The sequence below is a fragment of the Nicotiana tabacum genome, chromosome 20 (assembly GCF_000715075.1).
Source record: "Nicotiana tabacum cultivar K326 chromosome 20, ASM71507v2, whole genome shotgun sequence".
Taxonomy (NCBI): Eukaryota; Viridiplantae; Streptophyta; class Magnoliopsida; order Solanales; family Solanaceae; genus Nicotiana; species Nicotiana tabacum.
The window spans coordinates 118,594,701-118,666,789 of NC_134099.1; the positions used below are offsets into that span (position 1 = coordinate 118,594,701).

The following is a 72,089-nucleotide window of genomic DNA, read 5'->3' on the forward strand; positions in this document are numbered from 1 at the left end:
AACCAATCCCACTGCTTTTGTGATGATTCGGTAAAATTCCGGATGTGGGGTCTCTTAGCTGGCCTTTCATGCTCGAGTTCCCTTCTGTACCATGCAAGGTAACCTGGCGCCGTTTCTCCTTTGGCTTGATCCCGCACGCAAGTATCTGATTTCAAATATTGACCCTCATTCCAGATTTGGCGAATCTTTGCTTCTGGGAACTGTCCGTTAGGACTTATCTCAATTGCTTGAGTGCTTAGATCTTCCTCATGAGGTACTGTCTGGCATCTTCCGAACTGTCTTAAAACTCGGCAGGGTGCGTAAGGTTGAATGCTCTTAAGCCCCATCAGCAAGAAATGAGTTTTAGCCGCTGACATATATAAGACCTCATCAACGGGCAACCATCCCAACTTCCATTGTATTTGGCTGGCAGTAAGAGCTTGAAAGAACGAGGTCCAAGCCAGGACTCCTTCGGGCAAACTGATCTCTTTGGCTCTCGCGTAAGATTCTTCTATGCGGGTCTTTTCCGGGGAACCATGGCTCAAAATCTCGGAATGATGGCAAAGGTGCTCGGTCATCCATATCTGCAGGAGCAAGTTACAACCTTCGAAGAAATTTCCCCCAGCTTTACAAGCTGTGAGAGCTCGAAAGATGTCGGATACCACCATAGGCGCGAGAGTACTGTCACTTTGCGTGAGTAAAGTGCTGACGACCCCAGATATCTTCAAATCAATGTTTCCATCTTTCCTGGGAAATACCAGAAGACCCAGAAACGTTATCATGAACGCCACCCGTCTGTGCTCGTCCCACTTCTGACGAACTCCTTTGCTGCACAGTTTGTTGATTGGATTATTGAATCCCCCCTCGTGACCGTATCTATCATATATGAAGCATGGAGTACAGAATCCGGCTGCTAGATCCGGGTTGTGGACTGTTCTAGGTATTTTCAATGAATCCAGGAACCGATGTACCGTGACGACTCTTGGGGCGACCAAGTATTTTTCCCTCAACGGAAGTTCAGTATTCCCGATGTATCCGGCCATTTCTTCCAAAGTTGGGGTGAGCTCAAAATCAGAGAAATGGAAAACATTGTGCGCCGGGTCCCAATAGGTAACCAAAGCTCTTATGATATCTCCCCGAGGCTGGATTTCCAACAGACCCACAAGACCTTTCAGATTTTTCTTAACCTCATTTTGCCCTTCAACACCTAGATCATTCCACCATAGCCGTAACTTGATAGGGATTTTGGTCATTATTGAAAAATGTTCATTTTGCATCGTGCTCATCCTGCACATTTATTAAGGTGATTTTAACAAAAATGACTGACTCAAAATATTTTACAGAGGGGACCAAGCTTTGAACACGACCTTTAAGCACTTCGGGGAAGAAGATTTTAAGGCTGTGTGGGTCTAAAAATGCTAAGCAAAACCCAAAAGTGGCTATTTATGCAAAGTCAGCCTTCCGGCGTCCCTTTCGGGAACATTCGGCTATTCATGTCAAAACAGCATCACCTGACTTATTTATGACTCTTTAAAAATTTGAAACATATTTTTTTTGATTTTGGCTATTTTAGCAAAATGGGGGTTGAACCCGACGAGGGTTGCCTACGTATCTCACATCCGGTGAGAATCAAACCGGCGTAGTTCGGGGTATCGTAACATAGGAAAAAAAATCGAATAAACCTAGAAATCAGGAATGCGTATTTTTTTACATTTTTTTTTTGAAAAGAGATAAAGATTAAAGAAACTATATTTTTTTTTATATATTATTATTATTTTTTTAAGAAAAATTTGGACTATTAGTCTGAATTCATAAAAGGGGTACTACGAAAGAAACAACTCATTTTTTTTTTTGAATTATGAATTTTCGATTTTTTTTTACTTTTAAAATAAATACCTTTTCTTTTTTTTTTATCTTTGAAAGTGATAAAAGAAAAATTTTTGTATATTTTTTTTTAACAACTCTCAATAAACAAAACAGTTTTTTTTTTAGAAAAATTCCGGCGAGGTTTTGACACTACTTGGACATTGGTTCTATTTTCCAAAAATAAGTAATTATCTCCCCTGCGCTGCTATTTTCCCTTTTTTTTTTAAGAACCGGTCGACATGCGGAACCGAAGCAGATAAATGCATAACACAGATAGGAATGCAGCATGATGGTCTTTCCATTTCAGGTTGCCTGTCCTAGACGGACCCAACCCCTGTGTTGAGTCCCCTAAGTCAAATGCCATATGATGCAAATAAGCGTTCCTACTAGGGATCCGGCATGAAGTTTCGTTATACTAGGTTTAAACCTTGGTATTTGCCCTAGACTGTGTACCCGAGCGGACAACTCGAGTCGAGGAGGGGGCTACGTACCGGGGACCCGCGAGATCGTCCGGCTTTGTAACTTGTCCGACCTCTTTCTTATTTCAAGTATTGACACTAACAGAATAGGGAGTCTCGACCAGCGAGCTTCTCCCTGGAGGTAAGAAAAGAAGGGTTTCGGCACAGTTTATATACAGTTCAGATAATATCAAAAGCGGTAAAAGACAACATTTAGCACTTTTATGCAAAACATGTAATAAAGATCAGATAATAAGCCAGATATAACAATTATTCTAAGCTCGAATTCTTGGACCCTGAACCAGTGGTTCTGGGTCACAGCATCCCCAGTAGAGTCGCCAGAGCTGTCACACCTCCTTTTTGCGCGCCCCGCCCCGAGGGGTAAGATGCGCGGGTGGGAGTTTTTCCAATTTAAGTGACAATATTCGAAATGGGATTATTTATTTAATTCAGAGTCGCCACTTGGGAAAGGTTTGGCTTTTGGTGTCCCAAGCCACCAGTTTATCTTGAATCCCAAATCGAGGAAAATATTCGACTTTTCAAATGAAGTCTGCGAACCAGAAATTCTAAGTAAGGAATTCTGTTGACCCGAGGGAAGGTGTTAGGCACCCTCGAATCCCGTGGTTCTAGCACGGTCGCTTAAATTGTTATAATGGCTAAATATCTGATTTAAATACAGGTTGTGACTTATGTGCTTTTATTAAGTTTAAACCGCTTTTATTATTATCATTTATTTTTATAGAATTGCAACGTCGTGAAAATGCATCTTGAACCACGTCACAATCAATGCACCCGTAGTTGTTAACACATTTCGACTCCGTTGAGATTTGGATTCGGGTCACATCAATGCGCACCCAAGTTTAAGAGTGTAATTCATTAAGGATGCCTAAGGGGTCTAGCGCGTTATTATTTGTAGAAGGCCATGAAATTTATTAAATGGCCCATCCTGAATTCTAGATAATTATCAAGGTTATTTATTGAGGGCCCCGCGATTTACATCTCATTTGGCGAGGCTCGTCTCATTATTTTAGAAGGAACATCCTAAAACGGTTACATTTCTGATGTGTTTATCTCTTAAAAATAGAAGAAAAGATGCGTGCTATTTTTAACTATGTGTTTGGCCCAAATCCGGATTTTAGCTAATCGTCCGATTAATTATTTACGGACTGAAGAAACATTGTACCTCATGAAAACATGCTTTGAACTTGATAAAAGAAATGTATATGGGATTGATGAAATGCTACGACTGTTACAAGAGCTCCCTAACTTTAACTTATTCGGACAAGATTAATTAAAATTGCTTGTTTGGGAAATGCGACTAGTGGTATTTGAAACTCATCCTGTAAACTGCTTCACGCAAACTGAAACTCAAGAGTTTGAAACTGTATTGTCTTTAGCTAGATCTAAACAATCATTTGCCCTTACATATTCGAAACATGCTTAAATAGCGAGTATGAGTTAACAATTGTATTAAAATGGCTGCACATTTCATGGATTGTATTTACATCTTATGTACTACTAAACGAATAAAATGTCACAGTTTCAGATTGGCATAAACTTTAATTAAGTACAACCTTACTAATGTGTCTCTATTAGGCTAACAGACCAAGAAACTACATATCTTAACAACATTAAAAGGCAATTCATAAGCAATACAACAGGTGCTTCTAACTCCTTCAAATCTTTTGATTCATGCTTTCATTGTTACATCAAATGCGAGTCTTAGTATGTACCTGGATATTGGATACAACAGAAGGAGCAAGGGGTCAGTAGGACAATAGAAGCGATACCAAGCAGCAGCAGTAACAGCAGGTACCAATAGAACAACTCCCAGTGCAAGATACAGTTAGAACCGAACAGAAATGGTAGACAGGTAGCAGCAAACAATGCAGTAGGAATAATACTCCAAGACAGACCAATCCAGGGGAAACGAACAATATGAATCAACTAATGAACTCAGCTGATACTTGGAAGAAAACAGAGTTGATTGAACAGGTTGAACAAGACTGGGAATCAGACAAACAAGACAGAAGTAATTGCTGATTTTCTGTTTATCCCTTTCCCTATCTTCTTTCTTTTCAAGAATCCAATATCAGTCTGCAGTCTTGAACTTATACTTAACTTATCAGAAAGAGACCTTTTCCAGTTTTTTTTTTTTTTACTGTTTTCCCCAGAACTTCAATTCTCAAAATTTCAGTTTAGGCTCCCCCTGTGTCTCTCTATGTATGTCTGTGTGTGTATACTTCTCAGTGTGTATTTCAGCTCTCTCTTTCAAAAATTCCTCACCGTCTGTCTATTTTCTCCTCTCTTTTTTTCTGTGTCCTATCCCCCCCTTTTTATAAGCCTCTATCCTACTCTTTTTAACAGCCTGTTTTCAGAAATCACAGTACCCTTCCCATGTGCCTTCCATTTTCAATTCCAACTTTAGCTAATTAAGTATTAAAACCCATTCACATTCCCTGGCAGATTCAACTTTTCATTTTATTATCTAAAAGCAAGTATGGGCAGTAGAATATATCTGACAGCATATGCTGTCAAATTATTTAAAACTTAAAAGCTTCTTAATGCAGAAAAATAGGCTGTGCACAAGGCACATGAGGTGCACCAATGCACATGCTGTGCACGAGTGCACATGCCTTCCAATTCAGAATTTAAACATAAACAATCCTTTTTACATTGATTGATCCAAATCAACAGCTATAAGTAAACAAAACTGGTTCTGAATTGATCTCAACAAATGTTCAACAGAAGCAAATCGATTTACTATGCTCAGACAGTTGAAATTAATTGACGACACATGTCGACTCGACTATATTAGTATTAACATACACAAACGTAGCCAAATCAGACATTCAAAAGCATGGGACACATGACTCGACTTATACTGATTAAGCAGGATTATACTTTGAGGAATCAGTAAGTCAGTACAAATTTGGGATACAACCAATACACATGTCTTATCAGAATAGGAGGGGTTCAAACAAAACACAGTGGTTCAGGCAAAGTGGTCAATCAGAAGGTAGTAAAATTTAAAGACACAAATTGAAACAAAACATGACCAGATATTTAAAACAAAACACACGGACTAAAACAAATAAAGGAAACCAAACAAACTAACCTTAAAGCTTGCAAAGTTAAAAATTTGAACTCGGATTTGAACAACTTTCTTAAGGCTGAACGGGCTTTAATCGAAGTGTTTCTCAAATGAGAAACACTTGATTAAAGTCCATCAGACCTTAAAACTCTTTGGTTTGAACCGGTTTGAACCAGTGACGAGGGACCTTGTGGTTTCAAAACTCAGATCTAATATTCGTGCTTCCCTGGTTAGATTCGGACCAAACCAAGTATGGTTTGGTCACGAGGAAGGTCCGGGGAGTGTCTGGTATGAAGCTGGGGTTGTTTGGTGTAGATCGAGTTTGACTCGAATCTTCAAATGAAGATTCGAGGACCTGGGGGGTGATTCGAACCAAACGGTCAACAGGTCTATGCTCAGGGTGGTGAGGGGGTTCTATGGTGTTCATGGCGAGGTCACCGGTGTTCATGCCGCCGGTTTTCATGGTGGGGGATACAAGGGCGGCTCTAGGGTTTGAAGGGGATGAGGTTGAAGACGAAGGCTGGGGTTCGGATAGGGGGGGCAGGGTAGGATTATGACTTTATATAGTTAATGGGTGGATTGATCTCGACCGTTAGATCAATCTAGATCTACGGTCTGGATCTGATAGCTTAAGTGGAACGGTGTCGTTTCAAGGGTAAAGGGTTGGGGTCGGTCCGGGTGAGACGGGTCGGGTTTATTGGTGGGTTACGGGGGATTGATCTTGGCCGTTGATCATTCTGAGATCAACGGTCCAGATCAGGTATGACTCAAACGACGTCGTTTGGACGTCCTGGGCATCAGGTGGCCTGGACCGGGCAGGCCTGGGTCTTGGGCTGTTTGTTTGGGCCAATTTTGTTAAAATTGGCCCAAGTCCGGAAGGGAAGGGTTTATTTATTTATTTATTTATTATTTTTTTTTATTATTATTTATTTATTTCTGATTTATTTTAAAACAAAACTAAGCCAAAAAATAAATTTAAAATTAAATACACACTCAATACAATTATTTGCACACACACTAAAGTATTTCAAAACAGGTAAAGTCAAACCAAATAAAATCACGGACGAAAATGCCTATTCATGATTTTCTATTTAACGACCGGATTACGGTTTGAATTATGCAGGACACATATATTTTTTTTGATTTTTATTTTAATAAAGTAAATAAATAAAAATGGGCTAAGGTCACAAATAAATCAACAAAGTGCCGCACAGAAATCCGAAATTGTACAGCAGGGCCAATTATATTTGTTTTTATTTCTTTTTGGAGCGATTGTCGTACGAAAACAAAAATCACGTGCTCACAACTAATGAGAGAAAATTATTGTTATGAGTACTAATTTAAAAGATGAGAGTAATGAGAGAAAATTATCAATTGACATTGCTTAAAACTGGTAAGATGTGGGCTTGTCTTGACATTGAATGAGGCAGCCCACTATTGGGTTGATGGAGTCAAATGAGCTTATGTCCAAGACAAAATCCAAAAACCCATATGCTTTTGGACTTTAAATCTGCAGATATGGCCTTTTAAAGCTATGTTACAGATTTGGCCATATCTTGCTATTTGCAATCCGTAGCCAACTATTTACAAAAATAAGTTTACAGATTGTCTTTCTAATCTACAACTTAACTACCTTACTAAATAAGTATTTTTTAAGAGATAAAAAAAAGATCTAATCTACAACTTAACTACCTTACTAAATAAGTATTTTTTAAGAGATAAAAAAAAGATTATTGGGACTCTAAAATATAATAATAATAATAAAATAATAAAAACTTAGCTTGGTGACAACAAAGGGACAAACATGGCTACAAGGGTTCAAATTTTAATATATATGCTCCTTTCAGACAACCAAATGCCTGTGGAATTATATCTAATGTTTTGCAAAAATAAAAATAATTAAAGATGCTTAACACAATTTAATTAACTAACATATCATTATAACATTATCAAACATTCAAGAGCATATAAAAATGAATTACAATAGAAGGATAAAGCTACTAATATTTTCCAGCTTCATTATCTTTCATTCCAACTCGATTTTATGAGTTTACATGGTCCGAAAATTACCTGGACAGCAGAAAGAAGAACAAATACAGCAGAGTCAGCTCTTTCCAAAAATCAACAGCAAAATAATTAAATGGGCAGCAACAACAGCAAAAGACAGCGACAACCGGCAGATTCAAACCCAAGAAAATAAACTAAAAATACCCCAGCAAAACAGTACAATTATGTAACTCCAGAAAAATCTTTCAAGACTACTCTATTTTCCTTAAACAAGTTTTTCACTTAAGAATCAACTCAAAAAAGCTGCTAAGGGATATTATAGCTACTGATTTTTTCTCTTTTTGTGTGTCTAGCCCCCTTAGTAAGATGGAGTGTCCTCCTTCTTTTTTTTTTCCAGAAACAACCAGCTATTTCAAGATTAAAAATCAATCTTTCTGACAAATTTTTCCACAAAATCTGCTCTTAAATTCAAAAGCAAGACTTTTTTGGTTCAATCTTGTCCAACAGAGAGTATTTCAAACAAAATCTGCCCTTCACTATTCAAAGACAAACTTTTATTCAAACATTGTCCAAAGGTCTACATTTTCTTACCAAACAATTTGACTTTTGAGTGTTGTACTCAAAGAGTCTTGAAGAAGTAAATAAATAACCAAACAAGTACCATATACTCTTAAGTATTTTTCACTACCTCACTTTTATCAACACAAAACTATTTTACTACTTCAACAAGTGCAAAAACAGAAAATTTAATATTTCAAACTTCAAAAACTAATGCTAAAATAATTAATAATAGACAAAATAAAATCTGAAAAAATAAAAATAAAATAGACAAAATAGCCACAAAAAAGAATAGAATTTTACCATTTTATAATTCAAGTGGCCGAAAAAATGGTGGTATGTCCAAAGAGGGTGTTCAGGGAGGTCGCCGGAATTTGGCCGGATTTTGGTCGCCGAATTTTCAGGGTAAAATTGGCATCAATAGCTAGGTCTTGGGGAGCTCTATCCATTGATGTAGGTATTGTGGGGCGATAGTGGTTGGAGCTTCAAGAATTTGGACAAAAAAGTGACGGGAAAGTTTCCTAGATCTAAGATTCAAGGAGTTTGAGGGATTTTTGAAGGATTTGATTTGGAGATATGGAAAGAGGAAGTTGTGGAGATTACATGGTGTGAATTTGGAGGTGGTCCGCCGACGGCGGCGATTTCTGGCCGGCGGCGGTGGGCGGAGCCGGGGCGGCGTAGAGAGAGTGAAGAGAGAGAGAAGAGAGAAGAAGGAGAAAAGAATTATGGGTGAAAATTAAGACAATTTTCAGAATTTTGAGGCTTTAAATACCTACTGTGAGCACGTGATTTTTTCCCTATATAAAATTACTCCCAAAAAATTTAAAATAAAATAATTTTCCTTTTTGTGCAATTTTGAGAATTTTCGTGGCATTTTTGGATAATTATTTATATTTGTCCGTGCAGGTTTATTTTTTAAATTAATAAAAAATACAAAATATGTCGCATTTTGCATTTCTACAATTAGGAGCAATTAAATTTGTTTTACAAGAACAAAAAAATCACAAAAAATAATGTACTTTGCATTTTTAGAATTTAATGTCCAAATTGTGTAATTTTATTTTTAATTGTGTGTGTTAATTGTTAGTAGAAGTTAATTAGTATTTTTGTAAGTTAATTTGATTTTTGTAATGTAATGTAGAGTTTTAGTTTTAATAATTAGGAAATAAAAGAAATAGAATAAAAATGGAAAGAAGATAAGAAAGCCATGGTCTTTGGGCCATTTCTTAAAATTGAATTTGGCCAAGCCCAAAACCTTATAGCAAAACCTGGCAAAAAAACCCAGCCCAATACACGCCCCAATCCAGTCCAGCTCAGGGGCAAACCAAACGACGTCGTTTGGTCACTTTTCATCAATCCAACGGCTAAGATTCAATCTCAAAAAAACCAGCCCAATACACGACCCGTTACCCGGTTCAGACTGACCCTCTACTTAAACCAAACGATACCGTATGGTTTAACCTCCTTGATCTTGGCCGTTGATCTTAATTGATCTAACGGCTGAGATTAAGAGATTAAAACACCCCCGTATATATAGCCTTAATTCCTTACCCCGCCCCTTCAAACGAAACCCCCCCTTTCTCTGTATCGTCTCCAAGCTCAGAGACGATCCCTCCCCAAACCCTAGCAGCCGCCACCCCTCCCCTTCGCCGTAAACCCAGTGGCAACGATGCCGGTGACCACCAAAAACACACCCCTGAACCCCCAGACCCTACCCTTTATGAATCCACAACCCTTTCTCCGCGAGTCCTTACCAAACGTCTCGAATCTTCATCTGAAGAATCGGACCAAAAACACACCCAACGTCCCCAAATCAACACCCAACGTCCACCTGACTTCCCTCGTCCTTAAACCATTAACCGATTCCCTCGAATCTCGTTGGATTTTCTCGAATCTTAGATCGAAGTTTGACCCCAAACCCTAGTTCTTTCAAGCTCGAGGTTCAGTGGACAGTCGAAGATCTGTAGACCAAATTGGACTTTAATCGTGTGTTTTCACATTGAAAACACACGATTAAAGTCCGCTTTGGTCCAGATCAAAGGATCCAAGGATGAGTTCACACTGGAGTCCGTTTTGGCCCCAAATCCAAAGGTCAGAGGTTCGAACTCGGTCCTCGTTTAAACTGGTAGGTTTCCGCTTATTTCTCCTCTGTTAGTTTCATTTAGTAAGTTCATCTTCTACCCCTTTCTTTAGGATCGAATGCTTTGTGTTTGTTCTGTATTTTGTCTCTTTTTGTATTGTTGTTTACATCGAATTATTTAGTGTCCATAATGCTTTGTCTAAAACCACGGCTACTCCTGTAATTGTCTGATGGTTACCACTTGTTCAAATTGGCCAAGTTTGTTCTTTGTTGTTCATCATTTGTTTGGTTCCTTGCTCATTTCTGTTTGTCTAAGCTAATTAGGATTGGTTCCCAATATGGTTAGCTTATTCCCTGTGTATGTGTGAATCAGTTTGACTTTAGTAGTTCAATACAGTTTGCCTTGAATCAGTAGTTTTATTTGGATACTAATCTGAGTGCAAGTTCTAGCTGATTTTGCTGAATTGAATCTCAATGTTTGTCCTGTATTAGATTCGGTTTTGATGTGCTTGTTAGGTATCGGTTCATGTGGCTAGGTAGTTAGTTGATTAGTTGAAATTGGTTATAGCTGATAAAGTACAAGGGATTGGGGTAGGACAGTGAATCACAGGGGTTTCAGGGGTAATTTGGGGGATTTCAAAATTTGAAAAAAAGAGGGTTAACTTGAGTGGACTGTCAGGAAGTACTAATGTATCATTAATCTAATGTATTTGTTTAATAATAGTTGGGAGCAAAAGATAATGGTATGAGGAGGTTTAATGGGGAGTGATTAAATAAATATGTGCCCATAACCTTTAAATTAAAAATAGAATGGGACATACAATAGTGGGGAACAAAACATACAATAGTGGGCAAAAAGAAGGAATATGATGGGCAGATTTAGTTTCTTAATTTTGTTTGAGTGCTCTTAAGAGCTGGCAGGGTCTGTTTTGCAGATAAATAGAGGCACTTAGGACAGAGTTAAGGGGGGGATTTTTTTTGGAGAAACTGGAAAACACTTTCTGAAAAATATTAAAGGAAATCAGTTCTTCAGCAGTCTTTAGAGAGCTTCTAGAGAGTTTTTCGTTAGTTTTCAGTTCTGGACATATTTGGAGAACTGAAGGAGTTCAGGCAGTCTTAGACAGCATTTTGAAAGCAAAAATATTCAGTTTCTCTTTGAGAGTTTAGAGAGCATTTCTTTGAGAGTTTTCCTGAGAGCTTGAACATCATCATTTTGAGAGTTGAAAAAAGAAAAGAAAAAAGAGAATACAAGCTAACACTGTCTCATTGAAGTGCTGGTTTATTGCTGGTTTCACTCAAGATCAGTAGAGTCTGTTGTGGGTTATTTGTTGTTGCTGTTTGGTTTGCAATTGTTTCTCGGTTGTGGTCGAGTATTATTCTGGCTTAAAACTGGTGTTGAGTTGTTCTGAATTCCATTACTGCTGCTGTTGTTCCATTACTACTGTTGTTGTTGTATTGCTGCTGCTGATCTTCCTTTTCTCCCATTGTAAACATTTCCAGGTACACACTTCTGAAACCATGTGTTGATGTAAGCTTGAATTTGAAGCTGAAGTTGAAATGAATTGAGAAATGCACGTTTGCCTGCTTCATAGTATCTGTGTTCAAGATGTAGCAATAGGACAAATGATAGGTAGTTTGTATTTGTTTAGGCTCATTCCAATTATATTTACTTTGTGTGAATTGGAACGTACTCGAACTAATGTGGACTGTTAAATAGTATGCTGTTAGATTAATTAGATGTATTTCCATGTGTTTAGCAATTTAGTTTGGTTTAGCTGATGATGATAGTATAACGAAGAATCTCAGTAGGCCTCTGTACGTATTCCGTTGGATCTTTGGACTGTTTAAACTTGTTATGGCCCGGTCCAGTTCGATTTTAAGATAAACACGTATTTTAAGCAAATTTTCATATTGCGTTAGTTAATACCAACGGATTAGCTATTAATGTCAACTCTTCCGTCCTATTGAATTCCTTATTTCAACATAGGTTTAATAGTGTAGATTAATAATTAATATCAGCATCGGCTCACAATTAAACGAAGTGGCTGTTTGATAAGTGGACATGAATGAAGTATTTAATTTGAATAAATGTATGATGCTGAACTCTAATGCTATTTGGTAAACACAATCAGAAAAATTGGGACTTTTGTCCAAAAGCGTACATTATGTGGTCTGGGCCTTTTGGCAATTGGCTCGTTAGTAGTCAAACGGCCCATTGTGAGTTTTAAGTTAGGTAGCGATTCCAAATTGAAAGGAGCTCCCTTTTGTTTGGATCTGGACTTGAACTTGAAGCTCGAATTTTATAATATTAACTAATTAGGATTTTTTAGAGACAAATGAGAATGGAAAAATATAGTCACCTTAGGATTGTCCTTTCAAAATGAACGAGATGAGCCTCGCCTAGTAAAACTCACCGATTGCAGGGCCCTCACGATTGTATATATTAATCACCTAGAACTCGGGATCGACCGTTTAACAAATTTCACGGCCTTTTCCTAAAAGTAATAACATGTTAGTCATTGTTAGGCGCGTACTTTTAATAATTCACTTTTTAAACTCGGGTGCACATTTATGTGACCCAAATCGAAATCTCAAGGAAGTCGAAATGTGTCGCTAATCACGGGTACATTGATTCTGACGTGGTTCGAGGTGCATTTCCATGACATTGCAAATCCCTTTTAAAAATAATGAATGAGACGAGCCTCGACAAACAAAGGTACACAAGTTGCGGGGCCCTCTATACATGTTGGTAAAATTACTTAGACTTTGGGATGGAACGTTTAGCAAAATTTCACGGCCCTACCCAAAATAATGATACGCTAGTCGCTTTAGGCGCGTATTAATAAGGTTATCTTCTTAAACTCGGGTGCACATTTATGTGACCCAAATCCAAATCTCAACAGAGTTGAAACGTGTCAATAACCACGGGTGAATTGATGTGACGTTGTTTGACATGTATTTTCACGATGTTGCAATTCTCGGTAAAAGTAATAATAACAAAAGCAATAGACAGTTAAAATTTGCACGTAGGTTCATAATTGTATAAAATCAGATAATCAACCTGAATATGACAGTTGAGCGACCGTGCTAGAACCACGAAATTCGGGAATGCCTAACACCTTCTCCCGGGTTAACATAATTCCTTATCCGGATTTCTGGTGTGCAGACTGTTAAATAGAGTCATTCTTTTCCTCGATTCGGGATTCAACCGGTGACTTGGGACACCATAAATCTCTCAAGTGGCGACTCTGAAATAAATAAATAAATCCCGTTTCGATTGTCTTTTAATCGAAAAAACTCCCTCTGTGCCCCTTTGCGCGGGTGAAAAAGGAGGTGTGACAGCTCTAGCGACTCTGCTGGGGACCGAACCCAGAATCTTTGGTTCAGGGTTCAAGATTCGAGCTTAGATAAATTGTTATATTTGGCTTTATCTGATTTTGTTATATGTTTGGGCCTAATGTGCTAAATGATGCTTACCGCTTTGATATTATCTGAACTGTATATAAACTGTGCCGAAACCCTTCTCTTCTTACCTCCGGGGATGAGCTTGCTGGTCAAGGCTTCCTATTCTATTAGTGTCAATACCTGAAATAAGAAAGAGGCCGGACAAGTTACTAAGCCGGATGGCCTTTTGGTTCCCGGTACGTAGCCCCCTCCTCGACTCGAGTTGTCCGCTCGGGTACACAGTCTAGAACAAATACCCAGGTTATAAACCTAGAATAACTCAGCTTTATGCCGGATCCCTAGTAGGAACGTTTGTTTGCATCACGTGCATTTGACTTTGGAGGCTCAACACAGGGGTTGAGTCTGTCTAGGACAGGTGTACCAAAAATGACAAAAGACCATCCTGATGCATCTTATTCGCTACTTGTGCATTTGTTTGCTTCGGACTGGCATGCTGACCGGCTTGTGAATATTTTAAGGAAAGAAAAATATAGGCACGAAGGTTAAAGAGATGTTAATCGCCTGTTTTGAAAATGGTGTCGAAACTCTGCCGAATTTTTGAGAAAGTGAAAAGAAAAGACAAAAAGAGAAAAATAGTTTTATTTGCCAATAAAATGGAGTTTCCTTTTTCAAAAGAAGTTTGTTTTATCGGCCCGAACTACGCCGGTTTGATTCTCACCGGATGTGAGATACGTAGGCAGCCCTCATCGGGTCCAACCTCCCCTTTGCAAAAATAGCCAAAAATGTCAAATTTTAATTGTCAACATAAATAAGTCGGGTGATGCCGTTTTTTGCAAGAATAGCCGAATATTTTCGAAAGGGACGACGGAAGGCTGACTTTGCATAAACGACCACTTTTGATCATCCTTTAGAGTTGTGGTCGGTGGACCCTCACAGCCTTAAAATCTTCATTCCCGAAGTGCTGAAAGGCCGTGTTCGGAACCGGATCTTTCTTTTAATCTATGAAAAATTCAAAAAATAAAAAAAATAGCCAATTGGTTGAGTCAAATAAATTTTATTTTTGCTTAGTCACCTTAATAAATGTGCAGAATGAGCACAAGTCAGAATTCGCACGTAACAATTGTGAACAAGATCCCTTTGGAGTTGCACATGTGGTGGGATGACTTGGGCGAATCAGGACGCGACACAGTCAATCTATACCTGGGAGGCCTCACTGGGTTGCTGAAGATTAATCCTAGAGGGGATATCATAAAGGCTTTGGTCGTATTCTGGGACCCGGCTCACAACGTATTTCGCTTCTCAAATTTTGAACTTACCCCAGCATTGGAAGAAATAGCCGGGTACATCGGGAGTCCTAAAATTCCGTTGAGACACCAGTACCTGATCGCTCCAAGGGCCGTGGCCGTACACAGGTTCCTAGACTCTTTGAAAATAAGCAGGGGGGTCCACAATCCAGACTTGGCAGCTGGTTTTTCTACTTTGCGGTTTATATACAACAGGTATGGCCACATAAGGGGGTTCAACAAGCCGGAAAACAAAATCTGTAGCAAAGGAAACCGCCTTAAGTGGGAAGAACATAGGTGTTTTGCGTTCATGATAGCCTTTCTGGGACTCCTAGTGTTTCCTAGAAAAGACGGGAACATTGACATACGAGTATCCGGGGTTGTCAGCACTTTACTCACTCAGGCCAACAACACCCTCGCACCCATGATAGTAGCTGAAATCTTCCGCGCTCTCACAGCCTGCAAAGCCGAGGGAAACTTTTTTGAGGGATGCAATGTGTTTCTGCATATGTGGATGATCGAACACCTATGTCGTCATCCTCAATTTATGAGTTATGGGTCGACAGAAAAAACATGCATAGAGGAATTTTCCACAAGGATTGACGGAATCAGCTTACCAGAAGGGGTCACAGAATGGATAGCCCGCCTCCGTTCTATCACTGCGGGCCAAATAGAATGGACATTTGGATGGTTGCCTACGAATGAAATCATATATATGCCCGCCACTGGACCCCATTTCCTTTTGATGGGAATCCGTAGTATTCAACCCTACGCCCTGTATCGAGTTTTGAGATAGCTGGGGAGATGCCAAATAGTTCCGAAAGATGAAGATCTTAGTGGCCAAGTAGTCGAGATTGGGCCCAGCGGACAGTTTCCTGAAGCAGTCGTCCGACAAATTTGGAGCGAGTGTCAATACCTAACAGCCAATACATGTGTACATGATCGGTCCAAGGGTGAAGTTTCGCCGGGATACCTTGCTTGGTTTAGGAAAGAAATCGAGTTTGGGAGACCGGCTAAAAGGCCCCATCTCCAGGAGTTCGTCCAGGCGTCACAAGAACAGTGGGATTGGTTGGATAAAAAAGAGAGCTACAGGGCAGAAATAGGCAAGCTGAGGCAACAGGTTAGAGACCTAGAATTTGAAAATAGTCTGCAGGATGATGCCGGTCGGGGAGAAAAGAGCAATTTGGCCCAAGAAAATGAGGCACTGAAAGCCCAAATCCGACAAATTAGGAGAGATGCTGACAAACAACAAAAGAGTCGGTCGGATGAGCGGTTAATAAAAGGGTTGAAAAAGAAAATCGGTGAGTGCCGGGATGATGTGAAACAATCTGAGGATACCATAGCACAACTCTGGGCACAATGGGCAAAGAAAATGAAAGAGCGCACACAGAGCTTACAGCAAGCAAGGAAAGATCATGAAAATACCATGGTCAGTCTAAAAAGGAAGGTGACCACCCTAGAGAGCAAGGCGGCTAAACAAGCCAAGGCTTTTGAAACTGAGAGTAAACACTGTTGTAAATTGATGGCCTCAATGGAAGATGAAATACAACAGTTACAAAAACAACATCTGCATGATTCTCGGGTTTTGAACGTTAGAGGGGATCAGACAGAACGCCTACTCCTAGAGAAAGACCAAACCGGGAACAAGATTCGGACTATTGCTCGTGCTATCACCAGGAAATGTCGGGAGTGTGAAAACATGACCCGTACTACTTTCTTCTCGGCGGTGTTGATATTTGTGAAGAAAATCATGTATGAATTGGAACAGCTGGAAAGGAACCTTACACCTAAACCCGCGGCGAGGCCGAATGACGCCCCGTGGGCGCCCGAGTTTAAAACTTTAATGTGGTCATAGTTTGAATCTGCATTTTCTTTTCTTAGGGTCTGTTGCCTGTTGGAGTCTGTCTCCATTTCGCGTCAGAGTATGTCAGTAGTCATTGAGTTCGTACTTGGTTTGGTTTAAAGTCTGTTATTTTCTTTTTCCAAAAAAGCGTGTGGTCTGTAATAGAATGTTTATTAATGAAAATAGAAATTTCCTTTTTCTTTTCGCATTTATGTAGCAGAACTACGCCCGGTCTGATTCATGCGGGGACATGATACGTAGGCAATCCACATAAGATTCGACCACCCCTAAAAAGAAAAAAAAAAGAAAAAGGCAAAGTGAGTAAAAGAAAGGAAAAAAGGACATAAAAGAGAGATAAAGAAAGTAAGCCATAATGACGCATGCGGTCGGAGCAAAGACATGATAGAAATGGTTATATTGCTTAGGAACATTGCACCCCAAACGTGAAATTGCAATATGTGTTAAGCTCTAACGCTAAAAAGTTTGTTGTTGATCCCAGAAATTTCGAAACAGTTAGCTTGTTAGAACGTTCTGGCAGAGTACCATTACCACACAAGATCTAAAGGGCCCATTCTGAAAAGTATGTCTGGTTCGGACAAAAGTGTTGAGGAGGAAAAGACAGAGATACAAATGATGAAGGAGGAGGTAGACAGGTTGAGACAAGAGATAGCTGGGATGCACCTAGCCTGGGCTAGGGGACAAACATCACCAACCCTTCCCCCTACTCCTACCCTCTTACCGGCTCGGACTCCGGAACACCCTCCCACTGGTCCATCAACGAGCTTCCCCATTGCCCAATACTATCAAGGGGAAACTTTCTATAATCCCCAAGCTCCACCACCCAAACAAATCCCTCCTCCGCCAATCGTCCCTGTCTTCGGGGCACCTCCACCAGCCACACTGCAAAGATCCTCCAGCGAGCCGTTGTTTCAGGCTCACGATAACCAGTATTATCCCCCTGAACCAACCTTTAAAGCACCCGAGCCATACACTTACACCCCTCACCTCCAACTCCCGGCAGAAACTGAAAGGCAGGCTAAAAATCTGGAGCAGGACGAAGTGCTTCGTAAAGTGAGAAGCCTGGAGCAATCCTTCAGGAATATGCATGGATTGGGCAGCCAAGTTAGTGTGGCCTACAATGATCTGCGTCCCTTCCCCGATGTTCAATTGCCGGTAGGTTTTAAGATGCCCAAATTTGATCTATATGAGGGACATGGTGATCCCATGGCACATTTAGAATGTTTCTGTAGTAAGATGAAAGGGGCAGGTGGAAAGGATAAGCTGCTGATAGCTTATTTAGGTCAAAGTTTAAGCGGGTCCGCACTGGAATGGTACACGAGGCAGGATCCTAGCAGGTGGTATACCTGGGACGATCTAGCACAAGAATTTGCAGGTCATTTCCAGTATAACCTGGAGATCGTTCCTGACCGTCTCACACTGTTGAAACTTGAGAAAAATCCTGGAGAGAGCTTCAGGGAATTCGGATTTCGTTGGAGAGAACAAGCAGCAAGAGTCGATCCACCAATGAGGGAAGGTGAAATGGTGGACTACTTCTTACAAACTTTGGAGCCAACTTACTTTGGTCACCTGGTAACGTCAGTTGGTAAATCTTTCAACGAAGTAGCAAAAATGGGCGGTATTATTGAAGAGGGACTCAGTTCCAACAAGATAATGAGCTATTCGGCAATCAAGGCCACAACTCAGGCTATCCAAAGTGGCACAGGAGGTGCGCTCGGGAAAAAAAAGAGAGAGGAGGTCGCAACAGCTGAAGCAGGTACTTGGTCTAGATCTAGAGGTCCTTCCCCTCACTACCAACCCAGATCCCATTACCCAAATTATCCACACACTCCATACCACCTTTCACAACCCTATTATCCACCACAAGAGCCACATTTCTCCGTCCATCACGCCCAAACTTACACCCAGCCTCCGGCTCGCCCACAATGGCGTGCGCCGGCTCCCCAACATACATATCCACCTCTACAAAGCAAGTATACACCACCAAGGGCCTACAGGAATCTTTCAGGGCCAAGCTTCCGCGAAAATCAGGCTTTCAGGAATGAAAGGGTGCACAAGCAGAGAACATTCACTCCGCTAGGAGAAACCTATACTACTCTGTTCCATAAATTGAGGCAATTAGGTCTATTGAGTCCTGTTGAGCCCAAATTGCCAAATCCCCTTCCCAAAAGTCTGGACCACTCGGTAAGCTGTGAATATTGTTCGGGGGCTCCCGGGCATGATACTGAGAAGTGTTGGAAGTTGAAGACTGTCGTACAAGATCTTATTGACACAAATAGGATCGAGGTTCAGGCACCAGAGACACCCAACATCAATGAGAACCCGTTGTCGGTGCACCATGAGGCTCACATGATCGAACTAATGCACGAAGGAGGGGAGCCCAAGAAGCCCTCACAAATGGTAATGATGATTCATGCCAGTCCAAACGAAAAGCTGACCAGTGGAAAGGCAGGGTACAGTTGGGAAAGGCAGATGACAAGCCATTTGTGGTAGTGGGGAAAGGTTCGTCTGTTGCTACGAAGAAGCCAAAGTCAGTCAGGGTAGTGCTGTAGGGAGTACCAAGCACACCGGTATTGGTTGTGAAGGGGGCCCACATAGAACCAGTTGTTATCAGGCCAGTAATGCAGTTGCCGATAACAAGTAAGAAAGTTGTGCCCTGGAGCTACAATCAAGTGACGGTGATGCTTAAGGGGAAGGAGGTTGTGGAAGAAATATGCGAGGCCCAGGGATTAACCCATTCGGGAAGGTGTTTTGCTCCCGCAGAACTGAGGAGGGCCAATCCTGTAACAATAAAGAAGCCAGTGACGGAAGAAGAAGCAGAAGAGTTTTTGAAGAAGATGAAGGCACATGACTACTCCATTGTGGAGCAGTTGGGGAAGACCCCGACCCAGATTTCGTTGCTATCTTTGTTGATCCATTCAAGTGATCATTGTCGGGCGTTAATGAAGATTCTGAATGAAGCCCATGTCCCGGACAAGCTCTCAGTGAACCATTTGGAGAAAATAGCGCACAAAATCTTCGAGGTAAACCGAGTGACATTCTCTGACGATGAGTTGCCGGTAGAGGGTACAGAATACAACAGATCACTCTACCTGACTGTGAAATACGAAGACTCGGTGGTCACTCGAGTACTGATTGATAACGGGTCCAGTGCCAATATCTGTCCTTTGGCCACTCTGAACAAACTGAAGGTGGATGATGATAGGATTCACAAGAACAACGTCTGCGTCCGAGGTTTTGATGGGGGCGGTACTGACACAGTAGGTGATATCATACTGGAATTGACAATTGGTCCGGTCGAGTTCACTATGGAATTTCAAGTGATAGATGTGGCGGTGTCGTATAATCTTCTGTTGGGGCAACCCTGGATCCACGCAGCCAAAGCAGTGCCTTCTACACTGCATCAGATGGTCAAATTTGAATGGGATAGACAAGAGATTGTGGTACACAGGGATGACGGTACACATGCCGTTAATGATGCCATTGTGCCCTTCATAGAAACCGATGATGACAAGGGCCCATGGGTTTACCAGGTTTTTGATGCAGTCTCAGTAGACAAAATTCCCAATGGCGGGGGCCTTCCATTTCCTAGAATAGCAGCTGCAACCTTCATGATAGCCTCGGAAATGTTAAACAGCGAGTTTGTACCATGAAAAGGTTTGGGGATTGATCTGCAGGGAATTGTCCAGCCAGTTTCTTTGCCCAAGAACCTGGATACTTTTGGTTTGGGATTCAAGACTACCGCAGCAGATGTAAAGCGGGCTCGCAAGTTGAAGAAAAGAGGCTGGGTCCTTCCCAAGCCAATTCCACGCCTGTCCAGATCTTTTGTCAGGCTGAGAATCAAAAAGCAATTGTTGTCCAAAGTTCTTGGACCACTAATTGGGCCGGATGGAGATTTGAATGAAGGCTTTGAAAGGCTGTTCACTGATGTCAACATGATAAAAGCTGGAGAAGGTTCCAGTAAGGCAGATATACAGTTTGTGGGGCGTAGGGCCAATATCAACAATTGGATGACTACTCCCCTTCCTGCTCGGAGGGAGTCTTGGTAGTGGGCTCTGATTTTTCTTTCTTGTCTTTGGATTATTCCAGGGTTGTAATCCAGATTTATTTTTATTGTGTTCATCAAAGTGTGAAACCTTGTAATTCAATAAAATAAAAATGTTTCTTCTTCATTCCTTATTTTATTTTAATTATTGGTCTTCTTCTTTTCTTTTTCTGTACACTTCTCTTCATACTGGTCTTAATGACATGGCGTGCATAAGGAATTCTCAGCCCAGTCTTAAAAATCAATCTGATTCAGAAATGATAGTTCAAGAAGTAGATTGCGATTATGAATCAGAGTATGATGATGAGGATGAAGCGTTCAAAGAAATTAGTAAGGAGTTAATTTACTTAGAAGAGAAACCCAAACCCAATTTGAATGACACAGAAGCCGTCAATTTAGGGGACACAGACAATATCCTAGAGACTAAAATAAGTGTCCACCTCGAGCCAAAAATCTGGGAAGAGTTAATCAAAACACTCATTGAGTACAAAGATGTTTTTGCATGGTCATATGACGACATGCCAGGGTTAAGCACTGATTTAGTGGTCCACAAATTGCCCACTGATCCAGCGTTCCCTCCCGTCAAGCAAAAGTTGAGGAAATTCAAAACTAATTTGAGTGTGAAGATTAAAGAAGAAGTTACCAAACAGTTGGATGCAAAGGTTATCCGGGTCACCCGATATCCTGTTTGGTTGGCTAATGTCGTGCCGGTGCTGAATAAGGATGGCAAGATCAGAGTATGCGTTGATTACCACAATCTCAACAAAGCAAGTCCGAAGGATAACTTTCCGTTACCCAATATCCACATTTTGATCAATAATTGTGCCAAGCGTGAGATCGGATCTTTTGTGGATTGCTATGCTGGGTATCATCAGATTCTAATGGATGAAGAGGATGCAGAGAAGACGACATTCATCACACCCTGGGGAACTTATTGCTACCTGGTAATGCCATTTGGTTTAAAGAATGTTGGGGCAACTTATATGAGGGAAATGACTACTGTGTTTCATGATATGATACACAAGGAGATTGAGGTATATGTAGATGATGTGATCATAAAATCAAAGCATCAGGCCGACCACGTCAAGGATTTGAGGAAATTCTTCCAGAGGCTTCGTAGGTACAACCTCAAGCTTAACCCCGCCAAGTGTGCATTTGGTGTTCCATCCGGAAAGCTATTAGGATTCATAATTAGTTGGCAAGGCATCGAGTTGGACCCATCAAAGATCAAAGCCATACAAGATTTGCCCCCTCCGAGGAACAAAACTGAAGTGATGAGTCTGTTAGGAAGGCTAAACTACATCAACAAGTTTATTGCTCAGCTCACGACAACTTGTGAGCCTATTTTCAAGTTGTTAAGGAAGGACGTTGTGATCAAGTGGACTGACGAGTGCCAAGAAGCGTTCGACAAGATAAAGGGTTACTTGACAAACCCACCTGTGCTGGTTCCACCAGAACCAGGGAGACCTTTGATTCTTTACTTGACAGTCTTGGAAAATTCATTTGGATGTGTACTGGGGCAGCATGACGTCACCGGCAGGAAGGAGCAGGCCATCTATTATCTTAGCAAGAAGTTCACAGCTTATGAGGTTAAGTACACTCACCTGGAAAGGACATGTTGCGCCTTAACTTGGGTGACACAGAAGTTGAAACATTATTTGTCATCCTACACTACTTACCTTATTTCACGCTTGGATCTATTGAAGTATATCTTCCAAAAGCCTATGCCGACAGGAAGACTTGCAAAATGGCAGATTTTGCTCACAGAGTTTGACATAATCTATGTGACTCGGACTGCGATGAAATCCCAGGCATTGGCCGATCATTTGACCGAGAACCCGGTCGATGAAGAGTATGAGCCACTGAGGACTTATTTTCCCGATGAAGAGGTGATGCACATTGATGAACTAGAACAGGCCGAAAAACCAGGTTGGAAGCTCTTCTTTGATGGAGCCGTGAATGCGAAAGGAGTTGGAATAGGAGCGGTACTTATTTCTGAAACAGGACACCATTATCCTGTTACAGCTCAGTTACGTTTCTATTGTACCAATAACATGGCTGAATATGAGGCATGCATTTTGGGTTTAAGGTTAGCTGCAGACATGGATGTCTAGGACGTCTTGGTCTTAGGAGACTCAGACCTCCTGGTGCATCAGATTCAGGGTGAATGGGAAACACGGGATTTGAAGCTCATACCATATCGACAATGTTTGCACGATCTGAGCAAGCGATTTCGATCAGTGGAGTTCAGACACATCCCAAGAGTTCACAATGAGGTTGCCGATGCTTTGGCCACTTTAGCATCGATGTTGCACCACCCAGACAAAATTCATGTTGACCCGTTGTATATCCAGGTTCGTGATCAACATGCTTATTGCAACATGATAGAGGAAGAAATGGATGGCGAGCCATGGTTCTATGATATCAAGGAATACCTCAAGATGGGGATATACCCGGAGCAGGCCACCGGAGATCAAAAGAGAACCATTCGGCGATTGGTCAATGGCTTTTTCCTCAATGGAGGAGTGTTGTACAAAAGAACCCCAGATTTGGGATTACTGAGATGTATAGATGCTAGTCAAGCCACGACAGTTATGACACAGGTACATGCTGGAGTTTGTGGGCCGCATATGAGCGGATATGTATTGGCAAAGAAGATTCTTCGAGCAGGGTACTATTGGCTTACTATGGAGTGTGATTTTATCAGTTTCATGCGGAAATGCCATCAGTGTCAGATATACGGAGATTTGATTCATTCTCCGCCGACAGAATTGCATACAATGTTAGCACCATGGCCATTTGTTGCCTGGGGCATGGATGTCATTGGACCTATTGAGCCGGTAGCTACCAACGGTCATAGGTTCATTCTGGTGACCATCGACTATTTCACTAAGTGGGTTGAAGCTAAAACTTTCAAGTCGGTAACCAAGAAGGCAGTGGTAGATTTTGTTCACTCCTATATCATTTGTAGATTCAGAATCCCAAAGGTGATCATCACGGATAATGGTGCTAATCTTAACAGCAATTTGATGAAAGAGGTATGTCAGCAGTTTAAGATTACACACCGTAATTCCACACCATATCGTCCCAAGGCGAATGGAGCAGTTGAGGCAGCCAACAAGAACATCAAGAAGATACTGAGGAAGATGGTAGAAGAATCCAGACAATGCAATGAAAAATTACCATTTGCATTGTTAGGTTATCACACTACTGTCCGTACTTCAGTAGGGACAACTCCTTATTTGTTTGTATATGGAACTAAAGCAGTAATATCGGCAGAAGTTGAAATTCCATCCCTTCGGATTGTCGCTGAAGCTGAGATTGATGATGACGAGTGGGTCAAAACCCATTTGGAGCAGTTGAACTTGATTGATGAAAAGAGATTGGCAGCCGTGTGTCATGGCCAGTTATATCAAAAGAGAATGGCAAGAGCGTACAACAAAAAGGTGTGTCCCCGGAAGTTTGAAGTGGGCCAGCAAGTGCTGAAACGCATCCTCCCACATCAGGCTGAGGCAAAGGGCAAGTTCGCCCCGAATTGGCAAGGGCCATTCGTTGTAACCAGAGTGTTGTCCAATGGCGCTTTATGTTTAACAAATATCGAAGGGAAATGTGTCGACATGGCTATCAATTCTGACGCAGTTAAGATATATTATGTATAATTTCTTTTAATTGTAATTGTTGTTTGTTTGTACTTGGCATTTATCGGAGAATGAAATGACGGAGGCAATTCTTTCTTCTATCCAAACACTTTAACCTTTGCTTCCCCTTTTGAGCCTTATTTATTCTTTCATACCCCTCTTTTGGAATCAATAATGAAAATGAAAGAAAAAGAGAAGAAAATAATGATAATAAAGACAAAAGAAAAGTCACAAGAAAAAAAAAAGAATTGGGAACTACGTTTTACCTGATTCCTCAAAGAAGGATACGTAGGCACTTCACGGCTCGGTCATAGTGTAACATAGTGTAATATAGTGTGCATAATGTAACATAATGTAACAAAAAAAACAAAAATCCCCAAGCAAGAAAAACTGGGGTAGAAGGTTGTGTTTGTAATTTTGGAAAGAAAGTTTGATTCCAAGAGTTGTACCGTTTTACCCATCACGAAAACCCATATTGATGCCAAAAAAGACCTCCCGATTAGTATCCGAGAAGTGCCAAGTCATGCAAACGGAAGTCGGGGATAGCACCCCGATTCCCGGCAGAGAAGAGGATCATGGACTGGAAATGAATTGATAGCCGGAAAGAATCCCCAGCAGAGAGAATCACATCAGCAGCACTCCAATCCCCAGCTGAAAAATAAAATAAAACGAGAGAGTCTTATCGGTGAAAACCTTCACAGGCACCATAAGGCGACGGGAGTTGAGAAAAATAAGAGAGTCTTATTAGTGAAAACCCCTCGAAGGGCACTATGAGGCGACAAGGCAAGATTGGCGGAAAGGGTCCACATTTGGCAAAGAGTTGAGTGCTTGTTTATCCCCAGCAAGATGAGGCCGTCCGAAAGATTGATTGACACAAATAGACTGGATTGATTAGTCCGGAATGCATGACATTATCGTTGGGATCGGTTATATCATTCAGATAAGTTCTTTTCTTTCTTTTTCCCCAGCATTTGTTCAGAAAGACTTCTCCTTTTTCTATTTTTTGAAATCGTCACTTTTTCATTTCTTGGTTTAAAGACTTTACCTCCCTAGCAGTTTGTTTTTGAAAAGGATTTTCAGAGCTTACTACTGGTTGCCAAAGTGGTGCAAAGCAAAATGCGAATAGGACAGGCCAAAGATAAGGCGACAAAGCAAAATGAAGTTGGTCGAAAGACCAAATGATGAGTGGGTCTAGATCCCAAGAGGACCAAATTTCCAGGGGAAGTTGGAGAAAAATGGAAAAGCAACAGTTAAAAGGTTATCAGGATCCCCAACAGATATGCGAGATACAGGAACAACTCCGACAGATTCTCAACCAAGTTTCGCAATGGTCGGACAACACAGAGCGGGGAAGGAAGAGAAAAGAAAAACCATCCCCAGCAGGAGTATCATCCTCAGCAAATAATATCATCCCCAGCAAGTTCTGTAATAAAACGCAAAGCAGGGAAAGGGATAAGGAAAAAAACTATCCCCGGCAGGAGTAGCACGACCACTCGCCACGTTTTAAACTAACAAATTTTTCTTTGATTTGAAGCAGGGAAAGGAAATATTATTAATAGCAGGAAGACAGGTCCACAAAGAAGATTATCAAACTGGGGCAGAAAATTTTCTCTCATTACGAAAATTTTCTTGAAATCAGATAGCCACTTAGGGAAGAGGGAAGATAACACGAGTTTTGAAGGAAGTGAAATCCCCAGCAGTATGCGAGAGAAAGAAATACAAGTTTCAAAGAAAGCAATCTTGGAAGAAGCAAGAAAACCCAAGTTTTAAGGGTAGTGGTCTTTGAATCAGTATCATCCCCGCCATTGTTAAAGGGAGGAAAGTAACTAGTCTTAAAGAAGGAAGATAATTCCCCAACAGTGATATCCCCGGCGTGTTTCAGAGAAGTGAAAACACCAGCTTGAGGAAAGTAGTTCTAAGTGGAAGGAAGGCACCAACTTTAAAGGAAGTAGTCTTTGAAGAAGAAACATAACATATTTGTGAATAAAATATCGGTGTTATCCCCAGCAGTTTTCAGAGGAATAAAACACCAGTTTTTGAGGGAAGCAGTTGAAAGAAGATGATTTAAGTTGCTGACGTCAGGAGCCCGCCTGGAGAATGGAGGCTGATTTATTTTCAAAGTTGTTGAAGTCAGAAGCCCGCCTGGAGAATGGAGGTGTTAAAATTTTAAGAAGTTGTTGAAGTCAGCAGCCCGCCTGGAGAATGGAGATGTTACGTTTAAAAAGTGGTTGAAGTCAGGAGCCCGCCTGGAGAATGGAGGTGTTATATTTTGAAAAAGTTGTTGAAGTCAGGAGCCCGCCTGGAGAATGGAGGCTGAATTATTTTTAAGGAGTCGTTGAAGTCAGGAGCCCGCCTGGAGAATGGAGGTGTTACATTTAAAAAGTTGTTGAAGTCAGGAGCCCGCCTGGAGAATGGAGGTGTTACATTTAAGAAGTTGTTGAAGTCAGGAGCCCACTTGGAGAATGGAGGCTGAGTTATTTTTAAGGAGTCGTTGAAGTCAGGAGTCCGCCTGGAGAATGGAGGTGTTACATTTAAAAAGTTGTTGAAGTCAGGAGCCCGCCTGGAGAATGGAGGCTGAATTATTTTTAATGAGTCGTTGAAATCAGGAGCCCGCCTGGAGAATGGAGGTGTTACTTTTAAAAAAAAGTTGTTGAAGTCAGGAGCCCGCCTGGAGAATGGAGGCTGAATTATTTTCAAAGTTGCTGATGAAGTCAGGAGCCCACCTGGAGAATGGAGGTGTCACATTTAAGAAGTTGTTGAAGTCAGGAGCCCGCCTGGAGAATGGAGGTGTTAAAATTTAAGAAAATTGTTGAAGTCAGGAGCCCGCCTGGAGAATGGAGGTGTTACATTTCAAGAAGTTGTTGAGGTCAGGAGCCCGCCTGGAGAATGGAGGTGTTATATTTTAAGAAGTAATTGGTGTTGAAGTCATTAAAGCGGAGGGAGACAACAAGAATCCCCAGCAGAGGAAGGCAGTTCAAGATTCGAAGGGAAAATAATGCAAAGCTCGCCAGAAGGAAATAAACAGTTCGAGATCGGCGATCAAGAGAGAATACAAGTCAAATTAGAAGTAGAGAAATACCAGAGGAAACACCAGGCAACAAGGCAGCAACAGTCATATGACCAAGCTCGAGAATAAATCTTTGTAATTCATAGATCATAGCTTAGTATAACTTCTTTATCTTTCATTAAGGTGTAATAAGGAGGTCAGTAAGCGGTAATATCAGCAACAACAACAGTAACAGCAAAATTGCAGTCTCATGGTAGTCCCAGCTACCAAAACTTCCCAAACTACATTGACCTGATTCCCTTTTAGCCAGGGATATGTAGGACACCTTTGAAGCAAAGGTTCGGTTAAATCTTTTTTTTTTTTAAAAATGCTTCACACGGAGTATTCCAACGGACAAAAATCGCTCGTATCCACTCACTTTATCTTTGCACGAAAATTCTTTGTATTTTCGGACAAAGAGGGGCAGCTGTGAGCACGTGATTTTTGCCCTATATAAAAATTACTCCCAAAAAATTCAAAATAAAACAATTTTCCTTTGTGTGCAATTTTGAGAATTTTCGTAGCATTTTTGGATAATTATTTGTATTTGTCCGTGCAGGTTTATTTGTTAAATTAATAAAAATACAAAATATGTCGCATTTTGCATTTAGGATTTAATTCTACAATTAGGAGCAATTAAGTTTGTTTTACAAGAACAAAAAAATCACAAAAAATAATGTACTTTGCATTTTTAGCATTTAATGTCCAAATTGTGTAATTTTATTTTTAATTGATATTTAATTGTGTGTATTAATTGTTAGTAGAAGTTAATTAGTATTTTTGTAAGTTAATTTGATTTTTTTAATGTAATGTAGAGTTTTAGTTTTAATAATTAGGAAATAAAATAAATAGAAAAAAAAATGGAAAGAAGATAAGAAAGCCATGGTCTTTGGGCCATTTCTTAAAATTGAATTTGGCCAAGCCCAAAACCTTATAGCCAAACCTGGCAAAAAACCCAGCCCAATACACGCCCCAATCCAGTCCAGCTCAGGGGCAAACCAAACGACGTCGTTTGGTCACTTTTCATCAAGGCCGTTGGATTAAATCAATCCAACGACTAAGATTCAATCTCAAAAAAACCAGCCCAATACACGACCCGTTACCCAGTTCAGACCAACCCTCTACTTAAACTAAACGACGTCGTATGGTTTAACCTCCTTGATCTTGGCCGTTGATCTTAATTGATCTAACGGCCGAGATTAAAACACCCCCCGTATATATAGCCTTAATTATTTACCCCGCCCCTTCAAACGACCCCCCCTTACTCTGTGTCGTCTCCAAGCTCAGATTCGATCTGTCCCCAAACCCTAGCAGCCACCACCCCTCCCCTTCGCCATAAACCCGGCGGCAACGATGCCGGTGACCACCAAAAACACACCCCTGAACCCCCAGACCCTCCCCTTTATGAATCCACAACCCTTTCTCCGCGAGTCCTTACTAAACCTCTCGAATCTTCATCTGAAGAATCGGACCAAAACCTTAGTTCACCCAACCGCCCCCAAATCAACACCCAACGTCCACCTGACTTCCCTCGTCCTTAAACCATTACCTGATTCCCTCGAATCTCGTTGGATTTTCTCTAATCTTAGATCGAAGTTTGACCCCAAACCCTAGTTCTTTCAAGCTCGAGGTTCAGTGGACAGTCGAAGATCTGTAGACCAAATTGGACTTTAATCGTGTGTTTTCATATTGAAAACACACGATTAAAGTCCGCTTTGGTCCTGATCAAAGGATCCAATGATGAGTTCACAATGGAGTCCGTTTTGGCCCCAAATCCAAAGGTCAGAGGTTCGAACTCGGTCCTCGTTTAAACTGGTAGGTTTCCGCTTATTTCTCCTCTGTTAGTTTCATTCAGTAAGTTCATCTTCTACCTCTTTCTTTAGGATCGAATGCTTTGTGTTTGTTTTGTATTTTGTCTCTTTTTGTATTGTTGTTTACATCGAATTATTCAGTGTCCATAATGCTTTGTCTAAAACCACGGCTACTCCTGTAATTGTTTGATGGTTACCACTTGTTCAAATTGGCCAAGTTTGTTCTTTGTTGTTCATCATTTGTTTGGATCCTTGCTCATTTCTGTTTGTCTAAGCTAATTAGGATTGGTTCCCAATATGGTTAGCTTATTCCTTGTGTATGTGTGAATCAGTTTGACTTTAGTAGTTCAATACAGTTTGCCTTGAATCAGTAGTTTTATTTGGATACTAATCTGAGCGCAAGTTCTAGCTGATTTTGCTGAATTGAATCTCAATGTTTGTCCTGTATTGGATTCAGTTTTGATGTGCTTGTTAGGTATCGGTTCATGTGGCTAGGTAGTTAGTTGATTAGTTGAAATTGGTTATAGCTGATAAAGTACAAGCGATTGGAGTAGGACAGTGAATCACAGGGGTTTCAGGGGTAATTTGGGGGATTTCAAAACTTGAAAAAAGAGGGTTAACTTGAGTGGACTGTCAGGAAGTACTAATGTACCATTAATCTAATGTATTTGTTTAATAATAGTTGGGAGCAAAAGATAATAGTATGGGGAGGTTTAATGGGGAGTGATTAAATAAATATGTGCCCATAACCTTTGAATTAAAAATAGAATGGGACATACAATAGTGGAGAACAAAACATACAATAGTGGGCAAAAAAAAGGAATATGATGGGCAGATTTAGTTTCTTAATTTTGTTTGAGTGCTCTTAAGAGCTGGCAGGGTCTGTTTTGCAGATAAATAGAGGCACTTAGGACAGAGTTAAGGGGGGATTTTTTTGGAGAAACTGGAAAACACTTTCGAAAAAATATTAAAGGAAATCAGTTCTTCAGGCAGTCTTTAGAGAGCTTCTGGAGAGTTTTTCGTTAGTTTTCAGTTCTGGACAGATTTGGAGAACTGAAGGAGTTTTCAGGCAGTCTTAGACAACATTTTGAAAGCTAAAACATTCAATTTCTCTTTGAGAGTTTAGAGAGCATTTCTTTGAGAGTTTTCCTAAGAGCTTGAACATCATCATTTTGAGAGTTGAAAAAAAAAGAAAAAAGAGAATACAAGCTGACACTGTCTCATTGAAGTGCTGGTTTATTGCTGGTTTCACCCAAGATCAGTAGAGTCTGTTGTGGGTTATTTGTTGTTGCTGTTTGGTTTTGCAATTGTTTCTGGGTTGTGGTCAAGTATTATTCTGGCATAAAACTAGTGTTGAGCTATTCTGAATTCCATTACTGCTGCTGTTGTTCCATTACTGCTGTTGTTGTTGTATTGCTGCTGCTGATCTTCCTTTTCTCCCATTGTAAATATTTCCAGGTACACACTTCTGAAACCATATGTTGATGTAAGCTTGAATTTGAAGCTGAAGTTTAAATGAATTGAGAAATGCACGTTTGACTGCTTCATAGTATCTGTGTTCAAGATGTAGCAATAGGACGAATGATAGTTAGTTTGTATTTGTTTAGGCTCATTCCAATTATATTTACTTTGTGTGAATTGGAACGTACTCGAACTAATGTGGACTGTTAAATAGTATGCTGTTAGATTAATTAGATGTATTTCCATGTGTTTAACAATTTAGTTTGGTTTAGCTAATGATGATAGTATAACAAAGATTCTCAGTAGGCCTCTGTATGTATTCTGTTGGATCTTTGGACTGTTTAAACTTGTTATGTCCCGGTCCAGTTCGATTTTAAGATAAACACGTATTTTAAGCAAATTTTCATATTACGTTAGTTAATACCAACGGATTAGCTATTAATGTCAACTCTCTCGTCCTGTTGAATTCCTTTTTTCAACATAGGTTTAATAGTGTAGATTAATAATTAATATCAGCATCGGCTCACCATTTAACGAAGTGGCTGTTTTATAAGTGGACATGAATGAAGTATTTAATTTGAATAAATGTATGATGTTGAACTCTAATGCTATTTGGTAAACACAATCAGAAAAATTGGGACTTTTGTCCAAAAGCGTACATTATGTGGTCTGGGCCTTTTGGCAATTGGCTCGTTAGTAGTCAAACGGCCCATTGTGAGTTTTAAGTTAGGTAGCGGTTCCAAATTGAAAGGCGCTCCCTTTTGTTTTGATCTGGACTTGAACTTGAAGCTCGAATTTTATAATATTAAGTAATTAGGATTTTTTAGAGACAAATAAGAATGGAAAAATATAGTTACCTTAGGATTGTCCTTTCAAAATGAATGAGATGAGCCTCGCCTAGTAAAACTCACCGATTGGGGGGCCCTCACGATTGTATATATTAATCACCTAGAACTCGGGATCGTCCGTTTAACAAATTTCACGGCCTTTTCCCAAAAGTAATAACGCGTTAGTCATTGTTAGGCGCGTACTTTTAATAATTCACTTTCTTAAACTCGGGTGCACATTTATGTGACCCAAATCCAAATCTCAACGAAGTCGAAATGTGTCGCTAATCACGGGTATATTGATTGTGACGTGGTTCGAGGTGCATTTCCATGACGTTGCAAATCCCTTTTAAAAATAATGAATGAGACGAGCCTCGACAAATAAAGGTACACAAGCTGCGGGGCCCTCTATACGTGTTGGTAAAATTACTTAGACTTCGGGATGGACCGTTTAGCAAAATTTCACGGCCCTACCCAAAATAATGATACGCTAGTCGCTTTAGGCACGTATTAATAAGGTTATCTTCTTAAATTCGGGTACACATTTATGTGACCCAAATCCAAATCTCAACATAGTTGAAACGTGTCAATAACCACGGGTGCATTGATGTGACGTGGTTCGAGATGTATTTTCACGATGTTGCAATTCTCGGTAAAAGTAATAATAACAAAAGCAGTAAACAGTTAAAATTTGTACGTAGGTTCATAATTGTATAAAATCAGATAATCAAGCCGAATATGATAGTTGAGCAACCGTGCTAGAACCATGAAACTCGGGAATGCCTAACACCTTCTCCCGGGTTAACAGAATTCCTTATCCGGATTTTTGGTGCGCAGACTGTTAAACAGAGTCATTCTTTTCCTCGATTCGGGATTCAACCGTGACTTGGGAGACCATAAATCTCTCAAGTGGCGACTCTGAAATAAATAAATAAATCTCGTTTCGATTGTCCTTTAATCGGAAAAACCCCCCATGCGCCCCTTTGCGCGGGCGCGGGTGAAAAAGGAGGTGTGACATTTACGCCAAGAGTGAGTGAGATCCATTGGATCAAGATGGAATGGGTGGGTATGATTTGATCTTGTTTCATTTAGTGAAACGACGTAGTTTTGAGGCAAAACTACGTAGTTTCAGACCCTTTCAATGGCAGCCCTTTATCTTGCACTCTTGGACACTTTTTCTTTCAAATTTGGCCAAATTTCTTCCTTAATCCTACTTATTAAACTAATTTTACACAAATAAATTAATTAAATAACTTATTCTAATGATCAATTAACTAGATTAATTCACCAACTGAACAACTAGTTAATTCTTAAAATGCACAAATGAAGAAAGAACTATTTTTTTTGTTTTAGTATTTTATGATAGGAAATATGCAATTAAAGTCACAAAAATTGAGAAAAATAATTAAAATAACAAAACACTAATAACTTTAGGAGGTGTTAAAATAGTGCAAAAATTAGGTGTTCACAGCTGCCCCTCTTTGCTCGAGAACATGAAGAGTTTTCGTGCAAAGAAAAGTGAATGCCTTAGCTAATTTTTGCTCACATGTCACTCCAATGGAAGCAATTTTTTTTTTTGAAAAAAAGGTGACCGAACCTTGCTTCCGAGGCTGCCTACATATCCTTGGTTATAAAGGAATCATGTCAGTGTAGTTCTGGAAAAATTTGGTAGTTAGGACTACCGGACACTAGAGTTAAGACTGTTGCTGCTGTTGCTGTCGCTGTTGCTATTGCTGTTACTCGCTTCTTACATCAAAAAAGAAAAAGAGAAGAGTACTATATATGTCTGCAAACTAAGAGTACAAAATTCCTATCTATGCGTCTTCTGGAGTCAAATCTTGATTCTTGACCTGCTCGCTTGCGTTGACCTTAGATTGGATTTTGATACTCTTTGAAGAAATGATTATGACTCAATTTCAGTTGCTTGCTTTCCTGATCTGAAATTGAGAAGATGAATCTTGAGAAGCTGGGTTACTGACACATTGTCAAAGTTAACTCCAACTATCCTGTGATCGAAAAACTTCTTCCTTCTGATGAGAAACTGAAACTCCAAGCTTTAATCTTCACTTGTGCTATATGGCCGAGCCTGCAAAACCATCAAAGACAAACAAAAAATGAACAAAAAAAAAATTCTAACCCAGTCTGGCACTAGAAAATTTTTGTGAGTTATTAGAGAAATCTGTAAATTATCTAATTTATTGAAAAGGCAGATAGAAATAGTAGTATAAACTAGCTAAAAGAGATAAAATTTGGTAATGAATGATTGTGTAACCAGGGATCGGTATCCCGTACTACTGAAAGGAAATGTAATCAGGGGTTGGTACCTTCTCTTACTAGAAGGAAATAGAATCGGATGTTAGCACCATGTATTATTGATAAAGTGTTGAATCCTTTTAGGTGAAAAAAGGTTCGATTTGAGTTAAACTGTATTAAATAACCTGAGCGAAGATTACTTCTACCCGGAACTACGAACTGGATCCCCCTAGGCGAAACGGTTCTACCTGGGTTAAGCTACGTAAAACACCCTGAGCGAAGATTACTTCTACCCGGAACTACGAACTGGATCCCCCTAGGCGAAACGGTTCTACCTGGGTTAAGCTACGTAAAACACCCTGAGCGAAGAGTACTTCTACCCGAAAACTATGAGCTGGATCCCCTAGGCGAAACGGTTCTACCAGAGTTAAGCTACGTAAAACACCCCGAGCGAAGAATACTTCTACCCAGAAACTATGAGATGGATTCCACTAGGTGAAACGGTTCTACGTGGGTTAAGCTACGTAAAACACCCTGAGCGAATAGTACTTCTACCCGAAAACTATGAGCTGGATCCCCCTAGGCAAAACGGTTCTACCTGGGTTAAGCTACGTAAAACACCTTGAGCGAAGAGTACTTCTACTTGGAACTATGCAGCTGGATCCCCCTAGGCAAAAAAGTTCTACCTGGGTTAAGCTACGTAAAACACCCTGAGCGAAGAGTACTTCTACCCGGAACTATGAGCTAGATCCCCCTAGGTGAAAAAGGTTCTACCTGAGTTAAGCTCCGTAAAACACCCTGAGCGAAGAGTAATTCTACCCGGAATATGAGCTGGATCCCCCTAGGTGAAAAGGTTCTACCTGGGTTAAGCTATGTAAAACAACCTGAGCGAAGAGTGCTTCTACCCGGAACTATGAGCTGGATCCCCCTAGGTGAAAACGGTTCTACCTGAGATAAGCTCCGTAAAATACCTTGAGCGAAGAGTACTTCTACCCGGAACTATGAGCTGGATCCCCCTAGGCGAAATGGTTCTACCTGAGTTAAGCTACGCAAAGACAAACTGAGCGAAGAGTACTTCTACCCAGAACTATGAGCTGGATCCCCCTAGGCAAAAAGGTTCTACCTGGGTTAAGCTAATGTAAAACAACCTGAGCAAACAGTACTTCTACCCGAAAATATGAGTTGGATCCCTCTAGGCGAAAAGGTTCTACCTGGGTCAAGCTACGTAAAAACAACCTGAGCGAAGAGTCCTTCTACCCAGAACTATGAGCTGGATCCCCCTAGGCGAAACGGTTCTACCTGGGTTAAGCTACGTAAAACACCCTGAGCGAAGAGTACTTCTACCTGGAATATGAGCTGGATCCCCCTAGGTGAAAAGGTTCTACCTGGGTTAAGCTATGTAAAACAACCTAAGCGAAGAGTGCTTCTACCCGGAACTATGAGCTGGATCCCCATAGGTGAAAACGGTTCTACCTGAGTTAAGCTCCGGAAAACACCCTAAGTGAAGAGTACTTCTACCCGAAACTATGAGCTGGATCCCCCAGGTGAAATGGTTCTACCTGAGTTAAGCTGCACAAAGACAACTTGAGCAAAGAGTACTTCTACCCAGAACTATGAGCTGGATCCCCCTAGGCGAAAAGGTTCTACCTGGGTTAAGCTAATGTAAAACAACCTGAGCGAAGAGTACTTCTTTCCGAAAATATGAGTTGGATCCCTTTAGGCGAAAAGGTTCTACCTGGGTTAATCTACGTAAAAACAACCTCAGCAAAAAGTACTTCTACCCGGAACGATGAGTTGGATCCCCCTAGGTGAAAGGTTTCTACCCGAGTTAAGCTGCGTAAAACACCCTGAGCGAAGAAAACTTCTACCCGAAAACTATGAGCTGGATCCCCCTAGGTGAAACGGTTCTATCTGGGTTAAGCTACGTAAAACACCCTGAGCGAAGAGTACTTCTACCCGGAATAGGAGCTGGATCCCCCTAGGTGAAAAGGTTCTACCTGGGTTAAGCTATGTAAAACAACCTGAGCGAAGAGTGCTTCTACCCGGAACTATGAGCTGGATCCCCTTAGGTGAAAACGGTTCTGCCTGAGTTAAGCTCCGTAAAACACCCTGAGCGAAGAGTACTTCTACCCGGAACTATGAGCTGGATCCCCCTAGGCGAAATGGTTCTACCTGAGTTAAGCTACGCATAGATAACCTGAGCGAAGAGTACTTCTACCCAGAACTATGAGTTGGATCCTTCTAGGCGAAAAGGTTCTACCTGGGTTAAGCTAATGTAAAACAACCTGAGCGAAGAGTACTTCTACCCGGAAATATGAGCTGGATTCCTCTAGGTGAAAAGGTTCTACCTGGGTTAAGCTACGTAAAAACAACCTGAGCGAAGAGTACTTCTACCTGGAACTATGAGCTGGATCCCTCTAGGCGAAAAAGTTCTACCTGGGTTAAGCTACGTAAAAACAACCTGAGCAAAGAGTACTTCTACCTGGAACTATGAGCTGGATCCCCCTAGGCGAAAAGGTTCTACCTGGGTTAAGCTACGTAAAAAGAACCTGAGCGAAGAGTACTTCTACCCGGAACAATGAGCTGGATCCCCTGGGCGAAAATGTTCTACCTACGTTAAGGTTTGGTGGCATTCGTTCTTTTAGAATCACCATTCTGCATGCTGTGTTCCTACTTCAAACAAAGAAATATTTGTGAGTTTTAAAAGTGGTGGTTGGTTTTGTGGCCTTGATTGTTTTGATCACTTGATCTCGGCCCTTTCAACTGAAACTGGTTGCTTCCTGAATACCGATTGCCTTTCTGACTCTGGAGAAACTCTAGCTTTTCTAGACTTTGTCATGATGATTGGTTGGTGGAACTCAACCTTTTCGACTTTATCTTGCTTTCGTAGGTTTTTTCCTTCTGATTTCTCTTTTTTTTTCTTTTTTTTTATATATTTTTTTTCTTTTCTTTTTTCGGAGTATTGGGGAACTTTCGGCTCCTTAAACTTTGCTACAACGGCTAGTCGCGTGGGACTTAACCTTTTCCAATTTTATTTCACCGTCGTTGGCCTTTCTTTTCTGGCTTCTTTCTCCCAACTTCAAATTCAAAGCATTTGGGATGCCTTTGGTTTTTTCAACTCTTTGCCGAGATGGTTAGCCACGTGGGACTCAACCTTTTCAACTTCATTTGCCTTTATAGGCGCTCCATTTGATTTTCTCTTTCCAAGAGTTTTGATTTCGAAACATCGGCCGTCATGGCTAGTCGGGGTCGAATTGATGCCCGTACGAGGCTGTGTGCCTTTATGCACATTAGCTCGTGCCAAATGAGAACCCTATAAATCAGTCTTGCCATCCTTTCTTTATCTTAGTTTCGGAACAGTGTTAGACCGAAAGGAATTCAAAGAAAACAAACAATGGAATGGAGAATGAGTTTAAAACAAGAAGTGTCCCTTTCGGGGAAAGGAAAGAAAGACTTATCTGGAGTACATGCGGACTTCAATGAATATGACATGCCTTTTGGACTGGATGCCTGATCTGTGTAAACCGTCCTACTCTCAGAAATTCTTCACAATTTTTTCCTCAAAATCGAGAAACCTTGCCAGGACTTTGTCAGTGCCGATGGCTGTGAGGATCCTCTTTTCGATCAGGGGCGCCCTTTGCGGGTTTTCACGAGCTGACCTCTCTCATTTTTCTTCTCGCCTTATAGTGGTCTTTAAGAGTTTTCATTAACAAGACTCTCTTATTTTTCATTTCTCTTCTTACCATTGCCTCATGGTGCCCCTGTGGGTTTTCACCAATAAGACTCTCTCATTTTATTTCTCTCATTTTATTGCATCGGATCCAAGTAGTCGTATTCTCTGATCCTTGAACATTCTCACCGATTGATCGGAAGGACTTGAAAGGATTTGGGTAAAAATGATTTGGATCGAATTACAACTTTGGAACCATTCAGGCGGGATCATCGCCGGACCATTACAACATCTGCCCCAGTTTCACTTTTGGGGGAATTTGGATTTTTATTTTGGTGTGACTGAACCCCAGAGAGAGGTTGCCTACGTATCCTTTCGGAATCAAGTCGAACGTAGTTCAGGGATCTTTTTTTTCTTTCGTTTTTCTGTTTTGTTTTGTTTGCTCTTTCTTTTTCCTTTCCTTTTCCTCTTTTGTTTTTCTTTTTCTTTGTCTTTTCTTCCTCTTTTTTTTGTACAATTTTTTTTCTTCTTTTTTTTTCATTTCATTTTTCAATAACACTTTCAGGTTTCAAAGAGAGTGATCAAAGAATGGGAGCCAACTCAAAGGGTTTGCAAAGGGTTGATAGTTTGGTTAGCGAGAATGAAAGCCTTCGTCATCTCAATTGGAGAATATTAGTACTATATGGAGGATCCAACATAGTACCTTTTGACTGCATTTGCATTGACAATTATTTCAGGGACATTTCCTTCGATGTGTCCCAAGTGCAACACACTCTTTTGGTAGTACTCTTGTTGCAATGTACGGACCTTTCCAATCCAGGAACCAATTTTCCTTTAGTTGTTCCAACTCTTTATTTTATTTCCTTAAACTTTATCTTCATTGCGATCTAATCCTTGATTCATTATTTCGAGGCCTGACAGCTTTCAAGATCTGGGTATGAAGTCCGCAAGCATGTCATGTTATTGAAATCTGCATTTAACAGAACTAAAAAGAGAATAAGAAAGAAAAATGACAAGATTAAGAAAAGAGACATTCCTGGAAAATGAAATATTAATTTCATTTGATTTTTTGATTTTTGATTTTTTTTTCTTCAATTTTTTTGAAGATAGAAGGGTTTGCATCAGAAAGTAAGACAATAAGGTAAAACATCCGGATCACACCCTGAGATAATCCGGATGCAGAAAGTATAGCAAGACTGGCCACTAAGACTCCCGTTTGATGGGAAACTTTCATGCTTGGCGACCATTTTTGGCTTTTCTTCTATATCGGCAAAGGCTGCAACGGCCTTCGGTGCCGAATCAAATTCCTCAGTTTCACAAATCATTCTGACCACTGGCCCAATGTTGTGGGCAGGCAACAGATTGTTCATCACATCAGAAGCTTCTTCATCCCGAAAAATGATTCTTTCAGTTTCAATCAAATCTTCAACTACCCTTTTGAGGGTCCAACGGTCCTCTGTACTGTGTCCCACTGCTCTAGAGTGATATTCACATCTAGCATCAGCTCGGTGCGAGGGGGACTCGGGGTTCGGCCATTTCGGGGCCACTAACTGCAATAGATCTAGCCTGATTAGCTTTTGGAACAAGCTTGAATACGATTCACCAATAGGGGTGAATTGATTCTTTCTGAAAGGCTCTCTTGGGCGAGGATTGTATCGGAGATCATTTGGTTGGGGATTATATGGGCTGGGTAAGGATGTGCATTTCTAGGAGGTGGAGCTCGGTTTTGTGTATAATGTTGTGGCCGCGTGCCCTGGTTGCGCGTTCATCACTGCATTCCAACAAAACCAACCACCTGAACAGAACCTAACTAATTTGCTCACACCACAACCTGGTTAGTTTTGAGACATTTAACACATAGAAAATCGCACGTTGAGGATGCAATGCACCTAATAGTTAAACATTTCTACCATGTGTTTGAACGGTTGCATGTTTCATCCCGGCCTTAACTAACCCTTTAAGTATGTACCTCTTTTATTTCCACCTCTATTTAATCACTCTTGATTTTTTTCGTCTCTGTCGCTTTTTATTTTTTTGGCATTCTCCTTTCTTTTTTTTGTCACTCTTTTATTTTTTGTCACTTTCTTTTTTTTTTTTTCTTTTCTATCTTTTTTTTAGTTTATTTTCTCCTCAGTTAATTCTATGGTTATGATCGAATCCGATGGGGATTGCCTACGTATCATGACGCCGCATGAATCAGATCATTACGTAGTTCAGAAAAATCAGGAATAAAGTACACAAACTAACTCTCGTTTTTTACTCATATACAAATAACTCCACGAAAGCTCCTAACAAGGAAAATAATTTTGGATTTTTTTTGGTAGAAAGAAAGGATTCAAAAGAAGAAAGATTTTTTTTTTTTAGATTTCAATTTTTTATTGAATTGTTCAAAGTGAGACTTCTAAAGAAGTACGATTTTATTTTTTTTGAAATTCGATTTTTTTTCATTTTTGTTTTTGGAATTGTTGAAAGAAAGAATTTTAAAAAAAAAGATTTTTTTTTCATTTTTAAAGTTTCTTTTTTTTGAATTTTTTTTTGGAATTTTTTGAAATAAACACTTCTAAAGAAGAAATAAAATATTTTTGAATTTCGAATATTTTTTTTCAATATTGAAAGAAAAACTTCTGAAGCAGAAAAAAAAAATTTTGGAATTCAACATTTTTTTTTTTGGAATTTTTGATTTTTTCTTTTTCATTTATTTATTTATTGTGATTTTTGAAGAAGAAAAAAAAATTGATTTTGATTTTTTTTTGTGGAAGAAAGACTTATAAAAGAAAAAAGAAGAAAATATTTTTGAATTTTTTTTTGATTTTTTTAAAATTGAGGTCTCTAAGAAATTATTTTCTAAAGAAGGAAGTAAAGGGAAATATATTTAATTTTTCTTTTTGAAAATTGGGGGCCGGAACCGATGAGGTTTGCCTACGTGTCTCACATCCGATGAGAATCAGACCCGCGTAGTTCGGTAAAACAGGGTACTCTCCCCTTTTATTTTTTTTAATGAAAATTAATCTTTACAACTCACACCAGACTACTACAATATATATATATATATATATATATATATATATATATATATATATATATATATATATATATATATATATTTAAAAAAAAGGTTTATTTGCACTAAACTAGGAGAATTATTCTCTTTTTTTCATTTTTAATAATTACACTAATTTTTTTTTAAAACCGGTCGACAATGCAAGTAAGCCTTCCAAATGATGTATCAAGTAGCACATACGTGAACATAATGGTCTCAAAGAGGATACCTGTCTTATACGGACCCGGCCCCTGTGCCGAGTTTCGCTAAGTCAAATGCACGTGATGCAAATAAAGCGAACCTACTAGGGATATCCGGCATGAGGCTTGTTCTTCTAGGTTTAGATCCTATTGGAGAAGGTATCTAGACTGGCTTACTCGAGCGGACAACTCGAGCCGAGGAGGGTCAGTGTACCAGTAGCATTGCTTTCCGGCTTAACTGGTGGTGCTCCCCGCCTAAAACAGGTGTAACTAAAATCCGTCAGCGGGTGACGAACACCTCGTCTATCTCAAAGAATGCGGGTTATGCCAAGCAAATGCCCAATTTTTAATTTCAAAAAGACTCAGAGGGGGTGCGTGAGAAAACAGTTTATATGTACAGTTCAACAATATCAAAATAATAAAAAACGAACAGGTAGCACATTAGGCACAAATAAATCACAATATTTACAAAATTAATAAATCCAAATAAAAAGTCAACATGTACAAGCTCGAATTCTTATGTAAGTCCCCAGCAGAGTCGCCAGAGCTGTCACACCCATTTTTACCCCTCCAAGAGATAAGTGTAAAATGTTATGAATTGTGGGTTAAAGAGTTTTTCCAATTAAAGTGACAAATTTGAAGTATGGATTATTTTATTTACAGAGTCACCACTTGGAATTGATTTCTACTGGTGTTCCAAGTCACCTTTTATTTGAATCCCTATTCAAAGGAAGGTTTGACTCTATTATTATTGGTCTGCGAAAACAAAGTCCGGGTAAGGAATTCTGTTGACCGGGGAGAAGGTGTAAGGCATTCCCTGAGTCCCGTGGTTCTAGCACGGTCGCTTTATTGACTACATTTGGCTTGAATTAAACTTGGATAAACTGTGGTTTATTTGATTTTTATGCTTTTCTTATGTCCGTTTTTATTTATTTTTAAAAAAAAATTAAAGAAAAGATTTGAATAATAATATACAACTTAACTAATGAGAGAAAATTATTGTTATGAGTACTAATTTAAAAGATGAGAGAAATGAGAGAAAATTATCAATTGACATTGCTTAAAACTGGTAAGATGTGGGCTTGTCTTGACATTGAATGAGGCAGCCCACTATTGGGTTGATGGAGTCAAATGGGCTCATGTCCAAGACAAAATTCAAAAGCCCATATGCTTTTGGACTTTAAATCTGCAGATATGACCTTTTAAAGCTATGTTACAGATTTGGCCATATCTTGCTATTTGCAATCTGTAGCTAACTATTTACAAAAATAAGTTTACAGATTGTCTTTCTAATCTACAACTTAACTACCTTACTATATAAGTATTTTTTAAGAGATAAAAAAAAGATTATTGGGACTCTAAAATATAATAATAATAATAATAATAATAATAATAATAATAATAATAATAATAATAATAATAATAATAATAAAAACTTAGCTTGGTGACAACAAAGGGACAAACATGGCTACAAGGGTTCAAATTTTAATATATATGCTCCTTTCAGACAACCAAATGCCTGTGAAATTATATCTAATGCTTTGCAAAAATAAAAATAATTAAAGATGCTTAACACAATTTAATTAACTAACATATCGTTATAACATTATCAAACATTCAAGAGCATATAAAAATGAATTACAATAGAAGGATAAAGCTACTAATATTTTCCAGCTTCATTATCTTTCATTCCAACTCGATTTTATGAGTTTACATGGTCCGAAAATTACCTGGACAGCAGAAAGAAGAACAAATACAACAGAGTCAGCTCTTTCCAAAAATCAACAGCAAAACAATTAAATGGGCAGCAACAACAGCAAAAGACAGCGACAACCGGCAGATTCAAACCCAAGAAAATAAACTAAAAATACCCCAACAAAACAGTACAATTATGTAACTCCAGAAAAATCTTTCAAGACTCCTCTATTTTCCTTAAACAAGTTTTTCACTTAAGAATCAACTCACAAAAGCTGTTAAGGGATATTATAGCTACTGATTTTTTCTCTTTTTGTGTGTCTAGCCCCCTTAGTAAGATGGAGTGTCCTCCTCCTCCTTCTTTTTTTTTTCCAGAAACAACCAGCTATTTCAAGATTAAAAATCAATCTTTCTGACAGATTTTTTCACAAAATCTGCTCTTAAATTCAAAAGCAAGACTTTTTTGGTTCAATCTTGTCCAACAGAGAGTATTTCAAACAAAATCTGCCCTTCACTATTCAAAGACAGACTTTTATTCAAACATTGTCCAAAGGTCTACATTTTCTTACCAAACAATTTTACTTTTGAGTATTGTACTCAAAGAGTCTTGAAGCAGTAAATAAACAACCAAACAAGTACCATATACTCTTAAGTATTTTTCACTACCTCACTTTTATCGATACAAAACTATTTTACTACTTCAGCAAAAACAGAAAATTTAGTATTTCAAACTTTAAAAACAAATGCTAAAATAATTAATAATAGACAAAAATAAAATCTGAAAAAATAAAAATAAAATAGAAAAAACATCCACAAAAAAGAATAGAATTTTTACCATTTTATAATTCAAGTGGCCGAAAAAATGGTGGTATGCCCAAAGAGGGTGTTCGGGGAGGTCGCCGGAATTTGGCCGGATTTTGGTCGCCGAATTTTCAGGGTAAAATTGGCATCAATAGCTAGGTCTTGGGGAGCTCTATCCATTGATGTAGGTATTGTGGGGCGGTAGTGGTTGGAGCTTCAAGAATTTGGGCAAAAAAGTGACGGGAAAGTTTCCTAAATCTAAAATTCAAGGAGTTTGAGGGTTTTTTGAAAGATTTGATTTGGAGATATGGAAAGAGGAAGTTGTGGAGATTACATGGTGTGAATTTGGAGGTGGTCCGCCGGCGGTGGCGGTGGGCGGAGCTGGGGCGGCGTAGAGAGAGTGAAGAGAGAGAGAAAAGAAAAGAAGGAAAAAAGAATTATGGGTGAAAATGAGGACAATTTTCAGATTTTTGAGGCTTTAAATACCTAAGCCAAGAGTGAATGAGATAGGCCACCACATTGGCCTTGCCCGGGTGATACAGAATAATGATATCATAGTCCTTCAACAACTCTAACCACCTTTTCTGGCGCAAATTTAGATCCTTTTGCTTGAACAGGTGATGCAAGCTCCGATGGTCAGTATAAATCTCACAAGGCACGCCGTATAAGTAATGGCACCAAATCTTCAGGGCGTGAACAATGGCAGCTAACTCAAGGTCATGAACATGGTAGTTCTTCTCATGTATCTTCAATTGTCTGGACACGTAGGCAATCACCCTACCGTCCTGCATCAACACCGCTCCGAGGCCAACCCTCCAGGCATCACAATAGACCGTATAAGACCCCGAACTTGTAGGCAATGTCAAAATTGGGGCTGTGGCCAAAGCTGTCTTGAGCTTCTGAAAGCTCGCCTCACACTCCTCCGTCCATTTGAACGGAGCACCCTTCTGGGTCAACCTGGTCATAGGGGCTGCAATCGATGAAAACCTCTCCATAAAACGACGGTAGTAGCCCGCCAAACTAAGGAAAATGCGGTTCTCGGTAGCTGAGGATGGCCTGGGCCAACTCTGCACGACCTGTATCTTCTTCGGATCCACTTGAATACCCTCACTCGATACCACATGGCCTAAGAATGCCACCGAATCCAACCAAAACTCACATTTCGAGAACTTAGCATATAACTTCTTCTCTCTCAGAGTCTGAAGCATAGTCCTCAGGTGCTGCTCATGATCTTCCCGGCTCCGGGAATACACCATAATATCATCAATAAAGACAATGACGAACGAGTCAAGATACGGCCGGAACACACTGTGCATCAAATGCATAAAGGCTGCTGGGGCATTGGTCAGCCCAAATGACATAACAAGGAACTCGTAATGACCATACCGAATCTTGAAAGTAGTCTTCGGGATATCTGGCTCCCGAATCTTCAACTGATGGTAACCTGAGCGCAAAACAATCTTATAAAACATTCATGTGCCCTGAAGCTGGTCAAACAGATCATCAATACGAGGCAAAGGATAATAGTTCTTGAATGTCACCTTGTTCAACTGGCGATAATCAATACACATACGCATATAACCATCCTTTTTCTTCACAAACAAGACAGGAGCACCCCAAGGTGATACACTGGGCCGAATAAAACCCTTATCAAGCAATTCATGTAACTGATCCTTCAACTCAGGAGGAGCCATAAAATACGGAAGAATAGAAATGGGCAGAGTGCCCAGCAACAGATCGATGCCAAAATTCAATATCTCTATCAGGCGGCATGCCTGGAAGATCAGCTGGAAACACATCAGGAAAATCCCGTACTACTGGGACTGAATCAACTAAAGGGGTATTAACTATGACATCTCTCACATAAGCTAAATACGCATCACACCCCTTCTCAACCATATGCTGAGCTTTAAGAAAAGAAATAACTCTACTAGGAGTGTGATCTAAAGTACCCCTCCACTCAACACGCGGTACACCTGGCATAGCCAGCGTCACAGTTTTGGCGTGATAATCAAGAATAGCATAATGGGGCGACAACCAGTCTATGCCCAAGATAACGTCAAAATCTACCATGCTAAGCAACAATAAATCGGTTGTGGTATCAAAACCACTAAGAGCAACCAAACACGACTGATAAAAGCGGTCCATAATAAGAGAATCTCCCACAGGAGTAGAAACATAAACTGTGGAACTCAAAAAATCCCGAGATACACCCAAATGCGAAGCAAAATAAGAAGACACATAATAATAAGTAGAGCCTGGATCGAATAGAACTGATGCATCTGTGACAAACTAGTATAATACCTGCGATGACAGAATCGGAGGCAACAACCTCGGTACGGGCGGGAATGGCATAGATCGGGCCTGGCTTCCCCTCTAGGGTGACCTCTACCTCCCTGACCTCTACCTCTAGCTGGCTGAGCAGGTAGGGCAGCAGCTGGAGCTGTAACCATAGCCTAAGAACTCTACGGGGCACGCTATGGCTGAGAAGTCTGTGGAGGTGCACCCCTCCCAAGGCTGGGGAAATCCCTCACCATATGGCATGTGTCACCACACTCAAAACAAGATCTGGGAGGATATGGTGGCTGTGACTGGCTCATGCTAGGTCTGTTGGACTAACCTCTGAAAGCACCCCGCGCAGGAGGCACGCTAGAAACCGAAGGTGCATAATAAGGCTCCTGAGGCCTAGGAGGAGCTGGAGCACTATTGGTTACTGGAAGAGCTGAATGAACAGGGTGACTTATATAACCCCTACCATGACAACCTGTAGGTGGGGTACGGGCAATAGAATAATGGCCCAACTCTCGAGACCTCTTGGCCTCCCTCTCCTCTCTCTCTCCCTATCATGCATACCCTCAATCCTCCTAGCAATGCTCACCACCTGCTGATAAGAAATATCTATCTCCAACTCACGAGCCATGCTAGATCTGATGCTGGGAACAAGGCCCTCAATAAACCGGCGAACTTTCTCACGGACAGTAGAAACCAAGGCTGGGGCATGTCTAGCCAAGCTAGTGTAACGGACAACATACTCTGAGACAGTCATAGTACCCTGGCACAAATGCTCAAACTCTGCACGCCATGCGTCCCTGAGGCTCTGAGGAACATACTCCCTCAGGAACAGATCTAAAAACTGAGCCCAAGTCAGTAAAGCAGCCTCATCCGGACTATCTAACTCATAAGTGTACCACCACTCGTAGGCAGCCCCTCGAAGCTGGAAGGTAGTGAAGGAAACCCCGCTCGATCTTGATATACCTATGGTACGGAGAATGTGGTAACACTCATCTAGAAATTCTAGAGCATCATCCGATGCTAGACCACTGAATACAGGAGGCTTGTACTTCTTGAACCTCTCAAGCCTCAGTTGCTCATCCTCGGAAACCGTTGCCCTATCTTCAGGCTGAACTGGCACTGCAGGTGGTCCAGGAATAATCTCAGGGATCTACTCAACATGCACTCACTGCTCAAGAATGTGGGCAGAGGGCGCCTGTGCTCCTCCCCCGGCCTGAGATGTGGCTACAACAAGGGGAAGTAACCATGCCTGAGCCAAGGTGATGTACATGCTCATGAACTATGCCAAAGTCTCCTGAAGGGCTGGAGTAGTAGTAGCAGTAGGCGTATCAGGTGCCTGGACTCCGGCTGGAACTGCGGGTGGTACCTTGGCGGCAGCTTGCGCAGGTGCTCTGGCTACACCACATGCGCGTCCTCAGCCTCTACTCCGGCCCCGCCCTTTGACGGCTACAGTTGGGGGCACGGGTGCCTGATCATCTCGGGTAGCACGTGTCCTCACCATCTGTGAGAGAATAGAAGACAGGAGTTTAGAATTGTGAAGTCAAAATATCGCACGACAAGGAAATCAAATGAAGTGAAAATTTTCCTAACAGTTACATAGCCTCTCGTAGATAAGTACAGATGTCTCTGTACCGATCAACGAGACTGTAATAAACCATCTTGTGATCCATGACTCCTATGAACCTAGAGCTCTAATACCAACTTATCACGACTCCAGTTCGCCCTCTGTGAACTGTCGTGACGGCACCTAGTCTCTACAACTAGGTAAGCCTAACAAATGCGGAACATAAATGAAACTTGCGGAAGAAATAATCCAAACCAAAATAACTGAAAGGAAACAATAGTTATAATGTCGCTTGGCATATACAATGCAACATTCTCAAAACCAAATACACTATCCCAAAACTCGAAAACTCACGGAAACACAAGCCTTTGGAATATCTAACAGTCTAACTCCAGAATATCTAACAAGAAAGAAAATACAGAAGGACAATGTTTAACATCTAGAATAGAAAGGGACTTCTCGGTCTACGGATGCGACATATATGCCTCGAAGTCTCGAGAGCAGTCACCTCTCTCAAGGATGGTAGGCCTGAGTAGCGGTACCTAGATCTACACATGAAAAACATGCGCAGAAGAGGCATGAGTACACCACATTGGTACTTAGTAAGTGCCAAGCCTAACCTCGGTTGGGTAGTGACGAGGAAGGTCAGGGCCCTACTAAGGTTAAAAAAAATAATAAGGTCAACAATATAGAATAGAACAATATAAATAAGTACAGCAGTGAAATAACACAGGATGTACAGGACAACAACGACCATACAGAAATAAGGTAAACACAGAAAGGAAATACAACTCAGCACCAATGATAACGATTGGGGATTTCCCAGGATACTGTCCTGCAGTCCCATATGTATATATCCGATGGATCTCCCAGGATCCCGTCCCGTAGTCCACTCATAGTGCGCAGGGATCTACTGGAATCCCGTTCCATAGTCCCAAATATAAATACCCAGTACTGGGGGAATCTACCGGGTGCATTTCCATAGTTCCATATAACTGTGCAGGGGGATCTACCTGAATCCCACATCCGTAGTCCCAAAATAAACAGGCAAGGGGGAGCTACCGGAATCCCACATCCGTAGTCCCAAAATAAATACACAACAGCAACAGGAAAATATACAGAAATGGCAATATTTCATATTAAGGCAACAAGTGATTCTAGCCTAGCATGCTGCACAGAATTCAAGTAAGGCAGGTTGAACAAATAAAGCAACGAAGAAGGGTCAAAACTGCCCCTAGACTATTGGATTTGGTACAATAATGCCCTTCGTCCACCTATTTTGAAAAAATTGCCCTCACCGTTATCTTTTCGGCTCAAGAATGCACGACCATGTTAGATAAAAAAAATTAATTAATTTCCACGTGTAATAATAGAAAAAAGGAACTGCCCCTAGACTATTAGAGTTGGTACAATAATACCCCCATCTCAAAAAATCTCTCCCCCCCACCCCCTCTACCCTCACCCCTCTAGCGTGTGTGCATTCATATTCTTCTTGTTCTTCTCATCCTTTTTTGACCTTGCACTCTATTTGAATAATCACTACAAACATCATTAAAGTTTTATTTTCAGACAATCAAAATTTTTTGTCACCAATATTTTACGTCATACAACTTTCAAAGACCCTATTAGGCAAAAAAAACTTAATTAATTTCCATGTGTCATCGTCATATTGGCCTAACTTAAGACTCACCTAAATTAAAATAAACTCACCCACATTCTAAGACCCTTTTCCTCCATTTATTTCTCCTCTTTCTTTTAAAAATTGTTCCACCAACTAGAACTCTCATACACCCATTTGTTTTCCCTAAGCAAACAAAACTCTCTCGTATAGTTAATCACCTTCCTCTTCCTATTTCTTTGTATATTAAATGTACACATAAATACTCCTATTTTTATTTTCCATCACAGAAATACCATTCATCATCAATTTTTCTTACTACACTTTACTGCTTCATACAATAAGCTCAATCAAGTGTTTATTACAGTCACATTCACCAATGAAGAAGGTGGTGTTGATATAATCTGAAGAGCATCCTCGTACAATAGCTTAATTTATGGACATGGTCGGATGTTCAGACTATGGTGAGCCAATAAATAAGAAAAATGTCGAGGTTCGAGCAGAGACCAAATAAATCATTAGTATACTCAAAATTGGATTCGGAGTTGTCAGGAAATATACAACAAAAATATTGCAAATGCTCAATGATCATTACTATTGACACTCTGTTAGTGTTCATATATTCAGGTGAAAGTTGTTTGACGTAAAGTATTGGCCATATGATTTCAATTAACTCTTAAAAGCTACATAGTAACACAACAAATATAATGTTGGCAGAAAAATAACTTATTAAACCATAAAATCTTACAATGAAGCATAATTTCAAAGAGTACCTGATTTCACTCAGAAAATTGATTTAATAAAAAATGTTGATTTAAAAATTAAATTAAGGCCGAAAAATCTGAGATGGAGAGGGAGATTCGTGGGTGTTGAAGGGTGAAAATCTAAGACGGAGTAGGCTAATACGTGAATATGGGGTGAGGTTTTAATTTAAGCCAATAGAAAATTAACACATAATAAATAATAAAAAAATTTCTTAATCAAAATAGGGCTGTTAGTTTTTAGGGTATGAGTATGCCGAAAAGTTGACGTTAGGGGCATGAATGGGCCAAATTTTTAACGGTGAGGGCAATTTTTACAAAATAGGTGGACGGATGGTATTTTTAAACTTAAACGAATCGGTTAGGGGCATTTTAGCCCTGCACAGATAAAGCAATTAAGTCACTTAGACATGCTTTCCTAAGCTAACAACAGGCTTAATAGTGAAAGTAATAGAAACAGAAAAGGAAACATGCTAGTAATTACTTAAAGAAAATCGGATTTCCAACAATTAGCACAAGTATGCACCTGTCATCTCACGTACAAGGCATTTCAATTACCAAATATATCAATCTTAAGGGGAAGGTCCCCCACACAATGGTTAGACAAGCCACTTACCTCGAACGGGCTCAAAAATCAATCTGAAACCACGCTCTTGCCACGAGTACTCAACTCCAAATGGCTCAAATCTATTCAATTTAATTGCATAATGTAAATAACACTTCAAGTAACTGATTCTACAATTAAAGTCTAAGCTAATACGCGAAATTATGTAAAATAACCAAAACGACCCTGGGGCTCATGTCTCAGAATCAGGTGAAATTTACATTTTCAAAAACCTCATACTCTCACGAGTCTATACATAACAAGAATACTGAAATCGGAGTCAAAATGACCCCTCAAATCCTCATTTAAAAGTCTCTTAAACTCGAGCCCTAATTACCCATTTTACCCAAATTTTTCACCCCTAATTAGGTCTTTAACCACATAAAAATGAGTTATGAATTCAAGGATGTTACCTCCAAGTGATTCCCCTTTGTTTTCCTCAAAAATGTCTCTCAAAAGCTTCAAACCCGGATGAAAATGGTGAAAGAATAGCTCAAATTCGCGAAGACAACTATTTATATGTTCTGGCCCAGGAATTTTCGCGTCTGCGGCCCAATTTCCGCTTCTGTGGTACCGCATTTGCGATCCTTGAACCACATATGCGGTTTTTTACATAAGTCCCAATTTTCGCTTCTGTGATCCCTTTTTCCGCATCTGCGACATTGCAGATGCGACCCTTAAGCCGCTTCTGCAGTTCCAGCCTTCCCAGGCGCCTTTCCGCTTCTGCGCTCCTTTTCCCTGCATCTGCGGCATCGCACCTGTGGTTCCCAAATCTGCAGGTGTGGAAACACCAGAAGCAGAAAATCTGAAGCTTCCTCAAAAATTCCAAACTCTCCGTTAACCATCCGAAATCACCCCGAGGCCCCCAGGACCTCAATCAAAAGCACAAACATCACCTAATACCTTATTCAAACTTGTACCAATATTCAAAACACTTCAAACAACATCAAATCAACCAAAACACATTGGATTCAAGCCTAAGTTTCTAAAATCTTCTGAATTCCGCTTTTGATCAAAAACCCAACCAAACCACGTCCAAATGACCTGAAATTTTGCACACACATCCCAAACGACACAACGAAACTATTGCAACTCTCGAAATTCCATTCCGACCCTCAGATCAAAATCTCACTATCGAACTGGAAACTTCAAAAAATTCAACCTTCGGCATTTCAAGCCTAAATTAGCTACGGACCTCCAAAACACAATCTGAACACGCTCCTAACCCCGAAATCACCCAACGGAGCTAACAAAACCATTGGATTTCCATTCTAAGGCCGTCTACATACTGTTCCAACTACGGTCAACTTTCCAACACTTAAGCTCTCATTTAGGGACTAAGTGTCCCAAAACTCTCCGAAACTCAAAACCGTACATCCCGACGAATCAAAATAGCAGAAATAGACTCGGGGAAAGTAGTTAATAGGGGACTGGAGTGTTAATCCTTAAGACGACCGGCCGGGTCGTCAAAATTTCATGTGACCCGATCATAACAACTTTGAATAATAATAATAACATATTGTATATCGCGGGTGCATTTCATGTGAAGCGGTTTGCAATGTGTACCAAAACAACAAGTATACGACAATCGTGACTTGTTCCAGAAAAATAATTCTATAAACATTAAAAGCGTTTATAAAGTTAAAAATGCACAATAGGTTTAAAACACGTAATAAATCAGATAATTAGGCCAATTAATAATAGTTGAGCGACCGTGCTAAAACCACGGAACTCGGGAGTGCCTAACACCTGCTCTCGGGTTAACAGAATTCCTTACCCGGTCTTCTGTGTTCGCAGACCATAAATAAGAGTCAATTTCCTCGATTTGGGATTTAAAATAAATCGGTGACTTGGGACACCATAAATTATTCCAAGTGGCGACTCTGAAATAAATAAATAATCCAATTTCGAATAATGTCACTTTAATTGGAAAAACTCTCTTATATACCCCTTCGGGTGTCAAAATGAGGTGTGACACTAAGTACAACATTTCTTCCTTCTCAGAATCGAGACATAATGAGCAATTAATGAAATTAATGAAATGTTATAATTGATAATCGTAACTATTTCGTGAAGATTCTATAACATTTATAATTATTCATGCTCATTAATTGAAGGTTAACGAATTTGTACCTTTTGTTGTCTTGATTCATTCCGCCGATATTGATAACTATGGATTCTAGTTCATTTTACACTCCGTTTTACTTGAGTTTTGGTTAAAAATGTATACAAATAGTCTCAAAGGCTTACATGTTGTGCTTGTTTGCAGGGTTTGGTCAAAAAGGTGACAAGTAGTCAAAACCATCTCAAAAAGGAGTGAAACATGCACAAATACCAAGAACAAGTCAAAGTACAGTTGCAACAGACCCACCGCGGCCGCAATCCATTTAGTGCGATCTGCGGTGAGGAGATTCAGAGAGGTGCAAATTTGGAGCATAAAGCAGTGCGGTTCACGGAGGTTTTCTCGCGGCCACAAAAGCCTCTTCACGGCCGCAATCCATTTTATGCAGTCCGCGAAGAGGGGGTTTCAGAGAGTTGGAAGTTTGGACAAGTGAAGCCAGTGCGGTCCGCGGAGCATTTTATGTGGACCGCAATGAAGCCACCGCGGTCGCGGTGCATTTTGTGCGGCCCATGGTGGCCAGATTTAGAGAGTAAATATTCAAGCTAAAAAGCCTCACTGCGGTCTGCGGTACCTCCGCAGGGGTATTTTTGTCCAAAAATTTTGGCCTAGTATAAATACTTTCTTTTCATATTTTTAGTGTATCTTTTGTAATCTGTGAGAGAGCAGAGCACGTGAACAACTGTTTTATTCCATTTTGAGTAATTTGTAGCTAGATTAACACTGAATCTTCAATATCTTAGTTTGTAATCATAATTTATGGGTTATTATTCATCTATTTCTCTGTTTTCTTCCATTATTATGAGTAGCTAGACCCATTAGCTAGGGTTGTAGCTCAACCCTAGTGCGTGTATTTGATAGGTCTTTTGTTCTAAAGCTTAGATGTTTATGGGTAGTTGATATTTGGACTGATTTGTGTTTTCCATGTTAAATTGGTGGTTGCAAACACTAATTTGTGCCTATTTGACTTGGGTTCTTCTTGAGAAAGAGAGCTTGAGTCTAGGAAAATCAGTCCAACAAGGAATTGGGCTGTAATTGTAAACATGCAATTTTTGACCCTCCCCAAGATTTTACACATTTTAGCGTAAATATTTAGTTTAAGCTTAGTATCGCTCTCTTTACTTTATTTTATCACAAAAATAAAAATTACAATAAATATTTTCTCTTATTTAGCTAATTAATATTTTTATCTAGTTACTTTTAATTTGTCTACCTTACATAAAATTCAAAAAAAAAGTTCAAGGAATATTATCTTAATTTTACAATGATTTTTCCATTTTTTATCTTTTAGTATGATATTTAAAAAAGTACCAAAAATAGGCTCGTTTTAACAGATAGTTTTATTTTAATAGTTATTTTATTTAAGTAGGATTAATTAGTAAATGATGTAGTAATTTTGGTCTTGTTTTAGAAGAAAAAGTGTGAAATTTGAAGCTAATTTTGTTTGGTCTTAATTGAAAAACCCAATTTCGGATAGCCCAAAACATTGAGCCCATACTCATTGCCCATTTAACCTAACATAATTCCTACCTCTATAAAATAATCCCTAACTCCTATTTTTAAGGGGGATCCTGAAGCAAAATCGGCCGCAGATTCCAGAAAGGGATCATCGTCTCCATCCCTCTTACTGTTGAAAAAAGAGAACCTGACCCCAAAAATTTTTCCAAAAAAATCGAACGCCTTCCCCTTCCCCTCGCTTCTGATTATTTTTATTTTTCTTTTTTAAGAAAAGAGCTCTTAGAAATAGAGATAGAGGAGACAGAGATAGAAAGAGAGGCTAAGAGATATAGTGAGGGATCCTTCTTCTTCTTCCTGATGTCCACTGAAACTTCACCAAAAATTACCTATATTTAATTGTGCTTGAACGATAAACTATAGTCCTTCTCACCGTAAGAACCAACTGAAAACAGCCTCAAAAGTCATCCAAAAATCGCTCAAATTGCTGCTAATTCCACCACAAAAAATAGTAGCTCCACGAGTCGAGTTCGAGGCCGCGTTTGAGCTTCATTCGTTGGCGTGTGTTTGAGGATGCCGTCGAGTTTTCTGGTTCGTTGGCTCGATCTTCATAAATAAAAGAAGCTGAAGTTTATTTCCAACTTTCCTCTGTTATTATTTCTTTGATTTGATAATTAATATGTTTAATTAGGTGGTATAATTTGCTCAATGTTCCTGTGAGCTAGTGCAATTATTTGGTAAATTGATTTGCCTTGTTTGGATGCTTTCTACGGAGAGGACGAGAGACAGTAGTAAAATAAATGTTTAGATTCTATACAAAGATTATATATATTGTTTGGTGTTCACTGTTGTCTCACGAGAGAATAATGATTTGTGGAACCAAATAATTTTTTTAAAAAGGGGTAGTAGTAGTAGTAGTATAACTTTGCAAGTGGAAAAATGGAACTTCGTCAATGATGACTATAATTTCCCAATTCAATTTTCAGCTTTTACTAGACATTGTAATTAGGACTTTGTATCACACTTGCAAAAAATTCCATTACTGTGATATCTTCCACGATATTCTCAAATTTAGAAGGAATAAATCACAATTTCGTAGTTTGGTTGAGGCGCAGTTTTAATTTATTATCGTGATTGTGTACACGTTCGCGTGACATAATTATGGTTTTCAAAATAAATCGAGGTAGGCATTCGCACAATTTCGATCAAATTTTCTTAATAATTAATAAAGCCTGATTAATTATGTACACGTACCCGTGACATGATTCTTGACGCGCAAAACAAGATGAGTACACGTACGTGTGACTCGTTTTAAGATAATTTCTTGACTAAAAGAGGTAAATGCACATAGGTTTAATAATAATTAATTAAAACAAATTAAGCCAAGTATAATCAAAGCGACCGTGTTAAAACCACGAAACTCGGGAATGCCTAACACCTTCTCTCGGGTTAACAAAATTTCTTACCCGAATTTCTGTGTTCGCAGACCATAAATAAGAGTCAAAACCTTCCTCGATTCAGAATTTTAAACCGGCAACTTAGGACACCATAAATTTTCCCAAGTGGCAACTCTGAATTTGAATAAATAATCACATTTCCATTTCGATTATTGTCACTTAAATTGGAAAAACTCCCTTATATCCCCTTTTCGAGTAGAAAAAGGAGGTGTGACAGCTCTGGCGACTCTGCTGGGGATAAGAACCCAGAACTTCTGGTTCAGGGTTCAAGAATTCGAGCTTGTTAATGTTATTTTTACTTGGCTTTATTTATTGTTGATATTGCTATATTTTATGGGCCTAATGTGCTAATTGTCGTTTATTTACCACTTTGATATTATTTGAATTGTATTAAACTATCTTCTTACGCCTCCCTTCTGAGTCTTCTAAAAAATGGTGCACACGTTCGTGTGACCCACTTTTCTGTTAAAGGTCGTACCAAATAGAACGAGGATGGATCATCCAGTAGGCCAGGTAAACTTCCGTACTCCCGGTACGTCACTACCACGTCGGCTCAAGTTGTTCGCTTGGGTAAGCCAAGTCTAGAACACAACCTCAGGTTTAAACCTAGAATAACAAAACCTCATGTTGAATCCCTAGTAGTAGCATTTGTATACATCACGTGCATTTGACTGTGGGGACTCAACACAGGGGTTGGGTCCGTCTAGGACAGGTGTACCTGAAATAAAAAACCATCCTGATGCATATTACGTGCTATTTGTACATTTATTTGCTTCATTTTATATGTTGACCAGCTAAGGAAAGGAAAACAATAGAAAAACCAAGAGTGAGGTAGGATAGATAATTCACTAGGTTCTGAAAACCCCTGTATTTGAGAAGGCCTCGAAACTTTGCCAAAATTTTTGAAAAAAAAGGAAAAGGAAATGTATTTCAAAAAAATGATGAAAGTGAGTCAATATCATGTTTTTCCAATTATGTCAAAACTGAGCGAATTACGCGGGTCTAATTCTCACCGAATGTGAGATACGTAAGCAAACGTTATCGGTTCCGGCCCACAATTTTCAAAAAATCCAAAAATATTTTCCTTTAGTTCCTTCTTTAGAAAGTCTTTCTTTTAGACTCTAATTTTAAAAAAAATATAAAAATCTTTTCTTTTAATCTTTCTCAAAATCCAAAAATATTTTCATTCTTCTTTCGAAAATTGAAAAGAAAATTTAAGATTCAAAAATATTTTCTTTTTTCTTTAGAAGTATTTCTTTCAGAAATTCAAAATAAAAGTCTAAAAATCCAAAAATATTTCCTTTCTTCTGTAGAACTTTTTCTTTCGAAATTCCAAAAAAAGAGTCCAAATTAAAAATATATATTTTGTTTCTTATTTAGAAATATTTCTTTTCAAATTTTTTTTTTAAAAAAACAAACAAATCGAAATCTAAAAATATTTTGTTTCTTCTTTTTAAATTTTTCTTTCGAAAAAGTCCAAAATCCAAAAAAAGAAGAGTTAGTTTATTTACTTTATTTCCGGTCTTCCCGAACTACGCAAAATCTGATTCATGTTCCCACATGATACGTAGGCAACCCACATCAGGTTCGATCAACCAAAAAAAATGAAAAATGAAAAAAATGGTGATAATACTAAGGACCGATTGAGTCCATTCTAACATGTTTTTGTTTTGAATTGTGAAGAAAGTTTGAGATGGTCGGTTTGTGGTAAGCTGACAACACAAGATCCAAGGAAAAATGACAACGGACATCGAAGTTATTACGAGTGCTCAAGAGGCTCAGGGTCAGACGGTTCAACAAGAGTCTACTGTGATTGAGGAAAATAGAATACAGAAACAGCAAATGACCAAAATATGTCAAGCATGGGCCAATGGCCATGAACAGCCTTGTCATGAGTCACAATTTGCTACCCAACAACAGCAGTACCACTCTCCTGAGTACCACTGGTACTTGTTTGATCTTCTTGCAAATATTGAGAAGCTTGCCCGAAAGATGGCACATGAAGAAATGACCCAAAGAGTGAAAAGCTTAGAACAACAGTTGAAAGACATGCAAAGGTTGGCTGGTCAGAAGAGCATTGCTTTCAAGGATCTATGTATGTTCCCCGATGTCCACTTGCTGCTTGGTTCCAAGACTCCCAAATTTGAAAAGTATGATGAATATCGAGATCCCATAGCCCACCTAAAAAGGTATTGCAATCAACTAAGAGGTGCGGGAAGAAATAAAGAATTGCTAATAGCTTATTTTGGGTAAAGCCTTACGGGAGCAGCCTCCAAATGGTTTATGGATCAAAATACATCTTGTTAGTACGTTTGGGATGACATGGCACAGGCCTTTGCCAAACATTTCATATACAACATTGACATTGCCCCAGACCGCAATTCCTTTTCAAACCTGAAGAAGAAACCAAGCAAAGGTTTCAGGGAATATGCCATTAAATGGAGAGAACAAGCAGCTAGAGTTAAGCCGCCCATGGATGACCACGAGCTAATCACTGTCTTCCTTCAGGCGCAAGAGCCAGATTACTTTCAAAACATGTTGTCCGCAGTTGGCAAATCCTTTTCGGAAGCAATCAAAATGGGAGAAATGATAGAGAATGGCCTTAAGACAGGCAGAATTATAAGTCAAGCAGCTTTCAAAACTGCAACTTAGGCTGTCCAAATTGAATCTGGTGACACGAATGAGAAGGTTGAAGAAATCATGATGACATCAGGGTCAAGAAGAGGTCCTAGGAGAACATCTCGAAGGTATGAGCAGCCCCCTCAGGTTTTCCATGACTCCTCTGAGCACTATTATCCACCCCAGAACCATCAATACTCTGTTGCGGCACCTCAATATGTTGCCCAACCACCAAATCACCCGAGAAGGCGAACACCAGCACCGCAAAATCTCCACCAGCCTCCACGAATTTTTCAAGTGCCCTATAACCCACATCCAAGCTAGGGGTATAGAAGGGAACAAAGGTTGAAAGATAATTTTATACCAATAGGATAGTCGTATGCAAGCTTGTTTGAGGAATTGAAGCATCACGACATAATTGCACATATTCCTCCAAATTATACGGACTCACGTGCAAGAAGCTTTGACCCTTTTAGAAGGTGTGAATACATTATAGTGCCCAGGGGCACAATATTGAAAGCTGTCGGGATTTGAAAAGAGAAATAGAAAGGATGATCCAGGAAAAACTGATCGTGATCCAAGACAGTGACACCCATAATATCCTGAATAATCCTTTACCTGCACATGATGATGCACACTTTTTGGGGATGATGCGTGGTGACAAGGAGTATGAGAATCCTCTTGGGAACTCGTTGACTGAAGTTAATGATTTTGAAATTGGAGAAGGCTTTGTTGATTCTAATGAGCAAATTTGTGGCTAAATGTCAAGCCTAGCAATTGAAAAGTCATTCCCTCCTCACTAGGAAGGAATCTTGGTAGCTTCTTTTGATTTTGTTTCTACTATCTGGGTTATTTCAGGGTTGTCATCCAGATTTTATTTGTTTTATTGAGTCAAACCCTTCTATCTCTCTATTCTGTTTGTGTGAGTCTTGTCTGTCTGTTTTGTTGCTATTTTCAATATCCGAGTTACTTTAGGGTTGTAACTAGGATTTTAGGTTATTTGTCTTGTTGTTTACTCAATAAAATAGAGTCTTTCCTTTTGTGTCATTCCATGCTCAGTTCTTTTCCTTCTAGTTTTAATGATATGACATGCATGCTGAATTTTTGGCCAGATCTTAGAAAATTGATTTAAACTTGAATTGGACAACTGAGAAAAAGACACTTTCGAGGATGAAAAAGAGTTGAAATACCTTGGAATTATCCCCGAGTAAAATTCAAGTGGAACTAGAATAGTCATACTCGTGGAGGTTAAGAATCTTTACCTTCAAAATCATTGTGAAGATCGGGTTGAAGAAGAATCAATTGAAGTTTGTTGGAAAGTTTGACACTAAGGGATGGAAAGTGTTTTGTGACCACAACACAACAAGAAGACAGACATGTTCGTCAATGCTGCGATCACGAAAAGATACTATGTTTGGCGTTCTCGAGGCTGGGAGCCCCTCTTTCTACTACCCAAACACTTTATACCCTTTGTCACCCCTTTGAGCCTGTGTTATTTTCTTTGACCACCCTTTTTTGGAATGAAGCTTAGAGTCAAAAGTAAAAAAAAATAACAATAAAAGTCCATTCCCCAAGAGTACAAACTAGGGCAGCTTTTAAAAAGTTCTAAGTGAAAGAAGAAGAAGAAAAAGAAGAAGAAAAAAATTGTCAAAGGTCTGCTCTCAAAAAACTGAAGCTGGGGCAACTTGTTTTGAAAACAAAAAAAAAGATAGAAAAAAACGAGAAAAGAAAAAAAACAGAAATAAAGAAGAAAAATAGTTTAGGTCAGATGTTTGAACTACGTTAGACCTGATTCTTTTTTTTTTTTAAAAAAAAAGATGCGTAGGCAGCCTCACGATTCGGTCCAACCAAATAAGAATTCAAAAAAAAGAAAAATCCCAAAAAATCCCCAATAGCTGAAACTGGGCCAGAAATTTTATTTCACTTTTGAAAGAGTTGATTCCAAGAGTTGTAAGTCCACAACCCCCTGTACTTTGAGTCTATTTTGAGCCTGCATGACGCCCTTTCTTTCCAACCCTATCCAATAACATTCCAAATGAAGACCTCCCGATATTCCTTCAAGAATGCCAAGAGAAGCATGTAAGGAGCAACGGTTGTCACACGACATAGAACATTGTAAGGCAACGGAAAGCAAAGATGAATAAATGAGAGAAACTTGTTGGTAAAAACTCCTCGGGGCACCGCTAGTCGAAATTGAGTCATGAAGACGATGTAAAGGGTCGGCACGAACAAGCCCGACTTCAAAGGTCATAAGAATGGTAAAAGGGAAGATTGGATTAGTTTGATAGATCAGGCCGTTGAGTCCAAAATGCATGTCATGATCATTAAGGCTAGTTATTAAAAAAAAGTTAAAAAAAAGTCTTCCTTCTATCCTTCTGACCGGGGCATTTCTTGTTAATATTGTTTCTTTGCATCATTGTGTCCTTCACTCTAAGTCAGTCCTTGTCAAAACAAGAAAGAAAAGATTACAAAATCTGCTACCAGTTTTTCAATTGCACAAGATAAAATTGGCCAGCACACTCAGTTGTCATTTTCAACATGCCTTGAGGATTCATGCAAAGGCTTCCCCCAAAAGACCCTGGTCAGCCTACTTGGCGCGAGCAAAGATAATTGGTGATTCTCTCTGGCAGACAAATTGCTCAAAAAGCAGAAAGTTATTCAAGACATTAGAATAGTTCACCTAAGCAAAGATCTCTAGTTGAGATAAGGTTGATTGAGCTACAAATACAAATAGTACTGGGTGTGAAACAATCAGGGTTGATGCAGAGAGAAAGTCTCTTGAGACCGACTCAAGTTGATTGAGCACAAAGACAAGCTGCTGAAGATTCAAGACCACAAACCTACCACCATTTTCAAATCTGACAATTTTTTCTTGGTGTGAAACAGGAACAAAGCAGTGCAAGGAAAGTGGTTCAAAGAAAAAAAAGAGAAAAAAAACAACAAAAAAAGAAGAAAAAGAAAAGAAGAGAAGAGCCGACAAAGGGAAGTTTCTCAAATCTTTGCCTTTATTTGTTTTGCTATTGTGCGTAAAATTTTGCCATTGATCTTCACATTTTTTCCTCCTAGGATAAAAAGTCCTAGTCTGATGGATTTCCCTCCCAATCAAATCTTAGTCTGATGAATCTTTCTCCTAAGATACTGGAAAAAAGAGACCTAGTCTGATGAACTTTCTCCTAGGATCTAAATCTTAGTCTGATGAATCTTTCTCCTAAGATAAAAAACCTAGTCTGATAAATTTTCTCTTAGGATAGAAATCTTAGTCTGATGAATCTTTCTCCTAAGATACCGAAAAAAAGAGAGACCTAGTCTGATGAACTTTCTCCTAGGATCAAAATCTTAGTCTGATGAATCTTTCTCCTAAGATTAAAACCTAGTCTGATGAATTTTCTCCTAGGATAATAATTTCTTAAAAAAAAAGAAAGTCTGGATTTGAAAAAAAAGGGGTCAATTTTAGTTTTCTTAAGTTATCAATCTTTAGTTGTCTTGAAATCAGGACCCTCCTGGATAATGAGATTTAATTTTAAAGTTTTTCAGGACCCTCCTGGATAATGGAATGTAGTTTTAAGTTTTCGGGACCCTCATAGACAATAAGATTTAGCGTAAGTTTTATCTTTAGGAAATAGGATTTAGCTTTTAAATTTTCACTCTTAAGATGAGATTTAATTTTAGTTTTCAGAACCCTCCTGGATAATGGGATTTAACTTTTAAGTTCATAGAATTCTTTTGGATAACATGATTTGATTAACGATCACCTATGTTCCCGGTACCAAACTGGGGTAGAAAAGTTTCTTTTGTTTTGTCTATTTTGTTATAGTAGCAGGTGCCCACCTGGAGAACAAGGATAGTTATTTCAGAATTCAATTCAAGTTATGTGATGATCCAAAGGGTCATCACCTATTTTCTTACCCATTATGTGCTTCTGAGGCCTTGAAAACCTCATTTAAAGTCACTTCGATTTGCGTGCGCAGTCCGGACGCATAGCTAGAAAGCTTAAATATGAAATTTTGTGAAAAATGTTAAGTCTTGACTTTAAAATGAATAAATTTGACTTTGGTCAACATTTTGGGTAAACGGACCCAGACCCATGATTTGACGATCCCGGAGGGATCGTAGGAAAATATGGGACTTGGGCTTATGCCCGGAATCGAAATCCGAGGTCCCTAGCCCGAGAAATGAATTTTTAAGTGAAATTTTTTCAGAAATTATTTAAGGAAATTTGAAGTGAAAACTGATTAGAAAGCAATGGTATCGTGCCCCGTATTGGTTCCGGCGCCCGGTATATGTCTTATATATGACTTGAGTCATTCCTGTGCAATTTGGTTAAAAACGGACGTCGTTTGACGTGATCCAGACCTTAATTGAGAAATTTGATGTTTAAAAGAGTTTTAAGAAATTTTATTGATCTCGAGGTTTAATTCGACGCTCGTGATGTTATTTTGGTCATTTGAGTACACGAATATGTCCATAGGATGTTTTTGAGGTAGTGTGTATACTTGGGTTGGAGTTTCGAGGGATCGGGTGAGTTTCGAGTGGACTCCGGAATGCCTTAGGCTTAGAAAGTCAGATGTTGCAGGTTCAGGAAGTTGTAGTCTCTGAACCCTCTAGTGCCGCACAGCCTCCATCGCGGACCACACAAAGGCGACTGCGGTCTTCAGGGAGGGGCCAGCGCGGCCGCGGTCGCCTTTGTGCGGTTCGCGGTAGAGGCTGTGCGACTGCGGTCCGTTTGATGTGGTCCGCACTGGGGGTCTGAGAGGGGTATAAATAAACGAGAATTTCAGTTATTTTTCACTTTTTCAAAACCCCAAAATATAAGAGGCGATTGTTCAAACAACCTTTCTTCTCCAAAACGTTGGTAAGTGATTTCTAACTCATTTTCTTCACTCCTTAACATCTTTTAACATGATTTCAACTTCAAATCAAAGATTTTCATAGGGGAAATTGAGTGTTTTGGGTAGAACCTTGGTTTTCTAAAATTGGGGATTTGGACCTCAATTTGAGGTCCGATTTCAAAACAAATTATATATTTGGATTCGTGGGGGAATGGGTAATCGGGTTTTTGTCTGAACCTCGGGTTTCGACCACGTTGTCCTGGGGGGGGAGGGGTGATTTCTGACTTTTGGGTAAAACTTTAGAAAACTCATTTTCATGCATTGGGGTTGATTCATTTAGCACTTATTGATGTAATTAAGTAACTTGTGACTATATTCGAGCGGATTGGTAGTGGAATCAAGGGGTAAAGCTATAGTTGAGACTTGAGTGGTGTTCAAGGCATCGAGGTAAGTGTTTGGTCTAACCCTAGCTTGAGGGATTAGGAGTTGAGTCATACTTGCTACTTGCTTCTTGTTGAGTACGACGTATATGCATGGTGTCAAGCATGACCGTGAGTCTTAAATTGAAAGTTGTTGTGTTCTTAAATGACACTTGGGTGCTTTACTTAATGATCTTCTATGATTGAGCATTTTCAATAATAGAACTGAGTACAAGTTGAGTTGAGGTTGGTTATAGCTGATTCTCCCTTGCCGAGATGACTAATTCAATATTGTTGTTCCCTTGCCAGGAAAATTATAACAGTGTTGTGTTCCCTTGCTGGGAAGTTATTATATTATTTATGTTCCCTTGCCAAGATTTCTTGTGATTGTGTGATGAAATGTAAAAGGGGAGCGGGTGGTACGCCTACCACAAGATATAATGAAATGGGAGTGGGTGGTATGCCTACCACAAGATATAATGAAATGGGAGCGGGTGGTACGCCTACCACGAGATATAATGAAATGGGAGTGGGTGGTACGCCTACCACGAGATATAATGAAATGGGAGCGGGTGGTACGCCTACCACGAGATATAATGAAATGGGAGCGGGTGGTATGCCTACCACGAGATATAATAAAATGGGAGCGGGTGGTACGCCTACCACGAGATATAATAAAATGGGAGCGGGTGGCACTCCTACCACGAGATATAATGAAATGGGAGCGGGTGGTACGCCTACCACAAGATATACTGAAATGGGAGCGGGTGGTACGCCTACCACAAGATATACTGAAATGGGAGCGGGTGGTATGCCTACCACAAGATATGAGAAATGGGATCGGGTTGCACGCCTTGCAACAAGATGAAACTAAAAGTGAAAGTTGCCTTATTTCTCTTTATCCGTGTTAGAAGTTAAATTGTAGTTTCCTTACTATTCTTTGGTATTATGTTTTATCTGCTACCCCCGGAGCATGTTTCCACCGTCCCAACTTTGATTGCTTATTACCTGTTTACTTTTCCGCCATATAGTATATAACTGCACATGTTTATCTGGAGTCTGGTTCTAGCCTTGTCACTACCTCGCCGGGGTTAGGCCAGACACTTACTAGCACATGAGGTCGGTTGTGTTGATACTACACTCTGTGCTCTTTTGCATAGATCCAGGTCTTGGACAGCAGCAGTAGTGCGGGAGTCAGCTTTCAGTCCAGTGAGACACCGAGGTAGCCTTGCAAGCGTCTGCAGGCCCGGTGTCCCCTCTTTCTTTATTTCAGTATGTTATCTCATGTATTCGAGACAAACAGTTTATATCTTTCTTTCAAACAGTTGTATTTAGTACTCTTAGAAGTTCGTGAGTAATGTGACACCAGTTCTTGGGTAGAGGCATATGTTGATTTCCATATTATTGTTCAGTTTCTTTAATTTAAGTCTTTCGCACATTTATTAAATTCCGTTATTTTCATGCTATCACTGATAATCGGTAAAAGAAGTGATTTGTTAATCAAGTAAGTTGTTAAGGATTGTCTTGCCTAGCTCACATTATTAGGCGCCATCACGACTCCTGAGGGTGGGAAATCCGGGTCGTGACAAGTTGGTATTAGAGCTCTAGGTTACATAGGTCTCATAATTCATGGACAAGCTCAGTAGAGTCTAAGGATCGGTACGGAGACGTCTGTATTTATAGGAAAATCTCACATTTGTTCTTTCTTATCGTGCGGATTTGTTCCTCAAATGCTAATTGGATTTCTACTCTATTCTCTCGCAGAAAGCGAGAACACGCGCTTCCTCATCTACCACTCTACAACCCGAGCCCCCAACAGTAGCTCCCACTAGGGGCAGAGGCTGAGGCCGTGCTAGAGGCCGAGGTAGGGGCAGAGTTCAACCCCGAGCAGCAGCACTAGTGGCGGAGCCTCAGGTTGATTTTGAGGAGGAGGTTCCGGCCCCAGCAGTTCTGATGGGCCCAACTCAGGTCCTAGAGGGGTTTATTGCTACCCCAGTTCTTCAGGACGCTCTGTTCCGATTGGTGGGCCTCATGGAGAGTGTCACCCGAGAAGGTTTGCTTCCTGTAGTACCAGCCACTTCTCAGGCTGGAGGAAGGGCTCGGACTCCTGCTACATGCACTCCGAAGCAGGTAACTCCTCAGATTCAGACTCCAGCGGTTCAGCCAGGTGTAGTAGCTTAGACCGGTGATGGAGCGGCTATGTCTGCCAATGCTTTGTGGAGGCTGGATAGGTTCACCAAGCTCTTTACTACTACTTTCAGCGATGCTTCTTCTGAGGATCCCCAGGATTTTCTATATAGCTGTCACGAGGTTCTCAGGAATATGGGTGTTGTTGAGACCAATGGGGTCGATTTTGCTACATTCCGCTTGTCTGGATCCGCCAAGACTTGGTGGAGGGATTATTGCTTAGCTAGGATAGCCAGGTTGCCATCTTTGACTTGGGAGCAGTTTACAGTATTGTTTCTGGAGAAGTTTCTCCCCGTTACTCAAAGAGAGGCCTATCGGAGGCAGTTCGAGCGCCTCCAGCAGGGTTCCATAACGGTCACCCAGTATGAGACCAGGTTCATCGACTTAGCTCGCCATGCTCTTGTCATACTTCCTACCGAGAGAGAGAGGGTGAGGAGGTTTATCGACGGTCTTATTCAGCCGATTTGTCTTCAGTTTGCCAATAAGGCCGGGAGTGAAATCCCTTTTCAGGAGGTGGCCAATGTGGCCCGCAGAGTTGAGATGTTTCTGTCGCAGGGAGGTGGTCAGGGGTCGGATAAGAGGCCCCATCATTCAGGCAGATTTAGTGGTACCTCATTTGGAGGTAGAGATTCATATGGTAGAGGCCATCCTCCTAGGCCCTTTCAGTCAGCTCTTCAGGCTTTTCACGGTGCTTCAGGTGGCCGTGGTCCTCCGATTCAGTATTCTGATTAGCAGTCCTTCAGTGCACCACCAGCACCTATCAGTGCACCGTCGCTTCAGAGTTTTCAAGGTCGTCAGCCCTAGCAGCCGAGGGCTTGTTTTACTTGTGGCGACACGAGTCACATTGCTATGTATTGCCCTTGGGCTTCGAGCAGTTCTCCACATCGGGGTTCCTGTGCTATGGTTCAGGCACCAGATGTTCCACCGCCCGCCCGCCCAGCCAGCTAGAGGTAGGGGTAGAGGTGCTAGAGGTGGAGGTAGAGGTCCTAGAGGTGGAGCTCTGGCCGCCAGAGATGGAGGCCAGGCAGTAGCAGGCCGTCCTAGAGAGGTAGTTCCGGGTGGTGGGCCCCAGCCCCGATGTTATGCTCTCCGAGCCAGGCCCAAGGCTGAGGCTTCAGATGTAGTTATTACAGGTACGGTTCTGGTTTGTGATAGAGATGCTTCAGTGTTATTTGATCCAGGGTCTACATACTCGTATGTGTCATCTTATTTTGCACCGTATCTGGTCATGCCTAGTAATTCGTTGAGTATTCTTGTTTATGTGTCTACGCCGGTAGGTAATTCTATTGTGGTAAATTGAGTCTATCACTCTTGTGTAGTTGTGATTGGGGGTCTTGAGACTCGTGTGGATTTGTTGCTTCTAGAAATGGTCGATATCGATGTCATATTAGGGATGGACTGGCTATCACCTTACCACGCTATCTTGGACTGTCACGCCAAGACTATGACCTTAGCTTTGTCACACCTCCTTCTTCCACCCCCGTGAGGGGTGCAAGGGAGTTTCCTCCAATTAAAGGACAGTCGAAAAGGGATTTGTTTACTTATTTCAGAGTCGCCACTTGGGAATTTTATGGCGTCCCAAGTCACCGGTTTTAATCCCGAATTGAGGAGAATATGACTCTGTTTGTCATTCTGCGAACCAGAAATCCGAGTAAGGAATTCTGTTAATTCGAGAAAAGGTGTTAGACATTCTCAAATTCCGTGGTTCTAGCACGGTCGCTTAACCATTTTTATACTTGGCTTGATTATCTCGACTTGCTAAATACATTTTTTCTTATTGCATGATTTTGTTACCGCTTTTGTTTAGATTGTTTATAATTAAATATTTTTCTTGAAACAAATCACGCGTACGTATATTCGTATTATATATTTTTATAAATGTAAAGAATCGTGTCACGCATACGTGCACACAATAAGATTGACAATATTTTTATATTTTTATTATAAAAAAAAACTTATGTTCGAAATTGTGCTTAAAATAAAATTAAGAACATTCGTCCCTCGTGTATGATTAAATAGTGAACTGAACATCTCGGGTTTTATGAAATTAATTTAAGATTTTCCGAAGAACCCCTTTTTATTAAAAGTTTACTCGAAGTTGCGCGAACGCATAATCCGAACTGCGTTTAGAAAAATATAATTAGGTCACGCGAACGTATCCCTAATTTCACAAAATATTCTTGATGGTAATATAAAATTTCTGCAAATGTTTATTATATTCACCCATTTTTTAATATGAAAGTCATGGGAAATCACTGATTGGAACGCCTCTAGATTTTTGAAAAAAAAATTCAAAATTTATTAAATGTTAGCCACAAATTATTATTTTTTAAGCGGGTGAATTATATACCCCAAAAACTAATTAAATTAAAAGAATTAATGAGATGAAAAATGAATAACATGCAACTAAAAAAACTATCGTTTTATCGTGAATACGGTATATACACTTTCAATACTTGATAATTATATGCACAAATTATTTTATTATTTTTCATAAGCTTAAGACTAAATGTATACGTTTGAAAATTTACCAAAAACGAATTATGTGTAAAACTAGGAAAATTTGATTAATAAGCAAACTAATAATTTTTCGAAGAGTTTCCCTTATTCTATTTGGAGCGAACGCTATTTTATACATTTTGACTTAAAATGTTACAATTTATAAATCCAACCTTCTTCTACACAACTTGTTTTTAATCCAAAGGTATGATTATTTGGTTAATTTGCTCACAATGATTGAATTTGTGATAGGTGAAATTGAACCAATGTTTTTTTCGGCTTATGCAAGCTATTTACAAATACTAAGTCTATACTTTGTAAAATCGTTGACATTATTTTATACATTATTTTTAAGAAATGAATTGATCGCATTCCTAAAATAACTAGGCCATTTGTTATTAAGAAAGAGAACTAATCTACCTGTTGATTTAATAAGATGACATCACATGTAACGTAATTGTACGTCTGAACCATTCATAATATTCCAACATCGTAACGGATTATATCAACTCACCTTTCACCTATGGTTATACACATAACCGTTATCACGTATATACGAACAACATACAACTTACATCAATCTAGCTTTAAACAAAATCGGATTTTTTTTTTAAAAGATATGCTAGTAATGTAGTCTCTTGATACTTCCATACTATTCTATACTTAGCCAACAATATCACAAGATTTAATTAATGGCTAGATTTCTGCCATGTTTCCTATCTCATAATTCGAATATAGCTATACTTAATGAGATTCTGAAATAAATAACATTATTACAAAGCTTAGGCGAATTTCAAAAGAGGTTGATTAACTAACAGTTCTCACGTCAAGTGTAAGCTAATAGTTAATAAAAAAAAACTCAACTAATGCCTTAAGATGAACAGCACATATTTGAAATTCCAGATTTCATTTTTTTTCTTGCAATATTGAAGCTTTTCATGACATGAATCTACAGATATGTACCTGAAATGAGGGTAAAAGAAGTAAAGTTCAACAGTAGCAGCAGCAACAAAAACCAGCAGAAAATGCCAATGACTTAGCAAATTTGAGCAAAACAACAAGACCCGTGAAACACAGACGCACAGTAGCAGGAATCTTAGGAAATTTCAGATTTAAACCAAACAATAGGAACAAACAAATCCGGACAGATTCAAGGAAAACAGTATTTCTGATTTTAAGACTTAGTAAAAGGCAAACTGAAAACTCTCAATCTCCAAAAAATCAACCTTAACACTAGCTTCTAATGTAGAATTCTGTTTTTACTGTTTCTGATTTTTCTTTCTTTCTATTTTCTTCTTCCTTTCCTTTCTCTCTACTCTGCCTCTGTATATCTTTTCTCTCTTTCTCTCTTTTTCAGATTTCCCTCCCTTAAAATCAGTCCCTAACCCCCCTTCTTATACAACTAATCTTTCCTCCTTTTCAGACTACTGCCCGGACCCCTTTTCCCCTTTTAAAATCAGAAATTTCCACTCAAATAACACTAAGTCTGCTTTTCTAATCAATCAGCCACTAAGGATACCTTTTCCCTTATTTTCAGCACTCTCAATCTTCTTTTGTTCCCCAGTATTCTTTAAACAAACATATTATTGAACCCTATCATTAGTTGTCTATTATCTTCACACAAACCCACTTAGGAATGTCTCAAATCAGTCCACTAACAGGTTTGAATATTCAGCAGCCCTTAAAAGAGTATTCATGTAGTTCATTTCCCCCAAACTAACCCTTAACTACTTCTGATAAATCTCAAAATACTGTCCCTAATACAAAATCAGAATCTTAAACAAAACAGGTTTTATCATCTGTTCAACACTTAATTATCAACACTAGTTTCTGATTGAACAGCTATACCCAAATCCTAAGGTTTTAATGCAGAAAACATTAGATTTCAAATTCAGAACAATATTTACAGAATTATCTAATCGGGTAATTAATAATCAGAATTAACCCAAACAAAAAATGTTGAATGATTTAATCTATGCAAACAATCTTAACCAATGAAGCTCAATCAAACAATTACAACATTATAACTGACATTGATCAGGAATTAATGAACACAGGTAATTCAAAACAATTTCAATGTTATGGCAAGAAACAAGGATTAAATGGAAACTAATTAATCGACGCAACTTATTAATCGACTACACACATAACAATCATAGCATACATAAACAAATGACAGAATTTGGACAAAATTAAAAGTCCACTGAAGATGAGCAGAGTTTAACTGATAGAAGATGGTAACTAATAAAATTATACTAAACAGATACATAGATAAACAAAACTCATAAATATGGAATAAAAGAAAAAGGAAAATACCTCAAAACCTCAGAACTTACACGGACACAGACTCAAATTAGGATTTGGACTTTTTTGAGGTTGAACAGACTTTATTCGAAGTATTCTCAATTGAGAATACCTCGATTAAAGTCTCTTAGACCTCAATCCCTCATTTAACTTGGGCAAATTCCACGACTTGAATTTTTTAGGGTTTCTGATTCTTCGATTTAGGGCTCAACCATTTCTGGTCAGATTCGAACCAAACCAAGTTTGGTTTGGTTACGAGTGAGGTTAGGAGAGTGACTGATGTGAGTTTGGGGTACATTGGGGTAGGTTTAGGTTATGTTCGAATCTTCGATTTAAGATTCAAGATGATGTAAGGTGATTCGAGGTGAACGAACAACAGATCCGTAACGAGGCCGGTTAGGGGGTGCTATGGTGTTAATTAGGGACTGGTTGGTTTGGATCTGAGTTTGGCTCGAATCTTCAAATGAAGATTTGAGCTCAGTGGTTACCAGATTCGGATAGAGGATGGTCAGGGGGTTCAAGGGTGTTAAGGTGGTGACCGGCGGCGTCGTTGCCGCCGGGTTTCAGGCGAGGGGGAGTTAGGGCGGCTAGGGTTAGGGGTATCGTCTCAAAGACGATGATGAACAGGAAAGGGAGGGGGTGTTTGGTTTGGGGGTGGGGCAAGGATTTGGGGCTTATATAGGGGAGGGGTGGTTTGATCTCGTCCGTTGGATCAGGTAAGATATACGGTTGAGATCAATTCATTTAACTAAACGGTGTCGTTTGGTTTTGTGTTGGGGTCGGGCTGAACCAGGCAATGGGTCGAGTAGGGGGTTACGGGTAAGGGTATGGAATCTCAACCGTTGGATTGATTTAATCCTACGGCCTTGATGAAAAATGACCAAACGCCGTCGTTTGGTTTACCCCTGAGTTGGACTGGATTGGGGCGGGTATGGGCTGTGATTTTGGGCCTGTTTTTTGTTTAAAATTTCTTGGCCCAGATCCGTTTGCCTATTATTTTCAACTCTTTTCATTTTCTAATTTTATTCCTAATTATTAAATTCCTAATTTTAATTATAAAAATCAAAATTAACCTCACAAAATATTAATCACCCTTTAACAACCATTAACACACAAGACAAAACATTAATCACACAATGACACATTTAAATGACAAAAAATAGGATAAATGCATATTTTTGTGATTTCCTTTTTAGAGCTAAATAACAGTTTAATTAATTCTTAAATGCATAATTAAATCCTAACTATGCATGCAACATGTATTTTTATTTTATTTTCCATTTAACTATAACAAAGTAAATATTTACGGACAAAACACAAATAATTACCCAAAAATGCCACATAAATTCTAAAAATTGCATGCAAAGAAAAATTATTTGTGATTTCTTTTGGAGTAGTTCTTGTGAGGCAAAAATCACGTGCTCACAGCTGCCCCTCTTTGTGTGGAAACTCGAAGTGTTTTCGTGCAAAGATAAAGTGAGCGGATACGAGCGATTTTTGTCTGTTTGAATACTCCGTGGGAAGTATTTTTTGAAAGATTTGACCGAACCTCTGCTTCAAAGGTTTCCTACATATCCTTGGCTATAAAGGAATCAGGTCAATGTAGTTCGGGAAGTTTTGGTATCTGGGAATACCAAGGGAATGTTTTTTTGCTGTTACTGATGTTGCTCGTTGTTGCTACTGCCTGCTGACCTCCTTATTACACCCTGCCTAAAGAAAACGAAAAGCTAAACTAGACCATGGTATATGAATTACAAAATCTTATCTAGATCATGCCCTTGCGTTTCTTGTTGCTTTGATGTCTTGGTGACTCATTTGATATCTTTTTGCTTTCGATTTGTCTTGTATTCTCCTTTGACCGCCGATCTCGAACTGCTTATTTCTTTTCGCCTTGTTTTTCATTGTGTCTTGTACTTCCTTCCTTTGTTTGGGACTCTTGTTGTTTCCCTCTGGGGATTTGGTTGGATTCCTCTGCTTTATTGACTCTAAGTGTACTCCTCTATTATAAGGGCGGGCTCTTGACTTCAACCAGCAATGTCAAAAATAAATTTCCATTCTGTTTTTCAGGGGGGCTCCTGATCACTTAAAATCTGTATTCCCTTATTCTCTAGGTGGGCTCCTGATTGCTGATACTTCAATTGTATTCTCTTATTCTCCAGGTGGGCTCCTGATTGCTTATACTTCAATTGTATTCCCTTATTTTCCAGGTGGGCTCCTGATTGCTGATACTTCAACTGTTCTTCCTTGTTTTCCAGGTGGACGCCTGATTGCTGATACTTCAACT

General features: G+C 39.7%; 1 long non-coding RNA gene across 1 annotated transcript; it reads right to left on the reverse strand.

Annotated features, from left to right (window-relative positions):
- Positions 1 to 42,132: 42,132 nt before the first annotated feature.
- On the reverse strand, positions 42,133 to 43,325 carry LOC107808332 (uncharacterized). Its single transcript, XR_012704097.1, has 2 exons — positions 43,113 to 43,325; positions 42,133 to 42,312 (listed from the first exon to the last, which is right to left on the reverse strand). It is a non-coding gene; the product is annotated as an uncharacterized LOC107808332 (long non-coding RNA).
- Between the last annotated feature and the right edge of the window lie 28,764 nt (positions 43,326 to 72,089).